The sequence below is a fragment of the Globicephala melas genome, chromosome 3 (assembly GCF_963455315.2).
Source record: "Globicephala melas chromosome 3, mGloMel1.2, whole genome shotgun sequence".
Lineage (NCBI taxonomy): Eukaryota > Metazoa > Chordata > Mammalia > Artiodactyla > Delphinidae > Globicephala > Globicephala melas.
In genome coordinates, this window is record NC_083316.1 from 171,178,785 (window position 1) to 171,247,725 (window position 68,941).

Genomic DNA, 68,941 nt, shown 5'->3' on the forward strand with positions numbered 1-68,941 from the left:
GTTTTGATTTGCAGTTCTCTAATAATTAGCGATGTTGAGCATCTTTTCATGTGCCTGTTGGCCACCTGTATGTCTTCTTTAGAGAAATGTCTCTTTAGGTCTTCTGCCCATTTTTCGATTGGGTTGTTAGGTTTTTTGTTATTGAGTTGTATGAGCTGTTTGTACATTTTCGAAATTAAGCCTTTGTCTGTCGCATCATTGGCAAATATTTACTCCCAGTCCATAGGTTGTCTTTTCGTCTTGTTTATGGTTAAACTCCCTGTTTTCAAATTAGATCCCATTCACAGGAGCTGGGAGTTGGGACTTGAACCTGTCAGTCTGGGTGACACAATTCAACCACATCCCTTCTTGTCCTTGGCTGCCGGTTAAATCGGATTCTGAGCCCACTTAGACCTGCAGAGTCAAGTCTCTGGGGGTCCAGATGCTGCATTTTGGATACTGTTTTCATAACATTTAATTTTGATATAATTTCAGACTTACAGAAAATTTCAAGATTAGTGCCAAAAACTCCTATAGATTCTGCCCAGATTCACCAATTGGTTCCATTTTGCCCCATTTGATTTGTCACATTCTGTGTCTGTAACTATCTGTACCTGTGTCTACATCTATTATCTGTATACATATATAGATATTTATACCCATTTTTCTGAACCACTTACGACTACGTTAGAAGTGTGATGCCCCTTCACCCATAAACACATCGCTGTATATTTTCTAAAACCCAGGATTCTCTTTTATAACCCGGTGCAGTTCTCAAGATGGGGAAATTTCACATCGATACAATACTCATATCCAGCCCACTGTCCGTAGTCAAATGTCGCCAGCTGCTCCAATGATGCCCCACTGGGGAGGGGCTTGGTACCCGAGCAGGTTGCCATGGCAGCCAGGTCAGCAGGTGACAGCTCAGAGGAGCCTGGGCTGGACCTCCTAGGGAGCCAGCCTTGGGGGAGAGGGAAAGGGGAGAGCACCCCCTTCCCCAAGCTTGGAGATGGTACTGGCCCTGGGGTCAGAGTTTATAGAGCCTTGGGGACCACACAGAGCGAGGTTCCTCTTGGTCCTCTCAGATCACTGGGCGGTGTCAGGACTTGAATATGTCTTTTTGGGGAGACACAATTCAGTAGGACAAGGAGAGCCTACATTCCTGGGGGCACGGGCTTTAGAGGTTAGGCATTGCTGGGCAAGGCGGTGGGCATCTCCCTGGCCCTGCAGGTCCCCCGCTATTGCCCCGTGCACACGATGTCTCCCCCTCGTGCCAGCCCCTCATGCTCCCGGGGCAGACGCTGCCTGCCAGACTCTTGCTTCCTTGTGGAGGAGCCTGGCTACTGTTTGCTGCCCACTCCCCACTCTGCCTGGGTGCCGGCATGAATCCTCATGGCGCCCCACCCCTTTGCTGGGGATTGGCTTGTGTGGACGTGTGACCCCCTTCTGGCCAATGAGATGTGAGGGAGGTGAGGGGGGCAGCTTGTGGAGTCACCACATTCCTCAGTTTGTGACCCCCCCCCCCAGCGACATGGACTGATCCCTCCTGCTGCCCTCTCTCCGGTTCTCTCTCTTCTGCCTCTTTCTTCCACTTAGAAGGGCCCTTTTGATGACTCTGGGCCCACGAAGACAATCCAGGATAACCTCCCCGCTTCAAAGCCAGCTGATTAGAAGCTTAATTCCATCTGCAACCTTGATTCCCCCTTGTTGGGCAACATGACATAGTCACAGGCTCTGGGGACGTGGACGTGGACATTTGTGGGGGGTGTTATTCTGCTGACCACAGAAAGTTTCCTTGCTCCGAAGAGGGAGGCCCGGGAAAATGGTCCCTTTCTGCCTGTGGCCACTGCAGCTTCATGATGAGATGTCTGGAGCAGCTGCAGCCCTGGTGCCATCTGATGACGAATACAATGCAAAAGGAGGCAGAGCCAAGGGAACCACAGAGCAGCAGAGCCAGGAGGCTATGAGGAGGGAGTCCTGCTGGGAGGAGTCCAGGAGCCTCTTTTTGGAGGAGAGAACAGGTTGCCACATTGCTCAAGCCCATCTAGGTGTGTGTCTCAAAAAGACTACATTTCCCAGCTGCCCTTGCAGCCAGGTGTGGCCATGTGACTAAGTTCCACCAATGAGATATGAGTGGAGGGTGGGGAGGGGAGTAGGAAAGAGGGAAGAGTTGGGGGGCTGTTCTAGGGGGTCCTGAGGGCTTTCACTCGGGTGTGGCCTGTTGTGAAAGTTCGTCAAGCTGCACACTTAGGAGAGATGCTCTTCAACACTAAAAAGTAGAAAAAGTACCAAGAGGGAGGGGCACAGCCTCATCTCGAGCTGGGCATGGACTGCACAAACCCACATGTCTGTGGGAAGAAACGATCTACTATTTTAATAAGCCCGCACCTTCTGGGTCGTGCCTGCACCCGTGAAACCAAACTCCAAACGTTGTCTGCTGAGGCCTGGCTTTCTCCCTGCCGATGCCAGCACCCTTTCCAGGTGCTCAGGAAGCATGCCTCTCACCCTGTCACCAGCTGCTGTGCGAGGGATCTGTGGGCCCTGGCTTGAGCTCTCTGCCTAGACCCTCAGCCAAACCTCCTTTCTGGGGTCTTCCACTGTGGGAGAAAAATAGACTGTCCTCATCAGGGCCAGAGAAGCCAAGGCCAAGAGCAGTATCCTTTTCAGGAAGGACGAAGCTTCTTAAATACGAGTGGAGGACGTTTGCTATTTGAGGCAAGAGCAGATGGCAAGCATCCCAACCTCCTGTCCTGCCACATGGACATACCACACCGGGCCTCACCTACACGTCAGCCATTCTCTCCCGGGGGTGGTCCTGCCCCCAGGGGAGGCTGGGCCGTGTCTGGGGACATCTGTGGTCGTCACGACTCGGGGGGTGGGTGCTCCTGGCATCGAGGCGGTGGGAGCCAGGGTTGCTGTTCAACACCCACAGAGCCCAGGATGGTCCCACGGAGGATGATCCAACGTCCACAGCGCTGAGGGGAGACGCTATTATGTGTGAATAAAACACGCAGCGGATGGGGAGGCCCCACGCCACATTCTTGGGCTCTTCTCAGATGCCGGTCACCGTCTGGGCCACCCTCAGACCCCCCCAGCCTCGCCGGGTCCCCCTGTCCTCTTCACTGCCTGAGTGCGGGTAGGTGGGCCAGGCTGCCTTTCCCAGGACCCCCAGGATGGACTGTTGCCTAGCTTATGGACCTTCCAACTCAGGAGGAACTAATTTAGTCTTAGTGGAGGGCGGCGTGCAGGGAGCTTTGCTGGTCTTATGACTTTCCCTCCCTGCGTCTCCATAGGAACTGGAACGCGCTTTGAAATCCAGAGACAGAGGGTTTGGGACCCTGAAGCCTCGTTTCTGCTTCCTCTGGCTCATCCTTTGCCCGAGGTGATGGACGTTGCACGGGCGAACCACCCAGAGGTGGGAAGGGCAGCGGGTCCCTTGGCTTCTGTCACAAAACTGCACGAGGCAAACAGCCCCCCTCCCTGGGGTGTTGCCTTCAGAACCAGCACCCATGACTCAGCTTCACCTGGGCTGGGCCGGGCTGGGCTGGGCCCGGGCCACATGCCTGGGCCTGGCCGGCTGCCTGTCTCGCCGTGGTCCTTGTCTCATCCTCCAGCAGCCTCACCAGACACGTTTCCACGGCGATGGCAAAGGAAACACACCAGGCAGGGCTGTCCCTTCCACCTCATTCTGTTTGTCAGAGCTCGTCCTGGGCTGGAGAATTGTATTCTGCTTTAGAGAAAGACCCCAAAGTCATGTGACAGAGGGCATGGGGACAGGGAAGGGTGAAGAACTGGGGCCTTTGTGCCGTCCATCTCGCGCGCTCATAAAGTTTTGTAAAAGGTGTCACGGTGGTAGATTTAATTATTACAGCGAAATGCAATCTTGCCACATGCAAAAGTGTTGAGGGTTTTAATGCAGCTCAGATTTTCCTTCAGCTTCTCCCTCTCCCTTTCTCCTTGCTTTAGACGGCGTCGCCGTGCGGCTCCAGCTCCCACCAGGTGGCCCCTGCTCCAGCCCTTTCAGCACCACTCCCGGTGGTCGTGCTTCTGGATGAGGCTAATCTCTGAGCTGTCTGCTCACCCCATGTCACTTCTCAGATCTATGGGAACGGCTTCTCCCTTGCATCCTCCTGAGGGAAGCAACACTGCCCACACCCCGGCTTTAGCCCAGTGAGACCCGAGTCGGACCTACAAGAGAATGAATGTGTCTGGTTTGAAACCACTACATTCGGGGCGATGTTTTTTACAGCAGCCGCAGGAGGCTTATACAATGCCACCAAGTGCCAGGCTCTGTGGGGACGCTGGGCCCCAGTGGGGACCCATCACTCCCCTCACGCTGCTCAAATCTCCAAACCCAGCAAGGGAACTGCTGCCGGGAGGCCCACGTCTGGGGAGAGATGTCGCCACTGATCAGGAGGAATGTCTGGAGAGGGGAACACACAGCCTTTGACTTATGAATCCCTGTCACCATTTTGGCCATATTCACCTGTACTCTTATGGCCTGACGTATTTCTTCAAATCAAAACATCGACCCGGGCTTCCCTGGTGGCGCAGTGATTGGGAGTCCACCTGCCGATGCAGGGGACACGGGTTCGTGCCCCGGTCCGGGAAGATCCCACGTGCCGCGGAGCGGCTGGGCCCGTGAGCTGTGGCCGCTGAGCCTGCGCGTCCGGAACCTGTGCTCCGCAATGGGAGAGACCACGACAGTGAGAGGCCCGCGTACCGCAAAAAAACAACAACAAAAAAATCGACCCATTTCTTTTAACTGAACACATGTGAGCGAAAAGAGGTGTATTGTCTCTGTAAATGGAAAACCAATACAGCTTGCCATAAAGAAAGGAAAACATTAAAAAAAGAAAAGAAAGAAGGTGTAAAAACTAGTGGATGAAATTTGATGAGGGAAAACAGAGGGTTTGCCTGGTATCACAGTAGCTCCCTCAAGATGACTTATTAATTTCAAGGGGAACACCTTTACTTGACTGTGGAGAAGCCCGCAGTGATGCCCTGAGTCAGAGGATGGAGGTCACGTCACCAGCAACGGGACACCTGTGCTCTGGACACCACCCTCCCAGGAGGGCACAGCACCACAGCTGCAGGATTCCTGCCAACACATACAGCCTCTCACTGATCACGAGACAATAGGAAAGAAGCCCAGGATGAAGGATGTCCTATAAAATAACTGACCAGAACTCCTCAAAATCATTCAGGTCATGAAAGACAGAGTGAAGCGTTGTTAGATTAGAGGAGACAAAGGAGACAAACACCCTGCTGCACTGGGACTGGCTCCCGGGCCAGGAAAAAAGAAGCTGTAAAGGACATTACTGGGACAACCTGTGAAATCTGAACAAGAATTCTTGATTAGATAAGGTATTGTATCAGTGCTACTTTTTTCTGATTTTGACAATCATGCTGAGGTGACAGAAGGGAATATCCTGTTCTTAGAAACACACTGGGGTATTTAGGGGTAAAGGGGTGTGCTGCCCCCAGCTTGTCCTCAGACGTGCAGGAGAGAGTGCAGACAGAAGATGAAGCTACCTGCAAAATGTCACAGCTGGCAGGTCTGGGTGAAGGTCCCCGGGAATTCTCAGGAAACTCTTGCAAATTTCTAGGAAGTTTGTAATTATTTCAAGACAACTACAGAACAACCAGAAACGAGGTGTGCAAACAAACACCAACGAGAACAAAATGAGGTTATTAAATTCTAGCTTTCACGACCTGTCCCGGGCTTGGGCCTGCTCTCCCTTGGTTAAAAGGGATGAACAAAACTGGGGGAGGTTAAACTTTTGCTGAGACTTTCTTCTTGAGGTTCCCAGAAGGACTGTAGAAGGGAGAGGGGAGTAACGTCTCATCCCCTTATTTGATGTTATTTATCGTGGGACTGTATCCAACTTAATGGCACTGTGAAGACACCAATCTATGTGTCCTTGCTTTGGGAAACACTCTTGTAGAAGGTGGGAGCCACGGAAGGCTGCTGAGTGAGGGAAGAGTTGTGGCTGATCTCCAGGGAGAACAATTTAGGCTCAGGAAGGCCGCGTGCATCCTTGATCTTTGGTCAAGGGCATTTCCCATCACCACTGAAGTTTGCAAATGCAGCCCCACCTGGAGGCACCACCGCAGGCAGCTTAGCACTGTATGCTGTGGGTACGAGTCCTGTGCAATCTTGGGCAACGACTGCCTCTTTGAGCCTGTTTCCTCCTGGGTGAAAGCGAAACGGGGATGATGATGAAAAAGTCCACCTCGCAGAAGGGACTGTGTGTGTTTTCGGGGGGCGCGGAGGCGGGGGTGCTGGCGGGGCTTTAAGGAGATGCTGCGCGAAGACCTTGGTCCAATATTAACGCCCCAGCGGAGGGACCAACATGCCCTTGAGAGCAGCGGCATCTTGTGTCCGCCACTGGTACTGCAGCCTCTTCCCTGTGCCCGCGGAGCTCTGTTCCAGGTGCCGGGAGTCCAGGCACCTTCCCGCTGCAGCAGAGCCCGTATTCTAATGGGCTAACAAGACAACAGATATGTTAAAAATGCAATACGTGAGGTCGTGATAAAAGCTATGCAACAGGGCTTCCCTGGTGGCGCAGTGGTTGAGAGTCCGCCTGCCGATGCAGGGGACACGGGTTCGTGCCCCGGTCCGGGAGGATCCCACGTGCCGCGGAGCGGCTGGGCCCGTGAGCCATGGCCGCTGAGCCTGCGCGTCCGGAGCCTGTGCTCCGCAACGGGAGAGGCCACAAGTGTGAGATGCCCGTGTACCGCAAAAACGAAATAAAACAAAAAGCTATGCAACAGCAACAAAATTCCCGTAGATTTAGGTAGGAAAACAAGGAAGCTCTACTTCCGATGCGTGGGTGGTCAGGGAAGGCTTCTTGGAGGAGGTGAAATTTAAGGTGCCTCTTGGAGAACTCATTCACGTGAAAATCAAGGGAAGGGTAAGTGCACAGTTTGGCGTAATAGGGAAGAAACCTTGTATTCTATTACAAGCTAGTCCCTACGGGGATGTTGCCTATCAGCTTAAATTAAACACAATGGCCCATCTCTGGGAACCCTGCCTCCCAGGTAATAAGCATGAAACTAAAACACCTCTGTTCAGCTTTCAGGAAACCTCCCGACCAGGCCCACCTGAGAACGCTGCAGGAGGAAGACATTAACACCTGCCCTCCGGAGGCTGACGGGAACCAGGAAGTGCTTGGCTTTAGTCCCGCCCCTTTCAGTACGGAAGAAGCGTGCACGCTCTCTCAGGGAAGATGGTTCTTTGGGACGCAAGTCCACTGTCTTCTCCAGATCAAGTCGCTATTCCTTGTCCCAACGACTCGATTTATTAGCTTGTCGTGCGGGGAGCAGTAGAAGCTTGGACTCGGCAACGGGGCAGCAAGGAGGCAGCTCCCCTGAAGGGTGATGGAGTAGGGCCAGGGCAGTGGACGGCGGGGACCCTGCAGACCCACCTGGGCCACTTGGACAAACTCACTCAGGACTCAGGAAGGGATGGAGAAGGTGGGTTTCAGTGACGCGTTGGCGCGTAGCAGACAGCCCCAAGTTAGCGACCTAAAACCGCAGTCTGTTACTTGCCGGGAGTCTGCATTCTGGGCTGGTCCCAGTGGGACAGCTGTCTGGGCCACGCAGTGTCTGTTGGGGCTGGAGTCCCCTCACTGTCGGGGTCTAGCTGGGCACCGACCCAGACTTTGGTGTGGCTGCTTGGGCTTCCTTCCAGCATGGGGGACGCAGAGTGGTCAGCCTACCTCCCTGGTGATCCCTGCAGTGGGCAGAAGCAGAAGCTGCAGGCCCGGGACCTCACGCCTGCCCCATTCTGCTGGCCAGAGCGTCCCCACCCAGATTCAAGGGGGGTTTGACTCCACTGCTCCACGGGCGAGCTGCCAGATGGCACTGCCGGCTCTGGAGACAAGCCGCCCGCCGCACTGAGAGCGAGCCTGAGTGTCGGGCAGCATCCCTGGGTTCCGGCCCATATTCTGCCTCTGGACGCCCAGTTTCCTTAGTTTGAAATGAATGGATGTATTTCATGCTTCGCAAAATCAGGGGTGACTTTCTCTGTGGGCCCTGCTGAATTTGGAGTTGTTTAAAAAGAAATTGGGTGGAGGTAAATCTTGAGACAGGTGAGTGGTGACCCAGCTGTTCATGTCTCTCCTCCTTCCCCTTTTCTCATGTGACCCTCTCTTTCTCTTTATTGAGGGAGATTTCAAGCAACTGCTGCTTTTCGAAATTTTATTTTATTGAAGTATAGTTGATTTACAATGTTGTGTTAGTTTCTGCTGTGCAGCAAAGTGACTCAGTTATACACAGATATTCTTTTTCATATTCTTCTCCATTATGGTTTATCAAAAGATATTGAACATGGTTCCCTGTGCTATACTGTAAGACCTTGTTGTTTATCCAGCCTATATATAATAGTTTACATCTGCTAATCCCAAACTACCAATTCATCCCTCCCCCACCCCCTCCCCCTTGGCAACCGCAAGTCTGTTCTCTATGCCTGTGAGTCTGTTTCTGTTTCGTAGACAAGTTCCTTTGTGTATATGTGACCGTCTCTTATTCCATCCACTCATTCATACTGTAAAGAACACCCACGAATAAGAACGTCATCAGTAACTTCCCCATCTACAATCCCCACAGGCAACACTGTCCTGAATCCTTTACACGGTCGCTGTTCTCTCCCTCTTAAGAGCCCATCACGTGCACATGCGCGTACGTGGACGTGCTCTTTCCCCTCAGCTTTGCTCCTGAGCTGTGTCTGTGCTGCTCTGTGGCCATGGCTCGTTCATGGTCCCTGCTGTACAGGATCCCGCTTCTCAGGCCACCAGTCTCCCATCCGCTCGCCTGTGAGCGGGGTCCTGGGCTGTTTTCCACTCTTTCCCACTACGAATGGGGCTGGTCTGAGCAGCCTTGCTCGGGTCTCCTGATGGATGTGCTGGGATCAGTCCAGGAGTGAAATTGCTGGGCGTTAGGGCAGACCAGTGTTCAACCTGATGAGATGATGCCAAATTGGTTTCCAAAGCTGGACCAAATCGCTCATTGATCCACATCCTCTCCAACATTTGAATGGTTGGCCTTTAACATTTCTGCCAGTTGAATGGATGTGAAATGTGACCTTACTAGTCTCTGTCTTCACTTCCCTGACACCAGGCACCTGCTCCTTTTTAAAAATAATTAATTAATTAATTAATTAATTAATTTTTGGCTGTGTTGGGTCTTCGTTGCTGCGCACGGGCTTTCTCTAGCTGTGGCGAGTAGGGGCTACTCTTCGTTGCAGTGCGCGGGCTTCTCATTGCGGTGGCTTCTCTTGTTGTGGAGCACGGGCTTTAGGCGCGTAGGCTTCAGTGGTTGTGGCTCGTGGGCTCTAGAGCACGGGCTCAGTAGTTGTGGCTCACGGGCTTAGTTGCTCCGCAGCATGTGGGATCTTCCCGGGCCAGGGCTCGAACCCGTGTCCCCTGCCTTGGCAGGTGGACCCCCAACCATTGCGCCACCAGGGAAGTCCCTGTTGTATTTGTTCGATTTCACCTACAAGTGTTATCATATGGTATTTGTCTTTCTTTGTCTGACTTACTTCACTTAGCATAATACCCTCCACGTCCATCCACGTTGTTGAAAATGGCAAGATTTCATTCTTTTTAAATGACTGGGTAGTATTTCGTAGTACATATGTACCACATCTTCTTTATCCGTTCATATGTTGATGGACGCTTAGGTTGCTTCCATGTCTTGGCTATTGTAAATAGTGCTGCTATGAACATTGGGGTGCATGTATCTTGTTTTTTTCTCTTTTTCAACATTATATTGTGCACAATTTCAAACACATACAAAAGTAAAAGGAAACCATATTGCGTTGTAAACATCAATCTTGTTTCCTCTGTACTTGTAGCCTTCTCTTACCCATGTATCCTCCACTGCTTTTGAAGCACATTCTAGGCTTTCTCTTGACGAGATCTTTCATTGGATCCAGTGATAACTTAAAGAAACTGTTATTCATTGAGCACGTACTGTGTGCCAGGTGCTTTGCACCTGTGGCCTCATGCACACCTGAAGACTCTGGGGGAGGGGTTGGGGCTCAGAGCAGCAGTGGGAGAACGGGGGTTGGTTGTGATCCAAAAGGCCGGGCCCTGGGAGGGCCAACCCTCCCCGCTTCATGAGGGGCTGGGCTTCTCGCCTGTTCTTCCTGGGCTGAGCTCTGAGAAGCCTGTGTCCATCCCCCTGTCCCATGCCAAGCGGTCAGTGGGGCTGAGGCCAGCAAGCTGGGGCGGGAGTGCTGATGGGTCGGCAGAGTCGGGGTCGCGGCTCACTTGTGTTGCCCCCTCGTCACGGCAGGCGGAAGCCCCAGCTGCAGGAGCCGCTGAAGCTGCCCGCCTTCACGCGGGTAACCTCCACGGGCACCGTGCTGAGCCACGTGGGCTGCACCATCCTGGGCATGAACACGGCGCAGCTGTACATGAAGGTCCCAGGCAGCCAAACCTATCTTTGTGAATTAGTGATTTTTTCTGGATATATACCCAGGAGTGGGATTGCTGGATCGTATGGTAACTCTATATTTAGTTTTTTAAGGAACCTCCACACTGTTCTCCACAGTGGCTGCACCAATTTACATTCTCACCAACAGTGTAGGAGGCTTCCCTTTTCTCCACACCCTCTCCAGAATTTGTTATTTGTAGGCTTTTTGATGATGGGAATTCTGACAGGTGTGAGGTGATACCTCATTGTAGTTTTCATTTGCATTTCCCTGATGATTAATGATGTTGAGTGTCTTTTCATGTGTCTGTTGGCCATCGGTATGTCTTCTTTGGAAAAAATGTCTATTCAGGTCTTCTGCCCATTTTTTAATCAAAAATTTTTTTTTTTTTTTTTTGCGGTACGCAGGCCTCTCACCGTTGTGGCCTCTCCCGTTGTGGAGCACAGGCTCCGGACACACAGGCTCAGCGGCCATGGCTCACGGGCCCAGCCGCTCCACGGCATGTGGGATCTTCCTGGACCAGGGCACGAATCCGCGTCCCCTGCATCGGCAGGCGGACTCTCAACCACTGTGCCACCAGGGAAGCCCCCCACCCAATTTTTTTTTCTTGACGTTGAGGTTTTTGTTAGTTTGCTTTTTCTTAATTCCTTGATTTCCTTTTTTTTAATTGAATTATACTTGATTTACAATGTTGTGTTAGTTTCAGGTGTGTAGTAAAGTGATTCAGTTCTATATATATATATATATACCCTTTTTCAGATTCTTTTTCATTATAGGTTATTACAAGATAATGAATATAGTTCCCTGTGCGATACACTAGGCACTTGTTGTTCATCTGTTTTATATATAGTAGTTTGTATTTGCTAATCCCAAATTCCTAATTTATCCCTCCTCCACCCCATTTCTCCTTTGGCCATAAGTTTGTTTTCTATGTCTGGGAGTCTATTTCGGTTTTGTAAATAAGTTCGTTTGTGTCACATTTAGATTCCACATATCAGTGATATCATATGGTATTTGTATTTCTCTGTCTGACTTACTTAGTATGATAATCTCTAGGTCCATCCATGTTGCTGCAAATGGCATTATTTCATTATTTTTTATGGCTGAGTAATACTCCACTGTATATATGTGCCACATCTTCTTTATCCATTCATCTGTTGATGGACACTAAGGTTGCTTCCATGTATTGGCTACTGTAAATAGTGCTGCTAGATGTTGACTTGTATGAGCTGTTTATATATGTTGGACATTAACCCCTTATCGGTCATATCATTTGCAAATATTTTCTCTCATTCGGTAGTCTGCGTTTTCATTTTGTGGATGGTTTCCTTTGCTATGCAAAAGATTTTAAGTTGAATTAGGTTCCATTTGTTTATTTTTGCTTTTGTTTCCTTTGCTTTAGGAGACAAATCCAAAAAAATATTGTTGAGATTTATGTCAAAGAGTGTCCTGCCTGTGTTTTCTGGTTTCTCCTCTTACATTTAGGTCTTAAAGGTCTTAAACTCCCTTTTGAGTTTGTTTTAGTGTTTGGTGTTAGAGAATCTTCCAATTTCATTCTTTGACATGTACCACTCTGTGAAGAGACTGTCTTTTCTCCTTTGTATGTTCTTGCCTCCTTTGTTGTAGATTAATTGACCAGTTAATTAATTGCGTGGGTTTATTTCTGGGCTTTCTGTGCTGTTCCCTTGATCTATGTGTCTGTTTTTGTGCCACGTGTCTAAATTTTTCATTTTATTGTCTTTTGATGATCAGAAGAAGTAAAATTTAGCACGGTCATTTATGATTAACATTTTTTTTTTTTTTTTTTTTTGCGGTGCGCGGGCCTCTCACTGTTGTGGCCTCTCCCGTTGCAGAGCACAGGCTCCGGACGCGCAGGCTCAGCGGCCATGGCTCACGGGCCCAGCCGCTCCGCGGCATGTGGGATCTTCCCGGACCGGGGCACGAACCCGTGTCCCCTGCATCGGCAGGCAGACTCTCAACCACTGCGCCACCAGGGAAGCCCTGATTAGCATTTTTGTGTCTTGTTCAATAAAAACCCTTTCCTACCCCAAGGACAGAAAGATGGCTACCTTAATTTCTTTCCATAAGTTTTAAAGTTTCGTTTTGGCCTTTAAATCCTGAATTGATTTAGAGTTGCTTTGGAGTGTGGTGTGAGGTAAGTGTGGTGGAAAGAATAGTGGTCCCCAAAGAAGCACCCATCTTAATATCTAGCCCCTGGGAACCTGTCACCTTCTATGGCCAGAGGGATGCAGACGGTGAGGCGGGCAGACTAGCCTGGTGACCCAGGTGGGCAGAACTTAATCCTGTGGGTCCTTAAAAGCTGAGACCCTCTCCCGGCTGTGGTCAGAGAAGTGAGAAGAGAGTCTAAACATGAAGAGACAGGCCTTGTCTTGAATATGGAGGAAGGGGTCTGGGCTGAGACATGAGGGGGAGTCTAGATGCCGTGAGCAGCCCTCCGTTGACAGCCAGGAGGAAACAGGGACCCAGTCCCGGTACTGCGAGGAACCGAACTCTGCCGACCCCCAAGGGGGCAGGGGACTGGTCCTCTGGAGCCTCAGGAAGGAGCCAGCCCCACCCAGTGAGACCCATCTTGGACATCTGACCTCCAGAACTGTCAGATGTTACATCCCTCCCGTTTGAGCCTCTAAGTTTGTGGTGATTCGTAGGCAGCAGTAGAAGAGGAATTCAGAGGGATCCCTCTTATTTTCTGCTGTCTGCGTGCCCCGGGCCCAGCACCTGCAGTGAGAGGTCTCCCAGCTGCTGCCCCTGTTCTCTTTCCATCCAAGTTCCAAATGCCCGTCAGCCTGTGCTAGTGCCCCTTCATTTTCTGCCCAGTGACTCTCCGCTCCTGGACTGTGATCTTCCTTGCTTCTTTACTTATCTGAGCAGCAGAAATGGACCCTGGCTCTCCTTCAAGGGCTGGCAGAGCTCTGGCCCCTGGAACGCCCTCTCCTGACCCCATATGAGCGCCTGGCTGGAAAGAGGGATGTGGGGCTACGGTGAAGCCACACCCTGCCCCTCCTATGTGACTGTGGGGGGGGAGGCCACGTCTCAGCCTCCCTGGAGCCCAGTGCCCAGTCTGCACCCCGGGCTGTGACCAGTCCCCTCTCCTGGGGTTGTCACGGGGACAAATGCACTGCCCGATGGGCTCCCTCGTGCAGGATGGCAGACGTGGTCGCAGCTCGCCGTAAGTGGGTCTAGTGAGCCATCTCGTAGCTAAGTGGCCTTGATTGTTTTAGTGTCTTCTTAAAAAGATTTTTATCGGAGTCTAGTTGATTTACAGTGTTGTGTTAGTTTCTGCTGTGCAGCAAAGTGACTCAGTTATACATATACACATATCCACTCTTTTTGAGATTCTTTTCCCGTATAGCTTATGACAGAGTGTTGAGTGCAGTTCCCCCTGTGCTATATATTAGGTCCTTCCTAGTTATCTATTTTATATACAGGACCTTGTTTTTTATAAGCGGCTTCACTTTTGAACAAAGATTTTGTATGGGACTTTGCAGTGATGACGGATCTCTCTGGTGGCAACAACGTGGAACATCTTTCTGTGAGTCACTGCGTGCCAGGTGAGGGTTTAGGACACTTCACAACGATGGGATTTCTCGAGGATCTCCCAGATTGGACCAGACGCTCTCTAAGGCCTTCCTGTCTGGGACCCGCACAGAGGTGATGGCAAGGCCACACCCAGGGGCAAAGCATCAGGGGCACGGGGGTCTTAAATGATGCATAGGGCACACCCACACAGAGGGTTTGGGGGATGTGGTCCTGTGATGCCCTGAGGGGGTTTCCCAAAGGCTACATCCCGGGATGGGGGGGCGGGAGTTGGGGCGGTGAGGACCAAGCAACTATCCTAACAATCACTTTCTCACTTTTTTTTTCTTCTTTTTTTTGGCCGCATGGCTTGCAGGACCTTAGCTCCCTGACTAAGGATCGAACCCAGGCCCTGACAGTGAAAGCGCTGAGTCCTAACCACTGGACCACCAGGGAATTCCCATGATCACCTTCTTCTGACCATGCGAGACAGCCTATTTTGGACACTAGCTATCGCTGAAGTTACCTCTCACGAGATGCTGGGGCTGGAAGGGTATGTATCAGGGCGCTTGTGGCTGCGGGGAACAGAAAGCCCAGCTACAACTACTCAGCCTTCAGAGAACTATTTGTGTCAAGGAACAGGAAGCCCAGACACAGAAGGCTCCGGGGTCGCCAAGTCGATGATCTTTCAGCTCACGTCCTTAGACTAGCAGGTCTCATGGTCACGATGGAACAGGGAAGAACAAATCTGACTCCACGTTAGAGCTGTTTTGCTTTAACCTTTGTGCCCTGTTGCCTGTGCTTAGTCATGCTGGCTCTGCGCCTTTTGTACAAGAATGTTGCCTGTAGCCTGAAATATACAGGACAGCCCTTGTCTCAGGGCTCTGACCTTTAAGAGCCCATTCATAGGGAGATAAAAAGTGCAGGACAGAGAATAACATTTGTCTTGCTGGAGGTTTACAGGAACATCATGACCAGCTTCAAGAACAAAGGATTCCAGCACCACAAAGCCTGCAACAACCTACCACGCCCCTCCCACACCTTGCCTTCAAAAAGGCTTTGCTGAAACCCTTCGGGAAGTTCAGCGTTTTGGAGGCACTAGCACCCGTCTCCTTGCTCGGCCCTCTGATAAACCTTTCTCTGCTCCGAACTCTGATGTTACGGTTTGCTTGGCCTCCCTGTGCGTCGGCCACGTGGACTTGTGTCTGGTAGCAAGATGACTGCCTGTGCTCTAGACATCACACACAGTCCCAGCAATAACCAAGAAGAAGACACAGGGTCTCTTCTTCCCGTCTCGAGAGAGGACACCATCCCTCAAAGCCCCTGCAGACCTCCTCTCAGGTCCCATTCCTGAGCCAGTCCCGGGGAAGAGGTGGGACCCCTGGTGAACTGTCACACCCAGCACTGACTCCCCCATGTGAACACAAACAAGTCCTTTACTAAGAAGAAACGTAGGGTGGAGCTGGGTGTGTGCCCCAGCACCGAGCCCTGTTCCCAGGGTAACTGCTCACTCAGCAGCCCTTCCCCGAGAGCCCTCCCAGGCCCCGGGACACCAGTGAATGGGGCACTCACAGCCCCTGGCCTGGGAAGGCGACTTGCTACAAGGCTGTGCCAAACACCATGGAGAAGTCAAATCAGTGCCGAGATGCAGGAAGACCCAGGAATGGGGCTGCCTTCCCGAGGAGGAGCCCCCAGGATGTGTGCGGGCAGAGGCACTGACAAGTGCAAAGGCCCTGAGGTAGGTTCATGTTTAGGGAGCAGGAAAGCAGAGCGGCAGGAGGGGAGCGGGCAGGCTGAGGTTGGAGGGGTGGGCGGCCCCACGAGGGGTGCCCACCGCCTCAGATGCGTGGGCATGGAATGTAGGCTGAGAATGTGGGCGGGCCGTGCTCCTGTTGCCAGGTGACCACAGACAACAAGAGCAAAGCTGCAGGGCTGGGAAGGGCCCAGCACATGGGGGACCACCAGTAAAGCTCGCTCTACAGCCACCGCATGTCAGAGGCCAAGGACCAGCCAGAAAGGGGGCAGGATGACGGCACCCTGGGCCTCCAGGGCCCCACGTATGAGAACCGAGGGCCCAGGGTCCAGGGACCCCAAACTCCCCCTGAGGAGGTGACTGGGGAAGAATTTGTGGACGCCCAGAACCCGGAGGAGGCCTTCGCGGAGCTGGAGAGAGTTCTGGAGAAAGACGCGGAGGAGGGCGTGCCTGAGATGAGGTGGGCAGGAGAAGCGGGCGCCCAGGCTGGGGTGGGCGGGGGTGGCCCTGGGCGTGGCTGCACTGGCCTGGGTGCTCACTCTAGGGGTGAAGTTGTCAGCAGCTCGCTGCTCTGAGGAGGAAGGCGGCAAACGGCCCCTGTCCAGGTGGCAGGGGGGTCGTCGTGGAAAACCCTATGCAAACGCCAGCTTTGGAGGTGGCAGTTGAGAGGTCGTGAGCCCTCCATCCGACAGAAAGAAAAAGAAATGGGGGAGAGTCTCCCAACCCCCAAAGCTGAAACCAATGCAAGTACCATACATTGCCAGAAACGCTTTCGGTGCCAGGAGGACACCCGGAAAACCGCGGGTGCTCCCTCTAGGGAGGGACCCCGTGCCCTAGTGTGTGCATGGGTTCCTCGGCTGGAACCCCTCGCCTCCTGGTCCTGGGTAAGCACGCGTCCCCTCAGGCACTGCAGAGGGGCCTTTGCCCTCCCGGCACAGTGACGGGGCTCGTGTGATGAGCGCACAGGGTGCTGTGTGATGTGGCCGGTGGGGCAGGGGACGTGTGCCGCGTAGAGGGCGGCGCTACGCATAGGCGGGGCTCGGGGAGGGGTCCAAGCCGGGACAGGAGACTGGATGTCTTGGTGCTCTGGGGGCTTCCTGGGGGCACTGTCCATGGCTCAGCATCCCCTCTGTGGCCCTGCAGGCGGGAGCAGGTCTCTGTTCCATTTCACAAAGGAGGGAACCGAGGGCACTGGCTGGTGGCAAAGCTAGGATTTCAGATCAGGTCTTCATGGTGCCAGGGCTCTCCTCCAGAGGGCGGGGCGAGAGCACAAGGATGGTTCTACCCCGCCGGGGGAGCAAGGGCTCTGGCCTCAGCGTCCACCTTCCCTCAGCCGGCTGTCCACCTCCCAGAGGACCCCTGGCACCTCCGTGGGCTGGGAGAGGAGGAAGAAGAGGCGGCTGTTGGAGTTGGTGAAACCCAAGACCAACTGGCAAGTCTTGAAAGACAGGTGAGGTGTTGGGCGGCCTGGATGGGGGGGTCTGAGAGGGGCACGGTGCCCTCGGCAGCCTCTGGGTACCGGCCGAACCAGCGGGTCCCTGCGCAGAGGCGGGCGGGGCCCTGTCTCTCGCAGGATGGGGTGCTGCTGCAGGGGCTACGCCTAGATCTCCCCCCACATGAGGAACCTGCAGTTCTGTGTCTACTGGTGAGTCCCGCCCCCCCGCTGCCCACATCGTTGGGAAGGGGGGCCTTCACCGGAACCACCCTTCCTCTCCTGGGATAGGGCTGGGGGAAGGACTCTGCACTGGGGGCGCCGCCCCAGGATTCCCAGCTCTACCTGGAGCTCTGGACCCAGCCCCCGGCTTGAGATGGGTCTGCTCCTAGACGCCGGGCCGCTTCTCAGTTGCGCCTGTTTTTTTCCAGCTCCCTCCTTCTCTGAGCACCAGCCTTGCTCAGAATAACCTACACTCTCTGTGCTTCTAAGACTTTTCTCCCGCGTCCGTGTGTCCCTCTCTGACCTGCCTCTGCTGCCCATCTACTTACTCTCTCCTTTCTTCCCCCTGGAAGCTCTCCCTCCCTCGCCCTCCAGCTGCCCCTCTCCCAGCTGTCTGTGTTATGGGGTGCCCTGAGTTCTGCTGAATGGGGCGCAGACCGCTGGGACCCTGGCTTCCCTCACGCTGAGCCCCACTGGGTGTGTTCCAGGCCATCTGTGTACTGGACAGAGAGGTTTCTTGAGGATACCACCTTCACCATCACGGTGCCCAGTAGGTTGACCTGCCTAACCCTAACTCTAACCCTAACTCCTTCTCCGCGGGGGGGGGGGGGCATCAGGGGGAGGGGGGCTGGCCAGGCGCCTGCGGCCGGGTCACCCCCATCTCACCGTGACCTGCATCTGGCTCTGTTTGGGGAGACCGAGGGGCCTCCCAGCCCAACCCTCCCAGGGGTCCCTGCGGGACTGCCCCTCCCCCATCTCCCAGGAGCGCCTCCACCCCCAGTCTTCCAGGGGTCTCCTCTCTGGAGTCTGTCCCCAAGCTGGGGGCTGGTCCTGGTGGGGGAGGGGTGGGGGGCAAGCTCTCCAGGGGAAATCACAGTTTGCATCTCAGTCAAAGTGGGGTCAGTACTAGAAAACTCATTTCTGGAGAGCCGCTCAGGGTGAGTTCTCTCTTGGGTTTAGAATCCCCTGCAGTGAGCACGGAGGCCCCTGGAGCCCAGGCCCGTCCTGCAGAGGAGCCTGAGCCCCCGTTCCCCCCCGACCCCTGTGTGCCCCGCGGTCCCCTGGTGAGGGTGTCTGCTGTGAGCTGTCCCTTGTGTGAAGCTGGATTCAGGAGGAGGGAAGCCCTCGGGGAGGGGCAGGTTTCCAGGGAGCTGTTTCCCCTTTTGTGCAGAGGTGTCCCGCCGGTTGGCGGAGCTGGCCCGACCTAAGAGGTTCTACTCAGAGTATTACAACAACAACAGGTAGGGGGCGGCCGGGCAGGGACCCCTTTTCCTCGGGGCTTGCAGGGGAGGGTCCAGGTCCTGGGACCAGGAGACCCATTCACGCCGGCCAGGCAGTGAGCCTTTGAAGCTCAGCTACCCAGACAGGACGCAGGAGGCTCTCAGGGCTGCAGGGCAGGTGCTGGTGTCGCTCTGGGCAGCTGGCGGTTGTGAGACTGATGGTTTTAGGCGCCTGCCTCCTGGCACGATTCTGTCTCAGTTCTTGCGCCTTCCGCCCTTGCTGATGTGGGATCTGGTGTTACTAGACACAGACGGGTTTCCTATCTCACGCATGTGTGGAAAGGAAAACATGCCCGAGAGCCCCACTCACCCATGTTGACAGGCTCCAGCCACCGTTTCTGTGGCCGTCATTGTGACCACAACTTCTCACCTTAATGCTGGTTGGAGCGTAATCTGGAGGCATTTCTGTGTGATCTGTAATCTGGGGGGTGACCTCTGTGTGACCTGTAATCTGGGGTGGCCTCTGTCATCTGTAATCTGGGGTGACCTCTGTGTGATCTGTAATCTGGGGTGACCTCTGTGTGATCTGTAATCTGGGGGGGTGACCTCTGTGTGACTTGTAATCTGGGGTGACCTCTGTGTGACCTGTAATCTGGGGGGTGACCTCTGTGTGATCTGTAATCTGGGGGGTGACCTCTGTGTGATCTGTGATCTGGAATGACCTCTGTGTGACCTGTAATCTGGGGTGACCTTTGTGTGACCTGTAATCTGGGGCATGACCTCTGTGTGGCCTGTAATCTGGGGGGTGACCTCTGTGCGGCCTGTAATCTGGGGGGTGACTTCTGTGATCTGTAATCTGGGGTGACCTCTGTGCGGCCTGTAATCTGGGGGGTGACTTCTGTGATCTGTAATCTGGGGTGACCTCTGTGTGATCTGTAATCTGGGGTGACCTCTGTGCGGCCTGTAATCTGGGGTGACCTCTGTGTAAACCGCCTCATGGAGCACAGCCAGTCATGGATGGCCCCGGGCCTTCTGGTCGGGCTGACAGCATTTATCCACTGCATTCCAGCCTCAGAGATGTGAAAATAAGAGTCTGCCTCGGCTCAGTGAAATACGGCTGTTTCTGGGGCGGAGGCGGAGCCGAGACCCGATTTTAGGAGGTGGGGTGGTGGCAGGGCTGACTTTCATCCCTTCGATCCACCTCCTGACCCCAGCCTGATGGTGGGAGTAGGGGAGACGGCTGGGAGGGGACTACCAGGGAGAGGGTCGCTCCATCCTTGAGAATAGGGGGCTCTGTTAGGGATTCTTTTAGGAACTCCTCTTGGAGGTATTTTGAAAACCCTGCACTGCACCAGGCTCTCCCTGAGCCCCAGAGTCAGAGAGGAATCGTATATACACAAGCACACAGACATGGCCCCGGGCGGTGGGTTAGGGTCTCAGGCCTGACTCTCCCTTAGGACCACCCCCATCTGGCCCATTCCCCGGTCCACCTTGGAGTACCAAGCGTCCGACCGCCTGCGGGAACTTGCCACCCCGAAGGTCCGGAGTAACATCTGGAGTATACACATGTCTGAGGTGGGTGCCTTTCTCCCCCTGGAGCTCCCCAGCTCCCCGCCGGGGGCTCAGCGGCTCCGGAAGGACAAGAGGCAACAGACGTGTGACTGCTTCCCTGAACCATCGGGAGTCACCGGGCTTTGTTCAAGAAAAGGCGTTACTTTCCTGCCCCAGGCCTTGAAGGCAGTGCAGGGACCGCCCTCCGCTGCCTGTCAGCTCGGAGGGGAGCCGGAGCAGGGTGGCCGGACAACGGCGGTTCAGAGGTGACAGCGGAGTTCTCCTCCAGTTGAGGCTCTCCCCCCGCCCCGCCCCCCCGCTCAGGCCCGACTCCGCCCCAGCGGCCCGCAGCTACCCTCCGGCACCTGCGCGCTGCCCCGCCCTGGGCCAGCAGCACAGAGTCCCGCTCCCCTGGGAGGGGCCGCCGTGGGGGCATCTCGCACCCACCGAAGGACACGTGCTTGTTTCTGGGTTTTGGTTCCCGCACACACGGCTGCCGTGAGAATCTGGGTCTCTGTGGGATACGTTGCCGTATCTCCAGGGTCAACACCCAGAAGCGGGGTCCTGGCCAGGAGGCCTGTCCGACTTTATCAGAGACTGACCACCTGCTCCCACAGTGGCCGCCCCGTCTGGCACCGTGTGTCCATTTGCTGGTTTGTCCGTTTATTCCTTTACGGCCGGCCGCCCCGTCAGGTGTGTGGTGGGACGGCCTTGTGGTTTAATGTGCGTTGGATCCGTGTCTTTTCATGTGGTTGTTTGACAGAACCCCAACTTGGACACTTTTACAACTAAATGCAGACAACACACTGCTTCTCCCAGAAACTCTTCATGTGGATTTCTAACAGGCGAGGGTAGTTTAAAACCCCTAACAACAAAGGTCCCACTGAAAGAATTTAATAATAATACCTTAGTGTCCAAATACCCAGTCCATGTTCCGTTTCCCCAGTTGTCTCAAAAAAAGGCTTCAGGGCTTCCCTGGTGGCGCAGTGGTTGGGAGTCCGCCTGCCGTTGCAGGGGACACGGGTTCGTGCCCCGGTCTGGGAAGATCCCACATGCCGCGGAGCGGCTGGGCCCGTGAGCCGTGGCCGCTGAGCCTGTGCGTCCGGAGCCTGTGCTCCACAACGGGAGAGGCCACAACAGTGAGAGGCCCGCGTACCGCAAAAAAAAAAAAAAAAGCTTCAGCAGTCAGTTTGGTTGGATCGGCATCCGGGGGAGGGTCTGGCCCCACCTCTTACCTGGAGACGTACCTGCTGTTTTCCTGGACCGTGCCTTGCCTTTGCCAGTTTAGCCTTCGAGTCCTTCTGTGCTCCAACACCCTCTGTGGCTCCCCAGTGCCCCGTGAAAACCAGCAGGATGGGGCCTTCTCCATCCCTACTACCCCATGTGCCCCCTGTTGGACTAAATGCAGGTCCCTCAACAAGCCCCTGGGCTTTGGCATGTGCAGCTGGGCATGTTCCTGCCCAGGCTGGTGGGGCCCCCATCCGACACCCCTTCTTGCTCCTTCCCAGCCCCTTTCACATGTGCTCTGGATGGGCTGTCATCCTTCCCTTAAACGTGAGCTCCCTGAGGACATGTGTCCGTGTCTGCTGTGGCCTTACTGCAGAGCTGGCCTTGCCCCGAGCAGGGCACGAAGCGGTCGTCGATATTCTTCGAATGCATGGATAAGTGACTGTTTCCCTGCCTGTCACCCCTGCAGACGGGGGGCCCCTTGAGGGCAGGACCGCAGGCTGACTCAACCGCCTCATCTGGTGACCTGAGCTGTGGGGGCCGTCCGGGTGGGCAGAGAAGGGGGGGAAGAAAGGAGAGGGGACAGAGGGGGTGGCTGAGAGGGGCGTGAAATTGTAAGCGCCAGGACGTCTTTGACAAGAGTATAGTGTCTGTGATTTCTCAGCAGGACACTTTCAGGAGGAAAGAGACTCATCTTTCAGTCTCCCTAGAGAACATTACAGCCAATCCTCTGCCTCTGGGCAGTCTCCTACCCAAAGTGCACCCAGCAGAGAGCTTTTGTAAAACATTAAATGTTACACACACACTAAGTGCTTGTACAATTCACCCTCCTACCAACCACGTATCGGGATCTCTCTCCTCCCACCTTCCTGCCAGAGCTTGATAACGCCAGACTTTTTCACTTTTGCCAAATTTGTTGGCATGGAGTGATAGTTGGCTGTTTTAATTTACACTTCCCTGGCACACAGAGAGGATTATTGATCCTTTGGGTTTACTTTCCTGCACGATTAACTCAGTTTCCTATTGATTTTTCATGTTATTGATTTAGAGAAGCTCTTTATTTATGATGGCTACTACTAATCCTTTGCTGAACACACTGCAAACTAACTTCTTCCCAGTCAGTCTTTTGTCTTTCAGTGTTGCCTTCAGGGTCTTTCTGAACCAGGGGCCATGAGGAATCATGGGCTGCTTTACTCCTTCCCCTCTAATTCTGTTTCTAGGTGTCCCAAGTGTCCAGGGCAGCCCGGATGGCCACCCCCAGTCTGAGGATCATCCAGCTGGCAAAGCCCAGGGCTCCAGCCGCCCTGCGGGAAGAGTGGGACCCCATGCCAAAACCCAAGCCACACGTGTCAGACTATAACCGTCTCCTTCACCTGGCCAGTAAGCAGGTCCCCGGGGATTCGGCATCTTATGAAGCAGCCTTCCCCACTGGACGCGGGCGGGGGCAGCCAGTCAACTTGGACCTGCTTCTGCCAGATTTGTGCTTCCCTAGCTCCACCTGCACTGCAGACCAGCTGTCCAGGTCCCTGTGGGCAGTTCATCTGTGGCCTGCATGGCCTCCCTGGGGGCTGGCAGAGGGAATCGCTCCCTCTGGGTGGGGGGGGGCGGTTTGTGGGTCTCCCAGCACAGCAAGTGGGTGCAGAAGGGAAACTTGGGGTGCAGGGCCAGGGCCAAAAGAACCAAGCTGGGGCACAAGGGCTCTTTACATGATGTTGGCCTGACTCTCTTCCTGTCCTTTATTTTATTTATTTTTTTATACAGCAGGTTCTTATTAGTCATCCATTTTATACACATCAGTGTATACATGTCAATCCCGATCGTCCAATTCAGCACACACACACCCCCCGCGGCTTTCCCCTTTGGTGTCCGTACGTTTGTTCTCTACATCTGTGTCTCAACTCCTGCCCTGCAAAACGGTTCATCTGTACCATTTTTCTAGGTTCCACATACCTGCATTAATATACGATATTTGTTTTTCTCTTTCTGACCTACTTCACTCTGTATGACAGTCTCTAGATCCATCCACGTCTCTACAAATGACCCAATTTCATTCCTTTTTATGGCTGAGTAATATTCCATCATATATATGTACCACAACTTCTTTATCCATTAGTCTGTCGATGGGCATTTAGGTTGCTTCCATGACCTGGCTATTGTAAATAGTGCTGCAGTGAACATTGGGTTGCGTGCGTCTTTTTTTTTTTTTTTTTTTTTTTTTGCGGTACGCGGGCCTCTCACTGTTGTGGCCTCTCCCGTTGTGGAGCACAGGCTCCAGACACACAGGCTCAGCGGCCATGGCTCACGGGCCCAGCCGCTCCGTGGCATGTGGGACCTTCCCAGACCAGGGCTCGAACCCGTGTCCCCTGCATTGGCAGGCAGATTCTCAACCACTGTGCCACCAGGGAAGTGCCCTGTTGGTATCATCTTTAATTTCTTTCATCAGTGTCTTATAGTTTTCTGCATACAGGTCTTTTGTCTCCCTAGGTAGGTTTATTCCTAGGTATTTTATTCTTTTTGTTGCAATGGTAAATGGGAGTGTTTCCTTAATTTCTCTTTCAGAGTTTTCATCATTAGTGTATAGGAATGCAAGAGATTTCTGTGCATTAATTTTGTATCCTGTAACTTTACCAAATTCATTGATTAGCTCTAGTAGTTTTCTGGTAGCATCTTTAGGATTCTCTAGGTATAGTGTCATGTCATCTGCAAACAGGGAGTTTTACTTCTTTTCCAATTTGTATTCCTTTTATTTCTTTTTCTTCTCTGACTGCCTTGGCTAGGACTTCCAAAACTATGTTGAATAATAGTGGTGAGAGTGGACATCCTTGTCTTGTTCCTGATCTTAGAGGAAATGCTTTTCACCATTGAGAACGATGTTGGCTGTGGGTTTGTCATATATGGCCTTTATTATGTTGAGGTAGGTTCCCTCTATGCCCACTTTCTGGAGAGTTTTTATCATAAATGGGTGTTGAATTTTGTCAACAGCTTTTTCTCTATCTATTGAGATGATCATATGGTTTTTCTTCTTCAATTTGTTAATGTGGTGTATCACAGTGATTGATTTGCATATATTGAAGAATCCTTGCACCCCTGGGATAAATCCCACTTGATCATGGTGTATGGTCCTTTTAAAGTGTTGTCGGATTCTGTTTGCTAGTATTTTGTTGAGGATTTTTGCATCTATATTCATCAGTGATATTGGTCTGTAATTTTCTTTTTTTGTAGTATCTTTGGTTTTGATATCAGGGTGATGGTGGCCTCATAGAATGTGTTTGGGAGTGTTCCTTCCTCTGCAATTTTTTGGAAGAGTTTGAGAAGGATGGGTGTTAGCTCTTCTCTAAATGTTTGATACTATTCGCCAGTGAAGCCATCTGGTCCTGGACTTTTGTTTGTTGGCAGATTTTTAATCACAGTTTCAATTTCATTCCTTGTGATTGGTCAGTTCATATTTTCTATTTTTTCCTGGTTCAGTCTTGGAAGGTTATACCTTTCTAAGAATTTGTCCATTTCTTCCAGGTTGTCCATTTTATAGGCATAGCGTTGCTTGTAGTAGTCTCTTAGGATGCTTTGTATTTCTGCGGTGTCCGTTGTAACTTCTTTTTCATTTCTAATTCTATTGATTTGAGTCTTCTCCCTCTTTTTCTTGTTGAGTCTGGCTAGTGGTTTATCAATTTTGTTTATCTTCTCAAAGAACCAGCTTTTAGTTTTATTGATCTTTGCTATTGTTTTCTTTGTTTCTATTTCATTTATTTCTGCTCTGATCTTTATGACTTCTTTCCTTCTGCTAACTTTGGGTTTTGTTTGTTCTTCTTTCTCTAGTTGCTTTAGGTTTAAGGTTAGATTGTTTATTTGAGATTTTTCTTGTTTCTTGAGGTAGGCTTGTATAGCTATAAACTTCCCTCTTAGAACTGCTTTTGCTGCATTCCATAGGTTTTGGATCATCGTGTTTTCATTGTCATTTGTCTCTAGGTATTTTTTGATTTCCTCTTTGATCTCTTCAGTGATCTCTTGGTTATTTAGTAACGTATTGTTTAGCTTCCATGTGTTTGTGTTTTTTACGTTTTTTTCCCCTGTAATTGATTTCTAATGTCATACTGTTGTGGTCAGAAAAGATGCTTGATATGATTTCAATTTTCTTAAATTTACTGAGGCTTGATTTGTGACCCAAGATGTGATCTATCCATGCGCACTTGAGAAGAAAGTGTAATCTGCTGTTTTTGGATGGAATGTCCTATAAATATCAATTAAATCTATCTGGTCTATTGTGTCATTTAAAGCTTCTGTTTCCTTATTTATTTTCATTTTGGATGATCTGTCCATTGGTGTAAGTGAGGTGTTAAAATCCCCCACTATTATTGTGTTACTGTTGATTTCCTCTTTTATAGCTGTTAGCAGTTGCCTTATGTATTGAGATGCTCCTATGTTGGGTGCATATATATTTATAATTGTTATATCTTCTTGGATTGATCCCTTGATCATTATGTAGTGTCCTTCCTTGTCTCTTGTAACATTCTTTATTTTAAAGTCTATTTTATCTGATATGAGTATTACTACGCCAGCTTTCTTTTGATTTCCATTTGCATGGAGTATCTTTTTCCATCCCCTTGCTTTCAGTCTGTATGTGTCCCTAGGTCTGAAGTGGGTCTCTTGTAGACAGCATATGTATGGGTTATGTTTTTGTATCTATTCAGCAAGCCTGTGTCTTTTGGTTGGAGCATTTAATCCATTCACGTTTAAGGTAATTATCGATATGTATGTTCCTATGACCATTTTCTTAATTGTTTTGGGTTTGTTTTTGGAGGTCCTTTGCTTCTCTTGTGTTTCCCACTTAGAGAAGTTCCTTTAGCATTTGTTGTAGAGCTGGTTTGGTGGTGCTGAATTCTCTTAGCTTTTGCTTGTCTGTAAAGCTTTTGATTTCTCCATCGAATCTGAATGAGATCCTTGCCAGGTAGAGTAATCTTGGTTGTAGGTTCTTCCCTTTCATCACTTTAAGTATATCATGCCACTCCCTCTGTCTTGTAGAGTTTCTGCTGAGAAATGAGCTGTTAACCTTATGGGGATTCCCTTGTATGTTGTCATTTTTCCCTTGCTGCTTTCAATAATTTTTCTTTGTCTTTAATTTTTGCCAACTTGATTACTATGTGTCTCGGCATGTTTCTCCTTGGATTTTTCCTGTATGGGACTCGCTGTGCTTCCTGGACTTGGGTGGCTATTTCCTTTCGCATGTTAGGGAAGTTTTCGACTATAATCTCTTCAAATAATTTCTCGGGTCCTTTCTCTCTCTCTTCTCCTTCTGGGACCCCTATAATGCGAATGTTGTTGCGTTTAATGTTGCCCCAGAGGTCTCTTAGGCTGTCTTCATTTCTTTTCATTCTTTTTTCTTTATTCTGTTCCGCAGCAGTGAATTCCACCATTCTGTCTTCCAGGTCACTTATCCGTTCTTCTGCCTCAGTTATTCTGCTATTGATTCCTTCTAGTGTAGTTTTCATTTCAGTTATTGTATTGTTCATCTCTGTTTGTTTGTTCTTTAATTCTTCCAGGTCTTTGTTAAACATTTCTTGCGTCTTCTCAATCTTTGCCTCCATTCTTTTTCTGAGGTCCTGGATCATCTTCACTATCATTATTCTGAATTCTTTTTCTGGAAGGTTGTCTATCTCTACTCCATTTAGTTGTTTTTCTGGGGTTTTATCTTGTTCCTTCATCTGGTACATAGCCCTCTGCCTTTTCATCTTGTCTATCTTTCTGTGAATGTGGTTTTTGTTCCACAGGCTGCAGGATTGTAGTTCTTCTTGCTTCTGCTGTCTGCCCTCTGGTCCGGCCCGCAGTCCCCAGGACTGTCGCGGCTTCGGCTGCTGGGGGCCCTCCAGAGCCGGCAACCTCAGTGAGGCCGCCCTCCCCTCGGGCTCCAGGGCAGTTCAGTGACGGTGGAGGGAAGAGACCCCGAGCCAGGAGTTCCAGCTCTGTGGAAATGCGGGCTGCATTCTGGGCCTCTTCCTGTCCTTTAAAACAAAGGACATACCTGGTTCCCCCACAACAAAAGTAAAATGCACTAATTGTAGAGAGTTTGAAAAATGCAGAAGAGCATGAAGAAAGGAATCTTGCCACCCAAAGTAGTCAGAGGCTTAGGAAAATTCGCTGTGTATCCCCGGCTCCTGGCACGTGGTCACCAGAGAGCTTGATTGGCTGTTTTGGTATAATCTGCTGTGTCCTATTTTCTCCGTTTCCTGTTTCCTTTTTTTTTTTTTGCGGGGGAGGTGGTTATTGATTTGCAGCAGCTCTTTATATAAGATGATCACTCACCCTATGTCGAGCACGTTGCAAAATAACTTCTTCCCAGTCTTTTTTCTTTCGAGCTTGCTTGTGGGATCTTTTGTTTGTTTGTTTATTCATTCATTCGTCTGTTCCCTTAATATTTGTTTAAGTATTTGTTGAATTTGTTATGACTGGTTAAATGAACAGAAACACAAATACACACGCACTTCTCTCTCAAACCATCTTGTCTCACACACGTATGCATGAACACACACGTCTGGAATATAATAAGCGCGTGTACATTTGTACCTACACACGCGTGTATATTCATCCAGGCTTCAGGAGCACATATCAATGCACATCCGTGTGTGTATGGATAAAACTGGTATAGGGCTGTGTTTTTCAAACCGCAGACTTCCACCCACTGATGGTTGTGACCAGCATTTAAGAAGTGAAGTGAGGATACATGCAGTGCAGGGGCCACGTGGGGTGGGCACTGGTCCATGCCGTTTTGCATTTGTGGGTACTGTGTGGCCGTGGACCAGTCACACTCTCAGGCTGTGACCAGAAGATTTTCGGAGCCCAGATGTTACAACAAAGGGAAAGCCCCTGAGTCTCCCTGAGGACTCCCAGAAAGGTGGGCTCTGGGCAGGTCCTCCCGAGGTCCCCCAGCCCCTCCCTTTTGGGGGCCCCAGCACATGTCACCTGCCCAGGAGTTGTAGTCCAGCCTGAGGCTGGGGGAAGGGCCCCCCTTCTTTGCACCGAGGGCCTCTCCCCCGAGCTGTGGGTTGTCTGCTGACTAGGGGGAGGGCCCTTTTGCGATTGCAGGGTGTTGGAGCAAAGAGGAGTTTGGAAAGGCAGCCCTCAAAACCGAGGGGCCCAAAGTTAAGGCAGTGGTCACCGGTGGCCACCAGCGGTCACCTCTCTCCTGGTCCCCATGCAGGCCATGCCCCGTGGCTCCCACCGTGGAGGAAGGGGTGGCGGAGAGGTGGCGAAGGGGGCTGAGCAGGAGAAGGGCCGGGGGTCCCGGCAGGTGAACGGAGGGGGCTGGCTGAGCCACAGGTCTGCTCTGAGAGCTGTCTGTCCGCGACTAAAGTGGAATGAAAGCCAATCCGTCCATTGATTTAAGTCAATGAACAGATTTTATTAAAATTAAACAACGATAAAAGTCCAGCCCATATCGGGTACTGATCCCATGTGGCTGGTGGGGCCCTGTGGAGAGGGCCCAGCTGGGGCTGCCTGAGCCCCTTCCTCACCCCCAGTCCCCAGGGTACCTTTTTCTGCTCCCTCTGAGTCCCCCATCTGGGACCCATGGCCATTTGAAATATTTTTTCTTTACAGTTCACCCTTTCACAGTGCACAATTCAATATTTTCCAGTATGTTCACAGAGCTGTGCACCCACCACCACAATCAGTTTTATTTTATATTATTTATGTCATTTAAAAAATCGTATATATTTTTTTAAATTTATTTTTTATTCAAGTATAGCTGATTTACAGTGTTGTTAATTTCTGCTGTACACCAAATGACTCAGTTATACACATATATATATTCGTTTTCATATTCTTTTCCATTACGGTTTATCACAGGATATTGAATATAGTTCCCTGTGCTCTATAGTAAGACCTTGTTGTTTATCCATCCTATATATAATAGTTCGCATCTGCTAATCCCAAACTTCCAATCCATCCCTCCCCCTCTCCACCTCCCCCTTGGCAACGACAAGTCTGTTCTCTTATGTCCCACACAGTCGATTTTAGAACACTCCATCCCCCCAAAAGTGAAGCCCCGTCCCCATGAGCAGTCACCCCCATCCCCTCCCCAAGCCCCTGACAACCAGGAACCCACTCTCTGTCTGTGGACTGGCCTGTTCTGGACGTTTCCCATCAATGGAATCACACACCGTGTGTCCTTCTGTGTCTGGTTTCTCCCACTGCATCGTGTCCTCAAGGTCCATCCATGTGGTAGCGAGTGTCAGGGCTTCACCCCTTTTCATGGCTGAGTGATGCTCCCATGTGTGGAGGGACATGTTTGTTTATCCATCATCTGTTGACAGACAGGCCATTAAACTTGGGAGCTCTGACCCAGAAGGCTGATCTCTGCGGGGCGAGGCGGGGGTGGTGGTGGCTGCATGCCCCAGGCTCCGGCTTCTGACACCACCCCCTTCTCCCGCCCTCTCCAGTGCCCAAGCCCCAGTCGGACAAGTGTGTTTCTGACCGAGACGCACGCTGGGAGGTGCTGGAGGCCACCAAGAAGGCGGTGGCCAGTCCCCGCATCGTCTCCCTGGCCAAACCCAAAGTGCGGAGGGACCTGAGCGAGGACTACGACCCCTACCACATCTCTCCAGCCTCCCTGGTGGCTCGTGCGTCCCCTCGCCTGCAAGAGCTTGCCACCCCCAAGAGCATCACCAAAAAAGCATGAGCAGCCCAGGTCTGGCCCCTCAGCCCGTTCCCAGTAAACACCCAAGTGCAGCTTGACCATGTGTGTGGCTCTGATCACTTTGGCCTGGAGCCGGGAGGGCAGCGGGGGCCCGGAGGAGACAGTAATAATAATGTTTATGTTTGCATCTAACCTGCAATCCTACAGCCCTTTTTCCCCAGTCACGTTCCCCTGGCGTCGCCAGCCCCTCGAGTGGCAGACTCCACGCTCTCCCACGTCAGAATTTTCCCTCTGAACCACTTCTGTCCCAACTTGCTTATCCAGCCGCATCCTGGGCGTCCACAGCCCCTCAAACTCAGTGACCTCCGTAAGAAACCAGCTGATGCCTGCTGCATGATGATGATCTTTGCAGTGACCCGACGGGGGGACTCTCAGTGTCACCCCTGTGCTGAGGTGGAGGCTGAGGGACACAGAGTATGTGAAAGACCCACCAGAGTTTCCCACGGCAGCTGGGACAACTCACCATGAACCGGGGGCTGAAAACCACACAGATGGGTTCTCTGACAGTCCTGGAGGTCAGGAGTCCGGCTCGGGTCTCACGGGGCTAAATGCAGGCGTGGGCAGGGCCGGTCCTTCCGGAGGCTCCAACGGAGCATCGGTTCCCGCCTTTTCCAGCTTCTAGAGGCGCCGCATCCCTGGCTCACGGCCCCCCCTGCATCCTCACAGCCAGCAGCGCAGCGTCTCCCGTCTCTCTCTGCCTCTGACCCTCCCGCCTCCCTCTTATAAGGACCCTGGGATGACGCTGGACGTCTCGGGGAATCCAGGGTCATCCCCGTCTCAGGAGCCTTAACTTAATCCCAGCTGCAAAGTCCCCTCTACCCTGTGAGGCGACACATCCGCAGGGCCCAGGAAGGACGTGGGTGTCTTTGGGGGCTCTTATTCTGCTGAGCACAGTGGGAGAGAGAGCTTTTCTGTCTCTGCAACCCTAGAGAAAGTCTCGTTTATCTCTGGCTCTGGCTGGACCACTTGGGGACCGATGGCTGGCTCCTGAGGGTGTGATGATGTACTGACAGCCCCTCACATCTCTCAGAGCCCAGCAAGCATCAGGTCCCGAGCCACGATCTGAGACCCAGTTATTCCCAGACTCTTTGAGGACGTGGGTCCAATATCACTACACATCCTTCTAAGAGGGAGGCCAAGGAAATTGTGTGACACCAAAGCCACCCGCCGTGCTCCAGCCTGAAGAGGGAGGAGTGCAACCCTGAAAGGACCCACGGTCTCCTCTTGGGGCCTCGGGAGAGAGCGAGGCCCTGCTGACACCGTGATTTCTGCCCCCCCAGATAATGAGGGTGTGTTGTATTAGCTACTGGATTTGTGGCGATTTGCCTCAGCAGAAGGAGGAAACCAGTGCAGATTAGAAATCTTAGAGGTTCCGTCTTTAGACGCTGGGTGACTGCAGTGCTGGCCAACACTGCATGTCCACCAGTGGGGGATGGTCAACCTTAGGGACCTGGCAAGACAAGACAAAACAAAACAAAACTTTAAACCAGCCGAATGTCCAAAACGACGTGCTCGTTCTCTTGTCAAAGACCTCCTCGCATTTTCACGTTCCTCTTCAAGCTGAGAAAAAACAAACTTCGTCCCGCATCTCCTGAAGAAATAAAATGTAACTTTACCTACACTGAAATCATTATCTCACGATTTAATGGGTCGATAAAGAAGCGTGTATACTGCCTGTCACCCATTGGTCCGCTTTGTTGAGACGGAACAGACAGGAAAATCGATCCTTTTCCGGGTTTTACCAGCACTGACGCAGGTAAACTAGCCACCGCTGCAATCAACATACACAAGTTTCATCTCCGCCCAAAACCCTGGGGCTGCTCTGTATTCAGGCTGTTCTCCCACCTGGGCCCTGGCAGCCGCCCACTTGCTCGGTGTCCCTACAGGCTGGAGTTTCTAGGGCGCAGGTAAACGGGGCAGGTGTGCGGGCGGAGGAGACTGCGTGTGACCTTCTCACTCTCGGATTTGATGCTGGTTCACAGCTCAGGGTCGGGATTTGCCCTGTGACCCACTCCGGGATCACGCTGAGTTTGGCCCGTTTACATCTCCTGATAGGACCAGTATCGGGGCTTAGTTCCTTCCTATTTATGTTACACTTTCAACTGGTGTTACTTCTTTTGTTTGTTTCTTAAATCTTTCAAAATACAACTCATGCTTTGTGTCAGAGGCTAGGTCCCCAGGAAACAGACTGCGAGACAGAGGCTGAGATAGGAAAATGAGTGGGGAGGGTCCTTGTGGTCACCCCCGGCCAGGCGGTGAAGGATGCAAAGTCTGCGTACATCTCATGGGGAGCTCTGGAGCTTCACCCCTGTCCCCTGTTGACCACAGGTGCTGGGCCTGGACGCGGCAGCCTCCGCGACGGATAGGTGACATCTCTCTTCAGCCACCGATGTTCCCAGCAGCTGGGAAACTGCTTGTGTGTGTGTTTGGGGGGGCGCATGGTGCCCACAGTACCCACTAGCCACCCCTGAACTGCTCAGCTCAGGGTGATGTGCCTGGACACGGTCCCTCCAGGATTTCTTTTTCTAGGGGGAAAACTTGGAATAGAAAGATTAGTGGGTGAACCACAGCCCCACCGCTGCCCCGAGCTGCACGCCCCCACCACCCCTCACCTCCCCCAGCTCTCCCTCCGCTAGGCTAAGATGCTTAGCTGCTGGGGTGGCCCAGACCTCACCCCACGCGCCGTCGAAATGGCAGAGAAGTGCCAGGAGCAAGGGACGCAGGGACACTCTGCCCGGCCGCCCTCCTGGGTGGCGTGTCCTCCGCGCCTTCACCTTGGCTGTTCCTGCTGCCAGGAACGCCCCCTGCAGCCTCCCCTCTTCCTCTCTGACCTCTCCGCTGAACACACTGCTTTTTACTTTCTTAGTTTCATTTCTTGTACTCTTTATTTGCAAATCATTCAGGTGTACAGAATAATTGCAAGAATGAGTACAGGAAAAAAAAAAACCCAAACTGCATACCTTTCCCCAGATTCAGCTATTAACAGTTTGCCCCCCGTGCTTGCTCGTTTGCTGTCTCTCTCTCCGTCCGTGTTTTATAGACAGAAAATATACTTTTCTGAAGTACTTGAGAGTGAGCTGCATGCAGAGTGGCACTTTACCCCTGGCATCGTCCACTGGGGCGGCTCTAACAAAAAGGCCACGGACTGGGGTCTTATAAATAACAGAAATCTATTTCTCACAGTCCTGGAGACTGGAGTCCGAGATCGAGGTGCCAGCAGATTTGGGGTCTGGTGACGTTTGCTTCCTGGTTCTCGCTGTGTCCTCACAGGGCAGAAGGGGCGACGGAGGTCTCTGGGGTCTCTTCAACCAGGGCACTAATCCTATTCATGGGGGCTCCGCCCTCATGATCTAATCACCTCCTAAGGGCCCCACCTCCTAATACCATCACATTGGGGATTATGTTTCCACATACGAATTTTTAGGGTACACAGATATTTAGTCTATAGTAGCCCCTAAATACTTCAGTGTGAATTTTCCAAGAAGAACATTCTTTTACATAACCAGAGAACAGCTACTGATTCCCATAAACTTAATATTGATGCAATGCATTTATTCCATCTATGTCTGAATTTCAGTTTTGTCAATGGACCTAATAATTTCCCTCTGCCCAGGGACTTCCCTGCTGGTCCAGTGGGTAAGACTCCATGCTCCCAATGCAGGGGGGCCGGGTTTGATCCCTGGTCGGGGAACTAAGATCCTGCATGCATGCTGCAACTAAGAGTCCGCATGCTACGACCAAGACCCGGTGCAGGCTAAATAAATAAATAAAATAAATATTAAAAAAAAATTCCCTCCGCCCTACTGGAGCCAGTCTAGCATCAGGCATTGTGTTTAGTTGTCACGTCTGGCAGATTTCCACAGATCAGCTTTTTATGGCACTAATATTTCTGAAGAATACTGTCCTTTTCTCCCCCTGTTAATAGAATGTTCCTTATTTCGGGTTTGTGTGAAGCTCCTCAGGTATAGACACAGGTTATGCATTCCTGGGCATAAGTGATCCTTTCTCTGGGCACCCATCTGCCCCTCATTGTGGTGTTCATTTTTCCCACCTGGCTGAAATGTTGCCTCATTTATCCACTCTAATAATAGTCTGTGGGAAGAGACTTTCACTTTTTTATTTTTTAAATTTATTTTATTGAAGTATAGTTGATTTACAATGTTGTGTTTAATTTCTGCTGTACTGCAAAGTGAGTTAGTTATACATGCATATACACTCTTTTCATATTCTGTTTCATTATGGTTTATCACAGGATATTGAATATAGTTTCCTGTGCTATACAGTAGGACCTTGTTGTTTTCCGTTCTATATATAATAGTTTGCATCTGCTAATCCCAGACTCCCAAACCGTCCCTCCCCACCCTCCTCCCCCTTGGCAACCACAAGTCTGTTCTCTATGTCTGTGAGTCTGTTTCTGTTTCGTAGAACATTTCGTATTCATTTTTTCGTATTGCATCATATTTTAGATTCCACATATAAGTGATATCATACGGTATTTGTCTTCCTCTGTCTGGCTTACTTCACTTAGTGTGAAAATCTCTAGGTCCATCCTTGTTGCTGCAAATGGCATTATTTCATTCCTTTTTATGGCCGAGTAATATTCCATTATATATACACCACATCTTCTTTATCCATTCATCTGTCAATGGACATTTAGGTTGTTTCCATGTCTTAGCTATTGTGAATAGTGCTGCTACGAACATTTGGGTGCATGTATCTTTTTGAATTATAGTTTTGTTCAGATACACACCTAGGAGTGGGATTGCTGGATCATATGGCAACCCTATTTTTAGTTTTTTGAGGAACCTCCATACTGTTTTCCATAGTGGCTGTACCAATTTGCATTCCCACTGACAGTGTAAGAGGGTTCCCTTTTCTCCACACCCTCTCCAGCATTTGTAATTTGTACACGTTTTGATGATGGCCATTCTTACCGGTGTGAGGTGATACCTCATTGTAGTTTTGATTTGCATTTCTCTAATAATTAGTGATCGAGCATCTTTTCATGTGCCTGTTCACCGTCTGTATGTCTTCTTTGGAGAAATGTCTATTTAGATCTTCTGCCCCTTTTTTGATTGGGTTGTCTGGCTTTTTTTTGTTGACTTGTATGAGCTATTTGTATATTTTGGATATTAAGCCCTCGTCGGCTGCATCATTTGCAAATATTTTCTCCCAGTCTGTAGGTTGCCTTTTCGTCTTGTTTATGGTTTCCTTTGCTGTATAAAAGCTTGTAAGTTTGCTTAGGTCTCATTTATTTTTGCTTTTATTTCTGTTGCCTTGGGAGACTGACCTAAGAAAACATCGGTATGATTTATGTCAGAGAATGTATTGCCTCTGTTCTCTTTTAGGAGTTTTATGGTTTCATGTCTTATATTTAAGTCTTTGAGCCATGTTGAGTTTATTTTTGTGTATGGTGTGAGGGAGTGTTCTAACTTCATTGATTTACATGAGGCTGCCCAACTTTCCCAACACCACTTGCTGAAGAGACTTTTTTCCACTGTATATTCTTGCCTCTTTTGTCGAAGATTAATTGACAGTAGGTGTATGGGTGTATCTCTAGGCTCTGTATTCCATTCCATTGATTCATGTCTGTTTTTGTGCCACTACCATGCTGTTTTGATGAGTGCAGCTTTGTCGTATGGGGAAGAGACTTACAGAGAGGGATGAACGCATCCCTCTCTTCATCCGAATCGCCCTGCTCCCCCGCATTTTGCGGCTATTTGATGATTCTTGTCAAAGCTCCCTCCAAAGAGTCTCCTCTGGTTGCCCCAGGATGACTCAAGCCCTTTCCCTCGGTTTCTGCCACGTGTGATGATGACACAGAGCCCTACTGTCACTGCATCTGTTGGTGCATCTCCCTGCCTCACTGGAACTCTGGCTGTCCAGCGCCCAGTCGAGGGCGGCAGGGCGCACTGATTGACTGACTGATTGAGCAAGGACCCTCTGTCACAAGGGCCTGAACTCTCAGTCTGGGTGATGTATGCCAAGGTGAGTGGGGGCCCACGACTCATGTAACGTGTGACTTGTGCAGAGAGCAGGGCAGGCCTTCTAACAGGTGTTCTCTCTCCTGGCTGGTAGGTTCTCGGAGCGCTGGCATAATGCTTTTACATCAAGCATCGAACACGGTGCGTCTCACCTCCTCAGCGCCCCGATGACACTGATATCAACAACAGCTTGGAAAGGACTGGGGCTCCTGAATTCCCCCTCCCCCATTGCACTCTTCCCGGTTTGTGCAAGCCAGAAACCTGGGGGCCTGCTCTCTGCTTCTGCTCCAGCCACACCCTAGTCCCTGCTCAGGCCTCCTCACTGGCCCCCATGTCCCCTCTGTCTACACCTTCTGCCTGGATGCCCCCAGCTCGTCTCTGTCTAAGACGCGAGAGGTGGGGGAATCCTTGTCAGGACCACTTTGTTCACTCTCCCCCTCAGTGCCCAGCGCAGGCCCATCACATTTCATCCATTAGTTACAACCCATGACAACCACAGTTCCAGAGCCAGCGGCCGGGCAGGCCTTCACCTCCCCTGCCCACCCGGGACACTCGGGTTCCAAGCCTCCAATGAGATCCGTCATCACTGGTGCACACGTGCGGAAGGTTCTAGAACCTCGCTGCCCAGGCTTCAGTCCGGGCTCCGCCGCTCGCTCGTGCCCGGGTGGCCCGTCACTCCTGGGCTCCGTGTCTTTACCTGTAACACGGGGGCACTACAGATTGGAAGGAGGAACTGGGACCAGTGCTTAAGGCGTGCTTATCAGGAATTGGCATTTCCACCACGGCACCCCCACCTCCCAGACGAGGCCAAGGTCCGCGAGACCCCGCAACCCGCGCCCGCCCGCGCGTCCCCGTCCGCGCACCTACTACGCGCCCGCCCGCCCGCGCCCCGCCCCCGGCTCCGCCCCGGCGCCCCCGCCCGCCCAGGGGCTGCAGCCAATGAGCGCGCGGCCCCGCATCCGGGGATCCCGGCGCGGCCACCGCCTCCCGCGCACACACGGCCATGGCGGAGGTGAGTGAGCGGGCCGGGGGAGCCGGCCCCCGCCCAGGCTTGCGCCCCCGCCGCCCGGCCCGGCCGCGTGGGGGCTCCGGGCGCCGGGACCCCTGCCCAGGGCTCGGGGCCGGGCCGCGGCGCTGCTTCCGTCGGGGCCCCAGGGGCGCTGGGCTCCGTCGGCGGCCGCCCCCGGCCCCCCCCTCCCGGCTGCCACATCGCGGGCGGCAGAGCGCATGTGTGGCGCGGGGGGCGGGGGCGTGGGGTGGGGAGGGGGCTGCGGGGGCGGGGAAGGGGTGAGCGCCCAAGGTTTCCCGCTCCCCCGCCCGCCGCCCCCGGCATCCGCCCCGCGTCTGCCAACTTAGCGGAGCACGCGCTCTCTCCGGACCCCGACTCACCAGACCCTCGGCCGCTGGACCCCCGCCCGCTGGCCACCCCCCCACCCCCCGCCAGCAGGGCTTGCCCTACAGAGTCGCGCTTCCTCCGGACCCCAGCCCGCTGACCCCCCCACCCCCACCCCAGCGGCGCTGACCCCAAGGAGTCGCGCTCCCGCCGGACTCCGGGCGGGACTGGAGCTCTGACCTGGGGCCCTAACGGCGCGGATCCGGCCCGCGGGGGGCGTAGGGCTGCCTTTACCGGCGGCTTAAAGTTACTTCTCCGAGCCTCCTCTCTCTGTCCGGAAAGCGGGCCCAAGACCCCTTACCCCAAGTCCTTGGGGCCAGATGGATGTTGGAGTTCAGTGTTTCGGATTTGAGGGTTTGGGGTGTGATGTTTGAGCAAACTCACCTGGTATCGTTGGGATCAAGACACTGAATAGCTTCGTGGCGGGTCAAACCAGGGATGAAAAACTTTCACTTTGAGGGCTTTTTTGAATGTCGGATAAAACAGTGCGAACCTGCTCTCACTTTATAGGGCCCTAGTGAGGATGAAATGAATAATGCACCTATTAGGGACTCAGCAAACGTGACTCTTAGCGCAGACGTTCGGTTTGGGGATGCCAAGAAGGTCCCTGGACTCAGCAAGTGATCCTCACCCAATGGGTGGGGCCGCCCGGGCCCAGAGAGGAGCAGGCACCCACGCGGTGAGGTGCAGCCGGGTCCCGGGATGCTTGGCCTGGTTATGGGGCCACACTGGGTGTTTGTATCTTGGCACACTGTGGGTGGATGTTGTGGAGGGCAGGACTGGTCATACTCTCCCACCAGTGACCTTCTCAGAGGCAGCGACAGGCCCTGTGTTTGCGCCAAAAAGGGTGTGGGCATCTCAGTCCAAGGCCAGACCTCCCCAGCTAGTTCCTGCCTTACGCTGGGTGGCTGGACCAAAAGGGCCCTTCCAGAGTAGTTCTCCTACCTTTCCTACCTTAGAGGGTGTTTGGGGAAACAGGCCTCCTGGATGGTGGCTGGACTTGTGGGACGGAGGCGGAAGCCGGGTCTCCCGATGTCCCTGCAGGGGCACGGCGTTCTGTGTGTGCGTCTGCCCCAGGGGCCAGCTGTCTTGGCCTGGCAGGTAGCTGCGTGTTACAGGTGGATGGGGCAGACTCCCAGCCAGCCCGCCCCGAGCGCTGCGGGGTTTGGCTGTTGACTTTGCCCTGCCCAGTGTCACAGCAGCCGGGTGTCCAGGGTGCTCCTGTTGTCCTGTGTCCAGTTTGGGGTGGTGCCTGTTGAGTGAATTGGGGTGGTTTTCCTAAAAGAAAGTCCGAATGCCTGGCTCCATGGGAGGCCCTTAGGGCCTGGCAGTGAAGGACAACAGGTGTGCAAATTCCAGTCGTGGTGGGCATGGCCAGCCTCTGCCCAGGAGACCCGTTGTATTTCTGGAGCCTCTTACTCTGTGTGACCTTGGGTCGGTCACTCTCTCTGAGATGGGGAGGTCTCATGAGATCATGGCTCCGTGCTTGCACAGAGAAGCTGAACCTTGTGCAGTCACTGTCTTGAACTGATAAAAATGGCGGTTCGTAACCGAGCGGTAAGTGCTTGATCGGGATTAGCTGCCTGATTTCTGTTGCCGCCAAAGTAGCCACAGCACCGTGAGAGAAGGTGGGGCGCTTCATGCTGCTTTCCTCGCGGATCCCAGCTTGCTCTTCGACAAACCTGAGTCCACCACCTCTGTCCTGTGCTTAAAAGACACGGCTTTTTGTTGTCCTCAGGGGAAAGCGCATCTCCTCCCCGTGACCCTTGGCCCGGTGGCATGATCTCTGAGGATCTCCCCCTGCGCCCTTCTCCACCCCCTGGGCTCCTTCTGTTTCCCTGTGCTGTCTGCAGCCTTGGGGGGACTCGCTGTGTGGTGCCGTCCCGCTGCCCTGGAGGCCTCGGCCTGGAGACGGCCACACAGGCCCTCCCTGGTTGTGCAGGCCCCCTACCCCATTTTCTCCCCTCAGTACTGTGCACATCTGCTTGTTTGTTATCTGTATCCCCAACGAGACGGCTGACTCGTCAGGACTGGACAGGCAGAACCTGTTTGTCGATTGACTGCTGTGCACCCAGTGCCTCTTGCCTCCCGGCCCGGAGCGGGTGCTCTACAGGCTGTCAGACAGGGATGAAGTGCTGGGTGGCCCAGCGGGACCAGGCACCTTTGCTGGGTGTAGGCGGGGGGTGGGGGGGGTCTGGTTAACGCTGCTGCCTGATGAGTCACCTCGACACTCAGTTCCTCAAAGCAGCCATCGGTTTTTTTTTTGGCGATACACGGGCCTCTCACTGTTGTGGCCTCTCCTGTTGGCGGAGCACAGGCTCCGGACGCACAGGCTCAGCGGCCATGGCTCACGGGCCCATCCGCTCCGCGGCATGTAGGATCTTCCCGGACCAGGGCACGAACCCGTGTCCCCTGCATCGGCAGGCGAACTCTCAACCACTGCGCCACCAGGGAAGCCCCAGCCATCAGTTTTTAATTACCTGTCACGGTTCTGAGGGCTGACTGGTCCCTCATGTGGTTGCGGTTGGTTGGTGGCTGGGCTGAGCCAGCCCCAGTGGAGGGAAGCATCCTCGCCCACGTGTGGCTGTGATGCCGCCTGCTGGCGTGGCCTCTCCTTGTGGCTTGTGCTTCCTCACAGCATGGGCGGCTGTGGGAACTGCACTGCATTTCACAGCTTAGTCTTGGGGGTCACGTGGAAGCCCTCTCACCAGAGTCCCAGGCCCAGCCCTCGCACAGGGTGGGGAGGCATGTCGGTGTCCCATGCCTGGAGGAACGCCTGTGGGTGGCGTGCCTGGGCCTTCCCGCCCTGGGCTTGCTCCCTCTTCCACCCCACTCACCTTTGGGACCAAGTCCGTAGAATGCTGTCTTCCTTCCTTCTTTCCTCCCCCACCCCCACACTTTTTTTTCCTTCTTTTTCTTTTTAACCCAGAACATGCTTAGTCAGCTCCTCATCCGTTTCCTTCTCCCACCTTGGCAAAACAGGGGCCTTAGGCTTGGGCGGGACCATCCAGGGTGCTGGAAACGGCGGGTGACTGACTTGACCTCTCTGAGCTGCAAGTCCCTTATTTCTCTTACGAAGAAAATGATTACACAACCTCTTGAGGACCCAGTGAGGAAATCAGTGTGGAAATTCCTACTAAACTTCTTTTTCTAAAATTTGAAAATTTAGTTTATTAACTATTGTATTCTATATATATATTTTTTGTAAACAGCCTTACTGAGGTATAATTCATTTACTATACAATTCATTCATTTTAATGTGTGCGATTCAGTGGTTCTTCGTATATTCATAGAGTTGTGCAGCCATCACCAGTCAATTTTGGAACATTTTCACCAGCCCAAAAGAAACCATGCACTCATTAGTCATCTCTCCCCCATCCGTCTCCCCAGCCCCTGACAACCAGGAACCGACTCTCTGTGTCTGCGCATCTGCCTGTTCTGGACGTTTCCCGTCAGTGGAATCGCACCCTATGTGTCCTTCTGTGTCTGGCTTCTCACTGAGCATCGTGTTCTCAAGGTTGTCCACGTGGTAGCGAGTGTCAGGGCTTCTCCTCTTTTCCTGGCTGAGTAATACTCCATCCGATGGCCATTTGGGTTCTTTCCTCCTTTGGCTGTTGTGAGTCATGCTGCTGAGAACACTCGTGAACAGGTCTCAGCGTGGATGAATGTTTTTGTCTCTCTTGGGTGTTTCAGGGAGGAGAGGCTTAACTTTTCCCTCTGCCCCCCCGGGTCCCTGGCTGGGACTCCATGGTTCAGGCTGACAAGGGCAGCTTTGGGAGAGAGAAATAGGCAGCTTGTTAACCAGGTGGTGTGCGTCATGCGGAAGAACCCGGCGAGGAGTCCCCAAAGGGGTGGTCAGGGCGCAGGAGTGTGTGAACATCAGGGCGGTCAGTGCAGAGGGAAGGCCTTGACCTCTGGGGGCCGTGCCTTATGGGTGGAGGGGAGTGGGGCTGGTCAGTAGACTGTGCTCTGCCTCGGGGCCGGGTCTGCTTTCTCACCTGCCTTCACTGATGGTCACCCTGTGCCAGGGTGGCGTGTTGGGGGGCATCCGGTGACACCCAGGTGTATTCCCTGTGCTGTCCCATTGCACGTCCCCTCCCTCAAGTGCCTGCATTCCCTCCACACTTGATAGCATGTGTCCTCCTGGTCACAGAAGTGGTGTCTGACATGTGCTTATTTGCTGTCCCTAATGCTGAGCTTTGCTTCCACCTGCCGATTGGCCATTTGTGTATCTCTTTGAAGGAATGTCTATTCAGAGACTTTGCCTGTTCGTCCCTTTAGAAAGGGACTGTATGATTTGCAAATATCTTTTACCGGTCTGTGAGTTGTCTTTAAATTTTTAATTTTGATGAAGTCCAGTTTATCTATTTTTCTTTTGTTGATTATGCTTTTTGTGTCTTATCTAAGAAACCATTGCCTGGTAAGAAAGATTTATCACTATGATTTCTTCTAAGAGTTTTATAGTGTTAGCTCTTATATTTGAGGTCTTTGATCCAGTTTGAGTGAGTTTTTGTGTGCGGTGTAGGATAGGAGTTGAATGTTATTATTTTGCGTTTGGATATCCAATTGCCCTAGCACTGTTTGTTGAAAAGACTGTTCATTCTGCATTGAATTTTTCTGTCACCCCTTTAAAAATTCGCTTGGCTGTAAATATATGGGTTTGTGTTTGAATTCTCAGTTCTATTAATTTGATCTAAATATCTAGCCTTATGTCAGCACCACACTGTTTTGATTACTGCAGCTTTGGAGTACTTTTGAGACTGGGAAGTGTTCTTCCTTTTCAAGATTGTTCTAGCTGTTTGGGGTCCCCTGAGTTTTCATATGATTTTTGGAGTCTGTCAGTTTCTACATAGAAGCCCAGTGGGATTCTGATAGGCATTTTGTTGAATCTGTAGATGAATCGGGGAGTATTGACATCTTAGCAATAGTCTTTTGAGCTATGAATATAGTATGTCTTTCCATTTATGTAGATCTTTAGTTTCTTTCAATGTGTTTTGCACTTTTCAGAGTATTAGTTTTGAATTTCTTTTGCCACATTTATTCCTAAGTATTTTATTCTTTTTGGTGCTATTGGAAATGGAATTGTTTTCCTTATTTTCTTTTTGGATTGTTCATTGCTAGTATACAGGAGTAAAGTTGATTTTTGTAGATTATCTTGTGTCTTGCAGCCTTGCTGAACTCATTTATTAGTTCTGGTTTCTTTAGTGGATTCTTTAGTATCCTCTGTGTCCCAGGTCATGACTTGCCTTTCCAATTTGGATTCCTTTTATTTTACTTTCCTGTCCCGACTGCTGCCTCCTCCAGGACGACGTTGTGAAGAGACCGTGCTCTGGTTTTGGGGGAGGCGCTAGCCATCTGCCTCAGGGGTGGCAGTAGCTGGGGTTTGGATGGACGCCCTTTTCAGGAAGTTCCCTTGCAGCCTTCATATGTCGAGTGTTTTCATCATGAAAGGGTGTTGGACTCTGCTGTGTGCTGTCTCTGCATCTGCTGAGATGATTTTGGTGTGGGTTTTGTGTTTAGCCTGTCGCTGTGCTGGTTGTGTTGGGTGTCACACCTGTGCTGCATCCCTGCTCTGAGCCTCTCCTCATTGGTGTGCAGTGTTCTCTGTATGCCGTTGAACTCAGTTTGCTTGGGTTTTGTTGAGTTTTGTGTTTCTGTTTGTAAGAGATATTGGTCTAGTTTTCTTGTTCTTAATAAATTTTTGAACATTGTGATAATGGTAGCTTTTTTTAAAGACAATTAGAAAAAAGTTTATTTACTTATTTATTTGGCTGCCCTGGGTCTTTGGTTGCAGCATGCGGGATCTTTAGTTGCGGCATGTGAACTCTTAGTTGCGGCATTTGGGATCTAGTTCCCTGACCAGGGATTGAACCCAGGACCCCTGCGTTGGGAGCGTGGACTCTCAGCTACTGCACCACCAGGGAAGTCCCAGTGGTAGCTGTTATGATGCTTTCATTTGCACTTTTAAAAAATTTGAGGTATAACTTATGTGCTTCAAAATATACCCATCTAAAATGTTTAATTCAGTGATTATTAGTATGTTCACAAAGTTTTGAGCCCTTCACTTTTGTCTGGAACATTCCATCACCCCAGAAAAACACCTGACCCCATCAGCAGTCACCCCAGCCCCTGACAACCAGGAACCCACTGTCTGTCTGCGGATTTGCCTGTTGTGGATGTTTCCCATCAGTGGAATCACACCCTGTGTGTCCTTCTGTGTCTGGCTTCTCTCACTGAGCATCGTGTTCTCAGGGTCTGTCCACCTGGTAGCGAGTGTCAGTGCTTCACCCCTTTTCATGGCCAAGTAATATTTTATCATAAGGATGGACCACGTCTTGTTTATTCATTCACCTGGTGATGGGCATTTGGGTGTTTACACGTTTTGGCTGTGGTAAGTCATGCTTCTGTGAACACCTGTGTACACCTTTTATGGACACATGTTTTTGGTTCTTTGGGGTGTGTACCTAGGAGTAGAATTAATTGCTGGGTCATTTGGTAACTGTTTACTTTTGGAGGAATTCCCAGATTTCTCCATAGTGGCTGTTTGCCTTTTTAAGACAAAGTTTCGGAGGCTGGTCCCTTGTGCAGTGGCTGTGGTGTCAGCACCTGGCTGCGGGGTGTGGCACCAGGGCTGTGTGTGGGCCTGGGTCACCTGGCCCCCGTGTCCTGGGCTGTGATCAGCACTGCTGGTGGCCGGCCGTCCCAGGCTCCTCACGGTGCCCGTGGGTGCCGTTCCCGCCGCCGGCCCTAGGCCCTCCCTGCCTGTCTCCGCAGGGACGCTTGGACTCCAGCGCAGCTACACACCTGGCCCGCCTTGACCCCCGCCCCAGCCCGCGGAGGCCTTCTGTTACCTGGTGCCCCATGCCCCCGGGGCTGGCTCTGACCCTCCACCGCCCTGTCTGGCCGCGGGGCCCTAATCCTGCTCGTCTCCTCTGCAGGCCTCCTCGCTAGAGAGGCGGAGCCCTGGCCTGGCCTCTTGCCTCTCTCACAGCCTGTGCCCTGGGGAGCCCGGCTTGCAGACCACAGCAGGTACCTTCCTCCCTGGGGCCCGGGCCTTGGCAGGTGCGAGAGACGGCACACTGGCCCCTGGAGCCTCGGGATGGGGCGTGCGGGCGGGGTGGCCAGGGCTGTCTCCTGTTGTCCAGACCGAGTGCCTCCGTTCTCCAGAGCTTCCTGGCCAACCCCGGGCCCAGGCTGTGGGTGGGGGCTGCAGGAGGGGGCGGTGCTGGGCAGGCACTGTCCCTCCCCGGGGCCCTGCGCCTCCCCTGAGCTGGCCGCCTGCCCCTCCCGTCTGCTCCCTGTGGCTCTGCCCCCCTCTGCTGCACTCGGGACCCACATGCAGGTCCAGCCTGGGCCCTCGCTGCTCCCTGGCTGGGGTTGAGTGAGACCTAGCTATTTCCTTTTTTGTTTTGTTTCTTCTAAAAATCAACTCATTGAAGACCAGTCATGGAGAGAGAGCAGTGAACACATCCTGATTCTTTGGGGAAAACCCCAGATCTGGTCACGTCCCCCAGCTGCTGGGCCGAGGCCAGAGGAGGGCTGAGCATCGGTTGGGCTGCTGCGTGCCGACCCCGGCCCACGTGGACACACGCGCGTGCATACACCCCTGTGGTGGCAGCTGGGCCCCCGAGGCTTCCTCCGCCCTGTGGTCATCTGCAGAAGCTCAGTGGTTGGGATGGTGGCAAGGAGCTCACGCGGGCCTATGTCTCTCCACAGTGGTGTCCATGGGGTCCGCAGACCATCAGTTCCACCTGGCGGAGATCCTGTCTCGGAACTACGGTGTCCAGGAGGAGCATGAAGGGGCTGCGCGGGGCCCAGAGAAGCCGGAGGAGGAGCTAGAGAAGGACTTCGTCTCCCAGGTACCCAGTGGGCGGGGCGTCCAGGGGGCATCGCCGCTGCTCCGTCCGCCTGGTCTCTGAGCTCCTCGGACTCCACGACGACCTGTGCCGCCGACCCTCTGTCTGCACAGGCCAGACCATGCTGGGCACTGAGGTCAAGGGATGGACCAGGCCAGTCCCGCCTTCATGGGGCGCTGGGCTCCAGACGAGCGGGTGGCTGGACATTGAACTCACTGTTCTCAAACTTTTTGCCCGCAGAACTCGCTTTTGTGCTCTTAAAAATTATTGAGGGTCTCAAGGAGCTTTGTTTATGTTGGTGATACGACAAACCCATTGTTAGTAGAAAGAACACATTTTTAGGAAAATGAAAAATAACTATTTTCAAGACAAAAAAATTAGGGAGAAGAGTGGACTAGTTTGACATTTTTATAAATCTCTGTGAACGCTGTCTTTTAAGGCAGACGTTAGTCTGCTGTGATTTGTTCTTTTGGTTAAAGTGTAAATCTAGCCTCATATAGATCTGTTCTGGTTATTTTTTTTTTTAATAAATTTATTTATTTATTTATTTATTTATTTTTGGCTGTGTTGGGTCTTCGCTTCTGTGCGAGGGCTTTCTCTAGTTGCGGCCAGCGGGGGCCGCTCACTGTCGTGGCCTCTCTTGTTGCCGAGCACAGGCTCAGCAGTTGTGGCTCATGGGCCCAGTTGCTCCGTGGCATGTGGGAATCTTCCCAGACCAGGGCTCGAACCCGTGTCCCCTGCATTGGCAGGCGGACTCTCAACCACTGCGCCACCAGGGAAGCCCTGAGGGCGGAGTATTTAACAATCTTTTCAGATAACTGGATATTCTTTGATGCTGCTCCAAGATGCAGCAAGTGGTAGTTTTGTGAAGTGAATTCTATAAGCAGATCCAGGAAAGTTTCTGTCCTTGGTGTTAAGATCCATTGGTCTTGACCCGTGTGTGATCTTGTCACCTTCTACGTGGATGAGATGTTTGGTGAATGTTGGTTCTGTGACGTATGAATCTTCCACATGTCCACAGAGTTCGCTGTATGAAATCTAGAAAGCGCACTTTGTTAATACCACAGACTGTGCTGCTTAAACAATAGACATTTATTTTTGTGCAGTTTTGGAGGCCAGAAGTCCCAGACCAGGGCCTGGCAAGGCTGTGTCTGGTGGGGGCCTGCTTCGCGGCTGCAGACGCTGCTTCTCGCCGTGTTCTCTCGGGGAGAGCTAGCTCTCTGGTGTCTCTTCTTATGAGGACACTGATCCTGTTGCATCAGGGCTCCATCCTTGTGGCCTCATTTAACTTCATTTATTTCCGTAAAGGCCCCATCTCCAAACACAGTCACATTGGAGCTTCATCATATCAATTTGGGGCAGGGGGACACACAAACATGCAGTCCGTTAAATGTCAACACTGATCTCACCAGATGTCTTTTAAGTCCTGGGACTTGAGTGGTTTTTTGTTTGTTTTTTTGCGGTACGTGGGCCTCTCTCTGCTGTGGCCTCTCCCGTTGCGGAGCACAGGCTCCGGACGTGCAGGCTCAGCGGCCATGGCTCACGGGCCCAGCCGCTCCGCGGCATGTGGGATCTTCCCGGACCGGGGCACGAACCCGTGTCCCCTGCATCGGCAGGCGGACTCTCAACCAGTGCGCCACCAGGGAAGCCCTGAGTGTTTTTTTAAGGAGTAATCATAGGGCATTTATTTAGCTTGGTGCTGTGTATCACTTGGTGCCCATTTGGTCTTATAACCAAAACATGTCTTCTGTTCAAAAGAGAAAGATCAGTTTTAAGGAGTTCAGCTTGAATTCAGAACTTCTCAAAAGTAACCAAAAAGAAAAAAAAATCAGCTATTCATTAGCTAAATTACCTCAGCTATGCTTTCTTCAGGGGAGTTCCCTGGAGGTCCAGTGGTTAGGACTCTGCGCTTTCACTGATGTGACCCGAGTTCAATCCCTGATCAGGTAATTGAGATCCCCCAAGGCATGCGGCACGGCCAAAAAAAAAAAAAAATTCTTCAGGTATAATTTTTGTGAACTGATTAAAAGAAAGAACTTAATATCCAAAGCAAAATGAGAAACACCTGCCTTTTATATTCCCTCACCAGCGGGCATTGTGGTTTATGAAGTTCACGCTGTCACATCCAAGTTTTCCACAATTGGAATTTTGTGCTTGAAAGCTTTTACGCTGAGTTTTACTCCGTCAAGAAGCGCAGTCGGTGGTCTCCCTCGTCTGGCCAGTGCCTGGCAGGAGGCGGGAGTTGTCCGCCAGCCCTGAGCTCCAGGGTGCCGTCTCCATTACTCCCTTTTCCTCCCACAGAAGATCAAAACGACACCCGCTCAGGGTGAGCTTTCATAAAATCCATAGCGTCACACAGGCATTGCAGGGTATTCTTTAGTGAGACGGGCATCTCTTGAAGCCCTTAGTGAGCACGTTGATGCTCGCGCACTTTGGTGCCCCTGCCCTGACCTCAAAGGCTGCCCCAGCCGCCCCCGTGCTGCTCCTCAGGTTGCTTCCCGGGGAGCCACCATGTCAGCTCCCACCCCACCCACAGGTGCACAGTTAGAAACTGGGAGAGGCACAGGGCGTGTGCAGGAGGCTGGAAGCCGACTGAGACCCTCAGCAGTCAGGACGCAGCATGGCCAGCGGCACTGGCCTCGAGCAGGCGAGGTTTGCAGAAACAGGATTGGAAAGCAGTACCGGAGTGGAAGGTAGTGGTAGTTTTTGCCTCTTCCTTCCCGGTAATTAAGGGTCTTATTTCTGTCTCTTGTCATATCGCGGTGGCTCCAAGTGTCAGCTGTGTTAGGCAGCCGTGGGGCCCTCGAGCGTCCTCTTGTTTGTTGTTGGTGCGGCGAGGGTCAGCCGCCTCTCTGTTACATTGATGAGGCGTCCATCTCTTTACTTAGCATACTGAGGGTTTTAAAAAATCAGGAGTGATGTTGGTCTGACCAGATGCCTTTTTTACGTTCATTAAAGGACCATGTTTTTCCCCTTCTTGTTTATTGGTGTCCCGTGTGGTGACAGTTGATTTCCAGACACTGGGAGTCCTCGCAGTGCTTGAGTGGAGCTTGCACAGGCCTGGGCGGGGAGGTGGAGGTGGACGGGAGCCTGCCCAGCTCTGCCCTTCGCGGCCAGGAGCGTTGGGCAGACAGCGGACGCCTCTGGGCTCAGGTGTCTCATCGGTTCCCTCCTGGGGCTGTGAGGGGCCCTTAGATGAGGGGCTGGGCCTGCGGTTTGGCTGGGGTGAGTCTCTGTGACTGGTCGTGGGGCTGACGGGCTCAGGGGTGGGGGAGCAGAGCCCCAGAGCAGCCCTGCCGACAGAGCCCTGCCCCCCAGAGCAGCGACATGCCCCTTGACGAGCTGCTGGCCCTCTACGGCTACGAGCCCTCGGACCCCATTTCGGAGCGCCAGAGTGAGGGCAGCGATGCCACAACCAACCTCCCGGACATGACCCTGGACAAGGTGAGGGGGCGGTTCTGGGGGTGGGCAGGAAGGCCCTAGACAGGCAGAAGCGCGGCTTATAGCCTGGCAGTGTGGGTATAGCTAGTGCTGCCGGCTCTGGCCACACACCCAGGGTCAGGGTGGTCGCAGGGACGGCTCTGGGAGGGAGAGACGCTCCGGATCCCGAGCAGGTCGTGGCCTGGCCAGAAGGGAGGGGCTCTGACTGTCCTCAGCCTCGGGCGGAGGCCGTGTCCCTCCCCGACTCGGTGCCCCTGGCTGGCCCGCCCTTGTGCAAGTGCTTCGTCCGCGGAGCAGGGAGAGCAGCCCCGTGGGAGCCCTGCATGCCTAGAGGGAGGCTCGTCCGCCTTGGCACCAACACTGCTGTTCGGGTTAGGGTTATTTGAGATTGTTAAAACAAACTGCAAAAACGTTCTCTACTTTCTTGTTAAAAGGAACAAATAGCGAAGGATTTGCTTTCAGGGGAAGAAGAGGAAGAAACACAGTCCTCAGCCGATGACCTCACCCCATCTGTGACCTCCCATGAGGCCTCTGACCTTTTCCCTAATCAGAGTGGATGTAGGTGTCCCACCCGCTCCTACCCCTGGGCCGCTGGGGACACAGACATCGGGACCCCTGGGGGTGCCCTTCTCCTGTTCGAGCCCCTGTAGGGACCCCTCTCCCCTGCCCTGCCCTGCCCTGCCAGTGAGCTGAGGCTGGTGACCTTGGTTTATGTGAGGAGGGAACGTGTTGGTTCCTGTGCCTGAAAGTCCCTTAGATCCAGGGCAGCGTCCTCGGGCCATGCGTCCCTCACTCCCTGTGCGTCTCTGTGGCCTGAGCAGGGGCAGCGTGACGTGCTGGGGGTCTAGGCCCCTGGTTTACGACTGCAGCAGAGGGCGGCCTCCTGAGTCCCCGCTTCTGTGCCCGTCACAGCCCGTCACCCGGCCAGGGCCTGGACCCAGCTGCTTCTCAGGAGGGGCACACGTGGGGGTCAGGTGGATGGAGAATGGGGTGGAGGCCCCGGGGTCTGCTGGCTGGGGGGCCGCGCGGGGCCGAGGAGGTGCCTCACCTGCTGCTGTTTCCCCAAAGCCCGCTTCCTGCCTGATGCAGACAATGAGCCTGGCTCCTCCAGCTCGTCGGACACCGAGGAGGACCCGCTTCCCGCCAACAAGTGTAAGAAGGTGCGTGGCCCTGACCCTGCGGCGCCCTCAGCGCGGCCTCTGCTGGGCTGGGGCTCGACTGCGAGTGAGTGCCGTAGCCCCGAGGCCCCCCCACCCCTGCCCCAGGACTGGCTGCACTGGACACAGTCACACACACAGCTGGCCTCTGCCTCCCACCTCACACCTCGGGCCAGGCGGCCTGGCTCTGGGTGGCAGCCTGCAGCCCCCATCAGCACCGCGCGCCTGGGCCTCCGTCTGCCCTGACTCTCCTGGGCCTTTGCCTTTGCAGGAGATCATGGTTGGGCCTCAGTTCCAAGCCGACCTCAGCAAGCTGCACTCGAACCGTCAGGGTGAGAAGCGTAAGTGGCCTGGGAGGTGGGGGACAGGGAGCAGGAGAAGTGCCAACCCCACTCCTCTAGGAGAGACTCCCGGGTCCAGCCAGAGCCAGTTCCCAGGTCCTCGGAGCGAGCCTGAGGGTCCTGGCCCAGGTCCGGTGGCCACCTCCCCGGGGCAGCTGAGCCTGCAGGACACTCTGGGAAGTGGCTGTCCCTCCCCGCTGGCTGGTCCTGGGCCCTGTGGGCCACCCACCCCCAGGGCTGCTGCGCTTGTTCCCCTGGGTGTGTGGGCTCTTCCCACGTCACCCACGCGTCAGTCCCTCGCCTCGTCCAGGACTCGTCCCACATGCCCTCCAGAGACGTGTGTGTTTCTGCGTTCTGCCTGGCCCTGTTCTTCAGGGTGCTCACCATCCTGGACTTGTAGTCTGTCTGTCTCTCGATCCCGCTGGCATGAATGTGCGTTGCGTACGCTACGGTGTTGGGTTCCCTCGTGTGCACGTGCCACGCCACGTTGACTCATCCTCCTGCTGGTCAGTGTTCACGGTGGTTTGCCCTGTGGTTGTCTTCGTGGACACACACACTTGTTCCTGGGGCGTCATCAGTAGGCACCGAGTGGGGCCCCCGCTTGCCAGCAGCGTGGGAGTTCCAGTTGCTCTGTGTCCTCATCAGCGCTTGGTGTGGTCTGCCTTGTTGACGGGTGTGGAGTTGTGCCCGTTGTGGCTTTAATTTGCGATTACTGGCCACTTGGTGTCTCTTGGGAGGAGCCTGCTGAGGCCTTTCCCCTTTTCAATTGGGTTGCCTTTCTCTGGTGACTTTCTGTGTGGATGCACATCCTTGGTTGGCTGTGTGCACGGCAGACGTTTTCTCCCAGTCTGTGGTGTCTGATTTCAGTGAAATCCAGCTTGTCTTTATTTTAGCCACAGTGTGTTTGTATGCTGTCTAGGGAGTCTGCAGGTCTTGAAGATATGTTCTTTTATTTCCCCTTTTATGTTGGCATCTATGATCTAATTTAATTTTAATGTATGGTTGGAGGTATGGGTCAGGGTTGACCCCACCACCACCACCCCCAGCCCTGCATATGGAAAAGTCCATTCTTTCCCCCACTGAATTGCAGTGGTGCCTTTATCAGGACTCGTGTCCGTAATGTATATCTGCCTTTTGGGGCTTCTCTTCTGTTGTTCTCTTGTCTAACCCTGGGTCCTTACCACTCTCTTAATTATTGCAGCTTTGAAGTTAGTCTGAGATGGTGCAAACCCTCCAACTTTGTAACTTTTATTTGTATGTCCACATAAGTCTTCAAATTAGCTTGTCATTTGTCTCAAAAATGCCTGCTAGGATTTTGATTATGGTTGCATTGGCTCTTTATTAATTTGGGGGAGATTGATACATTAACGATATTGACACTTCCAGTTCACAAACATAGCTTACTTCTCTGCTTAGGTCTTGTTATTTTCGGCAGTTTTTAGAGTTTTCAGTATAGCAGTCTTGTGAAATGCAGAAATGCAGTTTATTATTTTCAGTAATCTTGTACACAGTGACTTGGCTAAATTCACTTACTGATTTTATTACCTTGTAGATTCTTTCGCACTTTTAGACACATACAATCATATCATTTGTGTATGATAACTTTACTTCTTTCTTTGTGATCTTTTTATGTTTTATTTTTCTTGCATTACTGCACTGACTCCTTTTTGTGTGTGTGTGTGTGTGTGTGTGTGTGTTTAATAAATTTATTTATTTATTTATTTTTGGCTGTGTTGGGTCTTCATTGCTGTGTGCGGGCTCTCTCTAGTCACGGTGAGCGGGGGCTACTCTTCGTTGCGGTGCGCGGGCTTCTCATTGTGGTGGCTTCTCTTGTTGTGGAGCATGGGCTCTAGGTGCGTGGGCTTCAGTAGTTGTGGCATGTGGGCTCAGTAGTTGTGGCTCGTGGGCTCTAGAGTGCAGGCTCAGTAGTTGTGGCGCACAGGTTTAGTTGCTCCGCGGCATGTGGGATCTTCCCGGACCAGGGCTCGAACCAGTGTCCCCTGCATTGGCAGGTGCTTAACCACTGCACCACTGCTTGGCCATTATCTCTTCAAAATTGGTCCTGTGCTTTGTCCTCTTCCTCCATGACTCAGTTATACATGTCTTAGGTTGCTTGACCATCTTACACATGTCCCACACTATGTTCTCTTTAAGCTTCAGTTTGATTTTTTTGAATGGAATTCTTGCCAGTTTCACTAATCACGTCTTCTGCTGCTGTTGAAGCTGCCCAGTGGGTTCATAATTCACACACTGCATTTTCCAGCCCTGGAATGTCCATGTGATTCTTTTGAATTGATTTCAGTTCCAGCTTTCCATTGATTTTGTCCTTTTCCCTAAAGCGTTAATCATAGTTATACTGAAGTCCTGTCTGCTAACTCTGATGTCCAGCTGTTTGTGGAGTTACGTGTTGTCATGTGGTTTACCTCTCACCTTCACGCCATAGGTAGACACACGGCGACGGTGGCAGGTGTCGCTTTTTCTCTAGAGAGGGGCTGGGACTCGGGCTTGACTTTGCAGATGGAGAGAGGTGGTCGCAGGTCTACAGGGGCGCCAGCCCCAGAGTCGCTGGTTCCCTCACAAGAGCGAGTCCAGTATGGAGCCGGTTCCACTCTTCAGCCACTGCGCTGGTGTTTGGCTTGTGTGTGTTGTTTAGTTTTTGGCCCCTGTGGTTCTTCCCTGAGTAATCAAGAGATGCTGACACTGGGGTCTCCCCAGGCTTGGCCCTGAACTCTCCCTTCTGCCTCTTGCTGCCACGTCCTTCCCCCCGCTGGAGGCTGTCCCCCCCCGCCCCGCCCCAAAGCAGACTGCAGCCAGAGTCCCTTTCTTATCCTTCCTTAATGCACCTGCCCCCCTCCCCCGCCATGGTAGGACCTCTACTGCCCTCTCCTCCCCTCCCTCCTCTCCCCGGGAGGTCTGCTCTCACGTGGCTCGTGTGATGCTGATGCTGCGGTTATAGGGACTGAGGCAGCCATGGGAGCTCTTGCCTGAGCGAGGCCGCTGGCACCCAGGTCTCCCCACTGTGCTTGATCGAGTCTGGGCTCTTCTCGCTGCTCCCTTGGGCCTCTGCCTTTCGCCTCCCTGAGCTCGTCCTGCAGCCCCTCCTCATGGGCCACGCTCAGAAGTCCCCCTTCCAGCCTGGGCTAGTTGCTGCCCCCTCTGGGACGCTGGCCTTGATAACTGGCTGCTCAGGGCCCACTGACCTCCCACCCCTTCCTGCCTTCCTGCCATCTCGAGCACCCAGGTGCCCGGAGCTGGCCCTGTGAGACGCAGAGGTGGAGGCCCAGGCCCCGATGGGCCCTTGTCCTCCAGAGGGGCTGAGTTGGCCTGCTGGTGATGCTTTTGGGGAGGAGGTCAGAGGAGGTGCAGACTGCGTGCCGGCACGTGAACTTGCCCCCTCCTGCACAGTCTATGAGAATGAAGACCAGCTGCTCTGGGACCCCAGCATCCTTCCTGAGGGGGCGGTGGAGGAGTTCCTGTACCGGGCGGCGAAGCGGCGGTGGCGCGAGGTGGCTGAGTCTCAGCTCCCGGAGGGAGAGGCGGTGAAAGACAGCGAGCAGGTGGGTGGCCCTGGGGGCGGAGGAGCCATGGGGCGGGGGCCAGTGTGGTTGTGTGATTGTGAAGAATTCAAGGGAAACCACTTGTCCTGGGCAATGGTGGCTCCCCTCCCCCAGGCACTGTATGAGCTGGTGAAATGCAACTTCAATGCCGAGGAGGCCCTGCGGAGGCTGCGGTTCAACGTGAAGGTGATCCGAGGTGAGCGCAGCCCCAGCCCCGGCCCCCCCCACCCCCCACCCCCGCCACGGACCGCGCTGACCAACCCGCCCCCCTCCCCCCACCGCTCCAACCTTCTCAGACGGGCTGTGCGCCTGGAGCGAGGAGGAGCGCCGCAACTTCGAGCACGGCTTCCGTGTGCATGGCAAGAACTTCCACCTGATCCAGGCCAACAAGGTGAGGCCCTGCCCGCCCGCCCGCCCGCCGCGCCTCCCGGCCCGCTGGGGGCTGCTCTGGGGCTGGAGGGCTTGGCAGCCGGCACAGTTGTTGTCTACCCGCAGCGGGAGTCAGAACGAACCCCAGGCTCGTGGTGGGCTCCCTGGCTCATCTTCCTCTAGTTCCCCCATCCCCCGGAAAGGTTCCAATCTGGGGAAGGGTCTCGTGCCCACTGCCAGTCCCCCAGCGCTGACCCCCGCCTGGATCTCCCACGTCACCCCCTTGCCGTGGGGACTGAGGGTCTCCATATTCACTCCATCCAGGGACACATGCTCTCCCACCATTGCACCAAATAGGCATGACCGAAGTGGCTGCTAATGCCAGGTCCCCATGCCCGTCTCCACATCCATGTCCCCCCCACCTCCGTCCTCCCCAGGCCCGTGTCCCTAACACCAGGCCTGGGTCACTGGTCTCCCCACACCCCGCTTGGGTGCTCCCTGCCTGTGGCTCCCTTGTAATGACTCCCACGCTGACCTCTGTCACTGCCCCGGCCCTCTGCCCCCAGCCCTGGACATCTGCCTGGCCAGGCACCCGTGGCTCGTCTGGGAACCTGGCTGTCCCTCTGCGCCGTTACAGTGGCTCCCACTCCGGCCCCTCGTCCCTGTCTTGTCTTGCTCCCCTGGGGCCGGCAGCCCTGCCACTCCCACTCCCCACAGGTGGAGGAGCAGGGCCTGGCCGGCACCGGGCTCACGCTTGCCGTCTGAGCGTCTTCCCTGGGAGGTTGCCGCGGGTGAGGGGCCCTCGCGGGGCTCTGTAGGACAGGGATGGTGCCCCTCTGACCGAACCCGGCACGGCCAGGCAGCACTTGGTCCTCTGGGACTGGCGCCCGCGCCTCCCGCCTCGCCTGTCCCATGGCAGAGGCCGCTTCTGCCCCAGAACCTGCTGGGCTGCTGCCTTTGTGTCCTGACCTGCTGGCTGCCGCACGCCCCCCACCCAGCTTAGGGCTGGTGACCTCTCCCACTGGAGTCTCAGGTCTGCCGTGAAGCTGGCCTCGGGGAGGCTCGTTGCACGAGGGGGTTTCGGTGAGAAGATCAGGCAGTCCCTGGATGCCCCTGCGCCTGTTTGTCTCAGCCCTCCCCAGGCACGGGCGCTGGGTCCCGCGGGGCTGGGGTTGTCAGCTGCGGGCGCAGCCCTGGCCTTGCTGCGGGTGATCCTCCGAGATGGGAAGATGCCCCGATCGCTCACCCTGGACACGAGCCCGCGGGGCGAGCTTGGCCTTCCAGGATGCAGGCCTGGCATTTTGTGCTGCGTTGTAAATATGCCCTCAAGTTGGCTCACGCACCCGGCGTGCCCTTGTGCAGACGGCTCTCCCTGGAGCGCCAGTGACGCCCACGCTCAGTGAGAAGCGGGCTCGCTCCGCGTGCTCTCTGGGCCGGGGTTGTCTGCCCCCCTCCGCCGGGCCCGTGAGGAACAGAGCACACGTGGGTGCAGCCGTCCTCGGGGTGTCTGGGGCGAGGGAGGCGGACGGTGGGCCTGGAGCCGAGGCCGGGCACAGAGCGGGGGCAGCTAGATGGGGTGCTGAGCTAAGGGCACGGGGCGGTGGGGAGCAGGCTGGGAAGGGGCTGGGGGCCAAGCTGACCGGCACCGCCCGCAGGTGCGCACACGGTCCGTGGGCGAGTGCGTGGAGTATTACTACCTGTGGAAGAAGTCTGAGCGCTACGACTACTTCTCCCAGCAGACGCGGCTGGGCCGCCGGAAGTACGGCCCGTCGGGAACCACGTACGTGCCAGGTGCCCGTGGGGTGGTGGGGGAGGCGTCCTGGCCTGAGGCAGCCCCTGCCCTCACCTTTCCTCTCCCTGCAGGGACGCGGACCAGGACCTGGATGGCGGTGACCCCGATGGCCCTGGCCGCCCCCGCTCCTCGCCGCCCCTGCCTCTGCCTGCCACTGCCGACGGCCCGGGCCCTGAGCGGGACCCCCTGGCCCGGATGCGCACCGGTGAGTGGGGGGTGGCCCCTTTTCTCGGGGCGGTTCTCCCCAGCAGCCCAGCCTGGGCTGGTGGACACGGAGGAGTGAGTGGCATCCGGGGGCCAATGTCCCTTCACCCCCACGTGGTCTCACAGGGTGTCACACACGAGTCATCCTCGGGACTTGGCTCTCCACATGGGGGTACCCTGTGCGGCCTGGGGCCCAAGTGGGGCTGCTCTGCAGTCCCAGGTGGGAGCCCAGGGGGTGTTGCGCCCCCTTTGGTGTCTGGGCCCAGGACCGTGCAGGAGCAGGACAGAGCTCAGCTGGCGACTGCAGTTTCTGAAGGGGATCTCAGGAGACAAGGATGCTGCTTTGTGGGTCTGCTGGACGCTGGGGCTTCCTCTGTTCTGGCTCCAGGGTCCAGTTGGGTCTGTGGTGTGCCCGGGGGGTTGTCCGCGTGCCTGGCCCCACGGCCGTGTGCGGGAGCTCCCCGAGTCCACACCCCTCTCACTCTGTGAACTGCTGCGTCCTGTCCTGCCCTACAAGATGGGGGTCACAACCTTCCCAGGCGGGGCCCTTAGCCTCAGTGTGCCCTTCCGGTGTGACAGGGCTTTTCTGCATCCCTGTGTGTCTTACGTGTTTGTGTGAGAGCGTTTTGTGAGGAGGGGTCCTTGGCTTTGCTGGACCCGGCAGGTTGGAGCCCCGCACCAGGCACAGCCTGAGGCGACTGTGGCTTTTGGGTGAGCAGGCCGTACCGGGTTGCCCTTGACCCGGTGGAGCTGGGCGTGGGCGTTGTCAGGGCCTGGCCACAGCCGTGTTCTCCCCCCACAGAGCCCCTGAGCATGGGCAGCAGCACGTCTGGGAGTCTCGGCGCGCCCGGGGAGGCCTCCGACAGCCCCCTGTCCTCGGAGCCAGGGCCCTGTTCGTTCCAGCCACCGGATGTAGACACGCCCCCGGCCGTGCCCCTGCCTCGGCGGCCCCCAGCCCTGGCTGAGCCAGCCTTCTACTCCCCCACCACGGCCGCTTCAGAGCCTGGTGCCAGCCCGAGGCTGGCTGTGGACTTGGCCCTGCCCGGGGCCCTCCCCGAGGAGCTGCCCCTCATCTCCAGCCACGTGGATATGGACGGAGAGCCCGAGGAGGCCGTGGCCCCCGCACAGGTGGCTTTGTCGGTTGCCGAGTTTGGACTCATCGGCATCGGGGACGTGAATCCCTTCCTGGCCGCCCACCCCGCGTGCCCGGCCCCTGCGCTGCACTCGGAGCCCCTGTCACAGTGAGTGCGGCCCCTCCCCGCCCCACCCCCAGCTGCTGTACCCCAGCCTCAGGCCAAGCTGGGGCCAGCGGGAGGGGTGGCCCCGGGGCCGAGGATGGCGTGGCCCGCGGAGCAGGCTAGTGGTTTCTTCAGCTTTATTCTGTCTTTATTTGGCTCATGTGTCTTCCTGGCTGGGTAATACATTCATGGGGCTCAGAATCCAAGAAGGTACAAACGGGGCCAGCGCCAGGTTCCTCCCGGCCCTGCCCAGGCGGCCGCCCAGGACAGTGCTGCCTCGAGAGGGGGAGGCCAGGCGGCTGTGCGGCTGTGCGGCTGTGCGGGCTGTGGGGGCGGCGTCTGCCGTGAGGCGGGGGCGGGGCCGTGGTCCAGCCCGCGTCCTGCCCACGCCCCCGTGCCGGGCCTCTTGCTCTGGGGTTGCACTGACCTCCTGTCTCTCCCTCTCTCCCCCTGCAGCTGTAACGTGATGACCTGTTGATCCCTGGCCACAGGCGGGCGTTTGTGGCCCAGATTGGACTTGGGGCCGCTGTGAGGCCTGCCTGTCAGTCTTCCTGACCCTCCCCTCCTCGCAGGCCTCCGGTAGCTCTTCTGCTCAGAGCACGTCAAGGACCGGGCTGAGCGGTGGCCCCTCCCCACGCCACACACGCACCAGCACTGCTGCCTGGCTCCAGCCTCTGCGCCCACCACGGGACCCATTGGGTGGCGGGGCGCGGAGGGCTGGCCCATCCAGCCAGCAGAGGCGAGGAAGGCGGCCGGGCCCCGCCAGGGACGTGGGGAGGTGGGGCCGGACGCCGCCCCTACCAGCAGCAGCCTCCGCCGGCACCCTCGGCACTCTGCTCGCCTGTCTCCCTGCGCCTGGCCGGACTTCGGGCTGCCCCCGCCCAGGGCTCAGGGGGCAGCTGCTACTCGGTGCCAAACCCTGTGGGGCACAGAGCCATATACCTCGATGTCGGCCCGCCCCGCCCTGACGTCCACCCGCTCTCTCCACTTCAGGAAAAGCCGCACTTTATGCCCCCACCCCACCCCCACCTCCACCCCGGGGCCCCCGGCAGCCTCGGACGTGGGTCTGAGGACGCAGAACTCACAGCCCCTTGGTACCGAGGCCTGTCGCCTGCCGCACTGAGGGGCCCAGCTCCAGCCCGTTTCCCTGACCCCCTAGGTCGTGTTTCTGTTGAGGCTTCCTAGCAAGGTGGCTTGGGGGCCTGGGCCTTCTCCTCTCCAGCCTCCTCGTTTTATTTATGTTTCTGTTTACAAATCGGAGTGGGGTCCTCCAGGGGCAGGGCAGCGCTCCCGGCCCCGGTGTCACCAACGGGGGCTTTGGCTCGAGCCCGTCCGCAGGGCTGGACTCGACCTTCCCTCGGCCCACCAAGGACCACACTGTGAAGTGACAACTGCCTTGATCCCCTTGCTGTTTTATTTATTAAACTTGATTTGAAGCCCCGTGGGTGCCTCGTGGTGGGTCAGGTGGGTGGGACGCAAGGAGGTGCTGGGCCCCATCCAGGGACCTGGGGGCACGGGGGTCGTGGGGGAGCATGCTCTGTGTCTCAGTGACAGTGCGAGGGAGGTGGCCGTGCAAGTGGAGGTGACTTCCAAGCTGGACCCTGACGGGGACAGGCCTGCCTGTGAGCGCGTGTGAGGGCGAGGCTGGGGCCTCACACGTGCGGGGCAGGGGCCCCTGTGGAGACTGGACGGGGAGGGAGGCCGAGTGGAGGAGGCTCGGGGGCCAGTCGTGCTGGGTGTGTGGAGTCGGGGGTCAGTCCTGGCAGAGCTGGCTGTGCCAGCATGGGAGCCCGGGGCGTTTGGGTGGGACGGGAGGGATTGGAATGGTTGTGACGGAGTTTTCGGTCTGTTCGCGCTTTCAGTGCTTCAGAGGTGGTGGTTGCTGTCCTCTGGTTTCCTCCTTTCTCAGTAAGTGGCGTCTCCAGGCTGGCTTCTTGCCCCGCTCTGTGCGTTTAAGGTTCCTCCGTGGCCGTTCGTGGCTTCGTTGTTCACTTCTTCGTGCTGAGTGTGTGTTTTCTGGAATGGACTGTGGCGTTGCTCCGCTCGCCTGCCCGAGGGCACCTCAGTGTCCTCGATGTGGTGGCGGTGGACGCAGCGCCCGTAAGCCCCCATGTGCAGGTGTGTGTTTGGTGAACACCCGGGAGCTGGACCGCGTGGTGGTTCCCCTGTGCTTTTGTGAGAACCTCCAGGGTGGCTGCCCCTCCGTGCGCCCCTGCCTGAGGCTGCCCGGCCCCGCAGCGCTTGGGGCTGTCGGGACCGTCCCAACAGGCGCTTCCCACGGCCCCCAAAGGCAGGCTCACCCTCCTGAGGCAGGAAGTGAGTCTGCACAGTGTGCTCTTCGCGCTCGTTGGCTGAAAATGTCCGTACCCTCCTTGGTTTTTCAAGGACTGTTTTTCTTTTTAACTTGGTATAAGATTCTAGGTTTCCTTTTTTTCTTTCGGCATTTTTAAGATGTTCCATTTATTCCTGGGTTCTCTTGTTTCTGACGAGAAATTTGGCATTTTCACTTGTGTTCCCTAAATACGATGTCTTCTTTTTCCTGCTGTGATTTTCTCTGTATGTTTGGATGTGTTGCGCCTGGTGTTTCCTACATGGAGCTCCTTGGACCTGAGGGTTGATGCCTTTCATCGCTGGGGGGCTTCCTGGCTGTCATGTGTCAGGTATTGCTGCTGCCCCTTCTGGGCTCTGCTCCTGGGTCCCTGGTTACTCAGCAGTCCCCTGTCGTCATCTGCGGACTCTGCATGTGTCGTCCTGTCCTCCCTGTGCATCTGGACCCGTCCTTGCTCCCTATCCCTCCTTCCACTGCTCCAGGCTGCCACCTGGCCCGTCCCACTGCATCTGGGACGCCTACGCTGTATATTTTGATTCTAGTATTTGCAGTTGTTTTTTTCTATATTTTTGCTGAAATTCTCCAGTTTTTTTCTTGTACATTCTTTATCCTTTTTATAACAGTTACTTTAAACTTTTGGATAGTTCACCGTCTGGGCTATTCCTGGACACACATCTCTTAACTGTTTTCCCATGCTTATGGGTCCCAGCGTGTCCCATTCTTGTGGTTGTTTTAAAGGAGTCTCTTGCTCAGTGTCGGCCCATATCTTGCCAGTGCCCTGCCCGGCCTCCCTGTGGCCGTGGCTGCTGCTTTGCGGGCCTTCCTGGCCATAACCGCGTTGGTGCCTGTCTGCCTTGGTTTTCAGAATGTTAGTGCCTGGCGCGAGGCTACGGGAGTCCCGCTCGTGGCGCCGTCCGGGGCTGCCTGTGGACGGGAGTGTGTTCAGGAGTCGAGCATTGGTGTCAGCGCGGTGTTTACTGCTTCTCTTCTTTCTGCTTCCTCTTAACTGTTGTGCCCGGGCACATGGCCCCTTGTGGTGACCAAGGCGGCCACCCTCAGTCTGTGGTCCCTGCAGAAGGTTGGGTGAGCCTTGTTTCTGGGTCTTGTACCCATAACCGCACTAGGAACTCTGGCTGGGCAGGAGGGGTCTTCAGATTGGCTGGGCGGGGGCCACCTCCTCCCCTCACGTGGTCGGACAGGCCTCCCGGGGAGGGGCCGGCGTTCCGGGTGGGGGGGAGCGACGGGAGCACCGAGCACATGGGCAGGAAGGGTGGCAGCTGGGCCCACAGGAGTGGCGTCAGCAGTGGGGCCATGGGGCAGTGGAGGGCCAGGCGAAGGAGGCTGTCCCTCTAGGCCCGGGGACTGGAAATCTGCTTGCAAGGTAGCAGGGGCCTCCGAGGCTCCTGAGCTGGTGCAGAGTGACCGTTGCTCCCCTCAGGGGCATTGTCTGCTGACCAGGAACCTTCTGTACTGTTCGTTATCGCTGGACGTCGTGTACAAAGAGGCCCTGAAAGTGGAGCGGGAGGCGACGTGCCGTCCACCTCTGGTTCAGGGGTCTTGGTGGTGAGCCAGGCCCTGCCTGCCTGCAGGTCCACTTGTTGCCATCCCAGACCCGAGGGCAGAGTCGCCAGCTGCACCGCGCCACACCCAGGTCCCCCGTTCCGTCCCCAGTGGTAGGGGACACCTGCACAGCTTCTGGGATGGGCTTCTTACAAAGAGAAGTGTCGTTGTACTTTTACTATTACTGTTTCCCAGGTTGTCCACGGTTTTCTCCACTCTACACAGGGGGGAGTAGAGCTCTTTTGTGACCTGCGTTCTAACCATACCGGGTGCTTGGTTAGAGGGGCCTTCCCAGGGGACGTGCCAGGATTCCATGGCATGGAATCAGGTGACCCTGATTCCAGCCCCTCTGCTGAAGGAGGCTGGCATGAGCCAGGGCCATACTGGAGGCTGAACCCACAGGCAGCTCCCGGGGTTGGGAGGGGGACGGAGGAGGTGGCCCCAAGCTGACAGTCCTGGGCTGGGGCCTCGGCCTCCCTGGCCCAGGACCCTGGGCTCTGGAGTGGGACTGGGCTGTCCAGACCCGACCCCACTGTTTAGCCAATGCTTCTGTCCCCACAGTTCTTGTTTTCTTGGCTTGTGGTTCTGGGACGGGGCTGCCAGATGAAATACTGGGCAGCCAGTTAGATTTGAATCCCAGGTAGACAGATATTGCAGTGTAAGGATATCCCATATAACACTTGGGACATACTTACGGCAACAAGTGATGTGTCGCTTATCTGGGATTCAAGTTTAATGGAGTCCTGTGCGTGTCCTCGTTGAATCTGGCAGCCCTGTTGCTGGGCTGCTGTAAGGATATGGGGCCTGGGCGCCTGGCACATCGGACGCCCGGCGAATGTCCAGAGGTTGGGGCTGGGCTGTGGCTTTGTCCAGCAGAGGCCGCTCCCGTCCCACCAGTCTGGGGGCTGACTGGAGCCTGTAGTGCCTCCCTATCTCGAGGGTCCAGTGGGTGGGGCTTGGCCCTCCCCGCCGAAGCAGAATTGGAGGGTGGGCAGTGGTGGCTGCGGAGCGGGAGCGTGGAGGCGTCTGCGGGGGTCCGATGCCTGCTCACACAGCCCCCACCCCCCCGTAGTTGGAGCCGCAGCTCTTGCTCAGAGACTTGGGATCGAGCTCCATGGTGAGCACTTGGGAAGTGAGCTCAGCCCCTGCTCCGGTGGGCTGTCCCTACTGGGCGACACACAGGACAGCGGTGGGGTCACGGAAAAGGGGTTCTTGGCCTCTGAGGTTTGGAGGACTCCCTGGCCCTCCTGTGCCGCCCGTGTCGCTTTTCCTCGTCAGTCATGACCAGCCTGAAGGACCCGGGCCCGTGGCTTTGCGGGCAGGGGCGGAGGGGTGCGGTGGGAGCTTGACGGCATGCTCAATGGTGTGACCTGCCCTGTCTTCCCTCGTTTCTTGAGAAGCAGGTGGAGACCAGTCTCGTGAAGACGGCTCTGTGACTGTCTCGCACGGCTGTGATCCTGCGAGAGTTCGGGCTCTGGCCCCTGGGCTGTTCGTTGCTCATGGGCTCACCCTCATTCAGAAGCAGTGACTGAGCACCGGGTCTGTGCTGTCCTGCCTCCTGGGGCTCAAGCCTGGGGGTCGGCAGATACAGTCTGAGAGCACAGGAGGGGTGGGGAGGGCACCGTGAGGTTGGGGTGCCCTGCACGAGGGGCGACGTCACTGGACGGGCTCCCGAATGGGGACTCAGTGCTAAACCGGGAAGGTCACCCTGTCCCCGACCGGAAGGTAGTGCGCCCTTGAGGGGTGACGGAGTCCTGGGAGCAACGCGGTTCTGGGATTCTGGGTGAATTGGCGCTGGGTTCTGACGGAAGCCCACCTTAGGTGCCCACCTCCACCATTTTGTCTAGTGCTTCCTAGCGGGGCAGGCCACTGGTCAAGCACTTCACTGTGACCCCAGGGCGGGTGCTGGCCTGTGCCCATCATGCAGAGAGACTGAGGCGCCGACTGCCCACTTAGCCTTCCTTGCCTGGACGCGCCCGGCACAGCCACCTGGGGTACAGCCTGGGCTCCGGGACCCTCGGCAGGGAGGGAGGCCCGTGTCAAGGAGCTGACTGCAGGGTGGCCTGAGCCCCACGAGAAGTGCAGAGAGAGGCGGGGCTGCAGGCTGCACTCAGGGGGCACCTACTGTGTGCCAGCACCTTTCTGCCCATGCCCAGCACCTCTTCCTTGAGACAAGCCTGGGCCCCTCAGGTGGGGGGCGGCAGCAGGGCAGCGGTGACCGCCAGGCACAAGGGGAGGCCCGGTCTCCAGGACAGGTGAGGCTCTCGGGCCCCAACTAGGGGCTCGGTTACATCATGCCGCCAAGCCCGGCTCCCCGTGGGGCGGGCCTTGCTGGTCCCGGGGGATTCCCCAGCTAGCCCTAGTTTTAACCCCTCATCCTAATCCTTGCTGCCCTCACCACATTTTGACCTTGATCCCGCCCAGGTATTTTAAGGGCAGGGTGAAACAGGTCAGCGGGGCCGGGGGGGGGGGGGGTGGTGGTGGTGGCCACATCTGCTCCAGCCGCATGCTCTCCCTTCAGCCACTTGGTCTCCTGGCTCGTCAGGAACAGGCCATGCTCCTTCCCACCCAGTCTCTGCCCGCGGGAGCCTCCCCTGGAGCCTCCTGGGTTCAACCCCACGGTCTCCACCCAGGCCAGGCCCCACCACACTCCTCTTTGGCTGGCCCCGCCCGGCACGCAGTAGGTGCTTAATAAAGAAGCCCACATTTCATTGATGCCAGTATCATGTTGCACCTTCCCTACCTAAACTGAAAGTGTCAAGACTGCACAGAGAGGAGTAGTCACCCGATTGCCGCAAGGCTAAAGTGAAGAAAGTGCCATGATAATGACGCCGGCTAACAGTCACGTAACACGTATGCCAGGTGCCTTCACACGTATAATTCCGTTGCATGAATGAATGAAGGGATGAATGAATGACAGGGCCCACCCCTCCCTGTGATTACAGCAGGAGGACCCAGTGGACGGAGCCGGAGCCTTCCCGGGGCGGGGCCACGCTGGCAGGAAGGAGTCCAGGGCTGCTGGATCCCCCTGAGCCTGAAACTGGTCCCTGGCGACAGCCCCACCCCTGCTCAGAGAGAGAAGAATCTTCCGGGCAAGTAATCTGATTCTTCTGGGCGCCTTGGAGGAAGTCTGGGGGTGAGGGAGGAAGCGCATTTTTAGGATGTGCCTTCCCAACTCCTCAGGGTGTGCGGCTGGAAAGGGGGGGTTGCTGGGATGTGCTTCCCGCACTGTCTCCGCCACGCCGCAGGCGGGAGATCCAGGTCCATCAGCTTCCATCCAGAACCTTGTTATGTCCTGGGGGTGGGCTGAGTTATTTTGAGTGTGTGTGTGTCGGGGGGGGGCGGTGTCTGATGGCCTGCTTAGGGAAAGTTGTTCTGGGGTTCAGGGGCCTCGGCCCAGAGACACCCCCCTCAACCCCACAGTCTGGCCAATGGTGGAGGAGCCACAGATCAGCTGTGCCTTGTCGCCCCCCCCCCCCCCACAATACCTTGGCTGTCTCCCAACCCTCACTCCCCCCACGGTGCAGGCGTCTGTTCATCCTCCCAGAAAGCAGGGTTAGGGACTCTGAGTTCACGTCTCAGCTGCTTGACCTTGGGCCAGGGGAAGCGGCTTCCTGCATCTCTAAAATAAAGCCGGGAAACATCTTTCTGTTTTAAGATTGTTGGAGGGGGTGGGCCGGTGAACGTGGTTTGGGGGCGGGGCTGGGGCCAGGCTGCTTGGGTTCAAACCCCAGCCAGCCCTGCCTCTTGCCACTGTGTGACCTTGAGAGAGTGGCAGAACCTCCCTTGTGTCTCGCCAGGTCCAGGCAGGGCTCTCCAGGAGGTGGTGACACGCCCCGAGGCCTCTCATTTGGTTCCAGCCCCAAGGATCCCGGGTGCGTGTGTGGACCTCCTGCGCCTCCCAGCTCAGGGCTGCCTCGGGACCGGGTGGGCGTGCAGGGCACAGACCCTAACCCTACCCTTCCTAGCGTGCGGGCAAGTTCCTACCGCCCGCACGATTTGCTCCCTGTAAAAGGGGGTAGGAAGTGTGCCACCCAGGAGAAGGGCCTGGCACAAGCAGGGTGGGCGTTGAGGAACTTTCTTAACAATGCCAGGGATGGAAGGGCTGCAAGGATTTTAAGCATCAGGAGGAAAGAAAAAAACCCCTGCAGTTAAGCCGTGGCACCCCCCATCTATTTGTAGGCACTTCCTGATTCAGACGTATTCAGACAGGCACACAGGAGCTCAGTGCCCCAAAGACGAAACCGAGGCGCAGCCTGCGGGTGCCCGAGCTCCGTCCTCCTCCACACCCCTTCCTGCTGGCCTCTCCGTTCACCCCTCACTCATTCCTTCGTTTGTTCGTTCCTTCTCCTGACCCCCGACTCAGCCGACCCAATCCGTGGGTGATCGGGGCATGCGGCCGGACGCGGACGCTCTGGGGTGACACCGGACTAGCCGTCCCTGAGCCTCAGCCTCCCGGCGGGGGGCGGGGGAAATGCTGGGCACCGACGACCCCCCTCCCCCAGCTCGGAGACCCGCGGCCCCTCCTGCCGCGGGTCTCGTACCGACACTGTTCCCCTGCCATCCCCGCGCGCTCCCCACGCCCCTCCTCCCCGCGCGCCTCGGGCGCGGCGGAGGCAGAGTCCGCCCCCTCCCCTCGGAGGCTCCGCCCCTCCCTCCGCTCCCCTGCCCTGCCCGCCCCTCCCGGGTTGGGCCAGGCTCCCCGGCCATGTGACCCCGCGGCCCGTCTGGGACGCGACGGGACGCGCTGGGACGGGCGCCGGGGGTCGCGGGCAGCATGGAGCGGAGGTGGGTCTTCGTGCTGCTCGACGTGCTGTGCGTGCTGGTCGGTAAGAGCCGCGGGGACCCGGGTGTGTGTGTGAGGACCCTTTCCCAGGCGGGCCCATCCCCGGTCCCCGCAAAGTTTTGTAGGACGGGCTGGGGACTGCAGCGGCCCTGTCTCTCGGAGGCCCCCTGGAGGTGGGAGGAGCCGGAGGAGGACCCTCGGGCCGTGGATCGAGCAACGCGCCCCCGCCCCGCGTGCCCCGGCGCCCGCGCGCGCCCTCTCAGGCCTCAGTTTCCCCCGCGCATCCCCGGTCGGAGGGGGTCGGTGTCCCCCGCCCGCGGCAGCAGGAAGTCGCTGCCGGGGGCCCCCCATGCCTCCCCTCCCGCCCTGCCCGGCCCGGCCCGGGCGGTGATTCACGCGGGCGTCGGCTGGGCTCGGGCGAGCCGGGCGGGGGGCGCGGCCGCGGGTCGCCCCGGGAGGCCCTCCACCCCGCACCTTGGGTCGGCTGGTCCAGTGGGGTCTGGGAGGGCGGAGCCCTGGCCGGGGGCGCACGGGCAGTGGTGGGATTCGAACCCGCGCCCCGTCGCCCTCCTCGCTCGGGCCCAGGAGAGCCAGGAGGAGGACTGGGCCGCAGGCTGTTGTGGAACTGGAGGCCTCGGGGTGGCGCGGGCCAAACCTGTCGGGCGGGTTTGCGGGCCAAGCTGGGGGCAGAGGCCCCCTCGCCGCCCCTCCTCCAGGGTCCCGGAAACAAAGGCTGTGTGTTTGCTCCGGGGCTGTGCGGACAATGGCCCCGGAATTCTACCCCCCCGCGCAGGGAGGGGCCCCTCCAGCCTAAACTGCCCTACCCCCAGTCAGGCTGCTGCTCCTCCGCTGGGGACCGAGGGGTCTGCCCTGACTGCAGGCAGAGGCCAGGCTCTCCTCCCATGTCCTAGAAGAGACCCTTTTGGGATGCGCCAGGTGGCAACTGGAGGTCCCCGGGGGCCGTCTGCCAACCCTGGGCATCGTTTCCTGAGCACTTACTTATTTAAACATTTGTGTGGCACTGACTGTATGTCAGGCACTAAGCAGCCTGCAATTAATTAAACCTTTTTCTCCAATCAGCCTATAAGGGAGTGCTGTTATGCTCCCCAGTTTCCACCCAGAGATGTTCAGGTGACCGCTGGAGGTCACACAGCAGCGGGGGAGGGGGTTGGGTGCAGCTGCCATGTGCCAGGTGCTGGGGGCCCGGGCAGAGCCAGCTCCCAGCCTAGAAGCTTCAGGACACAAAACAGTTCAGTCTTAGATGGTGACAAGGGCCCTGGGGAAAACACCAGGGGTTGACACCAGGGCAGGGAGGCTCTGATGGTGTCTGCTGTGGGGACATCTGAGCTGGTGCGGCCCAGGCAGAAGGAGGCTCCGTTCCTGTGCTCTGAGCTCTGTGCCCTGAATCCCGGGAGAGCCCAGCTCCAGTTCTGATCGGGGGTGCCCGAATCTCCAGCGGGGAGGGCTGGGGCTTGGGGACAGGAGTTGGGGGGCTGACTCGATGCCCGGGCCCCCATGGGAGCCCCTGCTCTGCCCAGGCTGTGGGGTTTCTCGGCCTCTCCTCCTAGGCCTCCACCCTGGCCAGAGAGGTCTTTAGGAAACATTCTCCCTCCCTCTGCTGCAGCCCTCCTGAGACCCCCGCCCCTGCCGCAGAGCCCCTCTCCCCAGCGCTCTGCTCTCCAGGCTCAGGCCCATCTCCGGCCTTGGCACTGGCCACCCCTCTGGGGGGTGTTCTTCCCCAGGTCTCCCCTGTACTTCTTCCTTTACGGCACCTTCCCTGTGTGGCCTCCGCGACACCCTACTGAAGGCCGCAGCCACCTCCCCGATTCCGGTCATCGTGTGCGTATTATTTTTATTCCCAGTTGCTCTCAGCTCCATGAGGCAGATCTCTGTGTTCTTCACCGAGTCTTTCCCTACATCAGCACCATCACACGGTGGTCCCGGAGGCCCTTGAATTTGGCCTTTGGAAGGAGGAGTTGGCCCTGCCCTCCCCCTGCTCTGGTCGTCAGGCCCCAGCAGAGCCACACCCTTTTCCACGTGTCACCTGCCCTGCCAAGGCCAAAGGGCACCCTGCCTGGGTTTGTCTCTGTGCACCCACCCTGGGGAGCAGGGAGCCCTGTGCCCCAGCCGCCCTTGGGTCACCGTTGGCTGGCGGGGCCTCTGGACTCCGGGGCTGCGGCCGTGCCAGGCAGGGCCCGGTCATGACTTGTGACTCCTGAAAGCACCTTTGGATTGAGCTCCCGGGGCCTGGGCCGGGCCTGTCGGGTCACCGTGTGGCCGGTTCAGGGACAACACGTGGATGAGGTGTGTTCCTGATCTCTCTGGCCGGCCCTAGAACAAGGAGCAGAGTGTCCTCCTTTTAACAGATGCCTGTTAAACACTGGCCTCGGCCAGGGCCCAGTAGGCTCCAGGGACTCAGCCTTGACCACGACAGGCGCGGCCCCCACCCCAGGTGCTCACGGAGCGCTGTGTGTAGCCGGGGGAATCATTCGAGTGTCACACGGTGATTGCACAGTTGCACACAGGCAAGAACCATGAAGAACGGAAGTTTCCTGCCGTGAGAGGGCTCCCAGGAGCACGGAAGGGAGTTCGAGATGTTCTGGGCCACGAGAAGGATGTGAGCAGAGGCCCTGGTGGCTGCCTGCTGGCTCCGTGCAAAGGGCAGAGAGGAGGCTGGAGGGAAGCGAGGCGGGGAGAGGGTGGGCGACGTTGGGGGGGTGGACACTGGGCCTGGGCAGGACGTTGGTGTTTATCTGATGATGACGGGGAACCACAAGGGGGTTTAATGGGGCAGTGACCTCCCATTTGCTGTGAGAAAAGCTCCTCCTAGCTCTCGGGTGGGCTCGGAGGTGAGGAGACCCGGAGGGAGGCTGAGGCAGGCGTCCA

At 55.4% G+C, this 68,941-nt stretch overlaps 3 protein-coding genes across 8 annotated transcripts in view; all 3 read left to right on the forward strand.

Annotated features, from left to right (window-relative positions):
- The first annotated feature begins 876 nt into the window (after positions 1–876).
- SPMAP2 (sperm microtubule associated protein 2) lies at positions 877–30,385 on the forward strand. The gene is given in 12 exon segments (XM_030845631.2): positions 877–887; positions 10,282–10,408; positions 16,004–16,167; positions 17,041–17,157; positions 17,281–17,352; positions 17,850–17,911; positions 18,533–18,602; positions 20,039–20,156; positions 22,580–22,739; positions 29,792–29,938; positions 29,973–30,039; positions 30,313–30,385. Coding segments are annotated over 12 exon segments (1,188 nt in total).
- A 6,622-nt stretch (positions 30,386–37,007) lies between these two features.
- On the forward strand, positions 37,008–58,821 carry MIER2 (MIER family member 2). Of its 5 annotated transcripts, none has more exons than XM_060297486.1 (14): positions 37,008–37,044; positions 44,364–44,454; positions 45,142–45,284; positions 48,600–48,725; positions 49,157–49,280; positions 49,791–49,882; positions 50,151–50,220; positions 53,626–53,777; positions 53,892–53,973; positions 54,074–54,168; positions 55,802–55,926; positions 56,010–56,143; positions 56,945–57,383; positions 57,837–58,821. In XM_060297486.1, the coding sequence occupies exons 1-14, from the start codon at positions 37,036–37,038 to the stop codon at positions 57,856–57,858; spliced, it is 1,704 nt and encodes a 567-aa protein (XP_060153469.1). In that variant the 5' UTR covers positions 37,008–37,035; the 3' UTR covers positions 57,859–58,821. The 5 variants fall into 5 exon arrangements, with proteins under 5 accessions (XP_060153469.1, XP_060153470.1, XP_030701498.1 ...); XM_060297487.1 differs by having other exon boundaries at positions 50,151–50,211; XM_030845638.2 differs by having other exon boundaries at positions 53,626–53,973.
- Positions 58,822–65,957: 7,136 nt separating this feature from the next.
- Positions 65,958–68,941, forward strand: part of PLPP2 (phospholipid phosphatase 2) — a 7,840-nt gene continuing 4,856 nt past the window's right edge. The window contains exon 1 of one of the 2 annotated variants that reach the window (XM_030845643.2): positions 65,958–66,098. In XM_030845643.2, the coding sequence (XP_030701503.2) occupies positions 66,047–66,098 (52 nt within the window). In that variant the 5' untranslated portion in view covers positions 65,958–66,046. The remainder of the gene's footprint in view (positions 66,099–68,941) is intronic. The other variant, XM_060297491.1, reaches the window with a different exon arrangement.

Bases quoted from the DNA above. Each gene is read 5' to 3' on its own strand.
- MIER2 (XM_030845638.2), top strand. The intron at 49,883-50,150 runs GTGCGTGGCCCT...TTGCCTTTGCAG, and splicing joins CCGCCAACAAGTGTAAGAAG to GAGATCATGGTTGGGCCTCA. The intron at 54,169-55,801 runs GTGAGGCCCTGC...CACCGCCCGCAG, and splicing joins ACCTGATCCAGGCCAACAAG to GTGCGCACACGGTCCGTGGG.